Source organism: Culex quinquefasciatus, chromosome 3 (assembly GCF_015732765.1).
Source record: "Culex quinquefasciatus strain JHB chromosome 3, VPISU_Cqui_1.0_pri_paternal, whole genome shotgun sequence".
NCBI classification, from domain to species: Eukaryota; Metazoa; Arthropoda; class Insecta; order Diptera; family Culicidae; genus Culex; species Culex quinquefasciatus.
The window spans coordinates 68,015,989-68,088,077 of NC_051863.1; the positions used below are offsets into that span (position 1 = coordinate 68,015,989).

The following is a 72,089-nucleotide window of genomic DNA, read 5'->3' on the forward strand; positions in this document are numbered from 1 at the left end:
GGGGCAAAGTTTTGAATGCGTGTTTCGGAGATTTTCTATGTCTGCTCTTGTGGGTGATTCAAAAATTAAAAAAAAATCAAAAATTTAAAAATTCCAAAATTTCATTTTTTTTTTACATTTACAAAATTTAAATTACCTTGGGCATGAGTAAGGACCTCGACGCCGTTAGCAATGTTGGCTTTAAAATAAAATTTCGTGATAATATCACTTCCCCCCAGCCAACATTTTTGCCATGCGAAGCGGGCCTCGACGCTGTGTCTAGGTTTAATTCCTAGCTAGGAGCCATCAGTGTCTTAAGAGGTGGTCCCAAGGCCGAGTAGGAGTTCATGAAGCAAATTAGTCGTCTCCCACCCCTTTTAAATTGAAAATGAACTCTGAAACCAGCGCTTACTCACAACAGAAACAGAGGCCTCTTCTAGGCATTGTAGGATAGAATAGATTTTGAAATTTATTTAAAAAAAAATATTATTACGTAGCATTTTGATATGTCAAAATTTCCATAGAGTCTCGGTCAATCAGTAGTGCGATGATATCGGACAAAATTCGTTAATCTGTTGAACTAACGGTTTTCGGATTATGGTTGTATCGACCATTGTTGCGAATCGAGGGTCTACTGGAGCCTTGACGATTAAATGGAGCCTAACATTTCAAAAGGGCGCATGGGTTTTGTGAACAGGAGTGTGTCTCCTTCACTCAAATGACAGTTTACATAAGGTATGATAGAGATGCACTCTTGTTTGCAAGGCTTTATGCCCTAATGAAATGAAAGGCATGAAATAGTCGTCTTAATGACGAGTGTTCAACTTATGAACTGTTCATTTATGTTTATTGGTTTTTGGAAGCGGCAAGACTGGTTTAAAAACAAGATCCTTTACCTTATTTGGCGTTATAATAAAACATTCGGGGGTTTGAGATTAAATTTACTTTCAGACAGTTTAGTTTAGGTTGTTGATTAAAGTTAGATAGTTTTCCGTAGATGAATAATTGGACTTAAATGATTAGTTGATTTGAACGAAGTGTAACATTTCATTTTTTTTTTCTAGTTGTAATGTACGACAAGACTATTGACGGACGTGACAGGTCGGCAGTTAGTTTTCATCTTTTTTTCTCTAGTATTTTTTATTTCCTTTAAATTGGGAATACATCATAGGTTTCTTTTGTATAGATCTCCGATTAGTTACATTTTCTTATTTAATTAACTAATAATTTAATTTATTCCGGGCCTTCTTACTTTGAATCACAATTTCAGATTTTCTTTATTCAGTGTTAAACTTAGATTACCGTAACTGCTCAAATCATCCATGTTCTTACTACTCACATCAACACTAATTTTCTTTCACCTCCCCCCTCCCGATCCCCTATATCTTCCGGTGGTGTTCATTTGGTATGCAATACTAGTTCGGCCACTAAGGCTTTCTAGTCAGAGATTTACCAATACATTCAAAGTATGTTTACATTACAGCTGGACGTTTGTTTGCATCAGGTTTCCTATCTCTTTCTAGCAAAAGTTTTTTGTCCGGCGACTTCTAGATGGTTTTTTTGACTGGCCGCCCGATATGTCAGAAAACATACTTCACAGGGCAGTGACAGCTCGAGCTCGATCAATGTTTGCATCAGGACACTGTGACGAGAAGTTCGTCATTTTTGGGTTAAATTATATTTTTTTTCACTGGGCCTAGAAAGCTTTCTACCCTTTTTTCCACAAGAAACCGGACTTGGACTGACTTGAGGCCGCGTCCCCCACCTTGCTCCGTAAAACGAAAACGAAAACGAACATTTACAAAATTTAAATTAAAAAAAAATAATATTTTTTTCAATTATTTTAGGCTGTTGCACATTTTTTTCAAAGTTTATGTCGCCCCCGGTTCGAAAAACCAGGCGGCAAAAAAATATGTTTTTCAAAAAACTTCCAAATTTTAAAGGAAATATAAGGCTTTATAGGCCCAGTGAAAAAAATATAATTTAACCCAAAAATGACGAACTTGTCGTCACAGTGTCCTGATGCAAACAATGATCGAGCTCGAGCTGTCATAGCCCTGCGAAGTATGTTGGCTGACATATCGGGCGGCCAATAAAAAAAACCAGCTAGAAGTCGCCTGACAAAAAACTTTTGCTAGAAAGAGATAGGAAACCTGATGCAAACAAACGTCCAGCTGTAATGTAAACATACTTTGAATGTGTTGGTAAATTTCTGACTAGACAGCCTTATAAGTCCATCCAACTGATAACAATTAGAAATGCATTTTCCTGCGTTTAAAATCATATTTAGCATGTCTGGGTTCGGTCAAAAATATTTTCAATTTTTGTGGAATTCCAATGTAAATTATTTTTTTTATTTTTCCTATTATTTTTTAATTTTTTTAATTTTTTTAATTTTTGTAATTTTTTTAATTTTTTTAAATTTTTTTAAATTTTTTAATTTCTTTAATTTTTTAAATTTTTAAAATTTTTAAAATTTTTAAAATTTTTAAATTTTTTTAAAATTTTTAAAATCTTTAAAATTTTTAAAATTTTAAAAATTTTTAAATTTTTTAAAATTTTTAAAATTTTTTAATTTTTTTAAATTTTTTAAATTCGTTAAATTTGTTAATTTTTTTTGATTTTTTTTAATTTTTTAAATTTTTTTAAATTTTTAATTTTTTTAAATTTTTTAAATTTTTTAAATTAAAAAAAAAATCGTGCTTGATTCGATTTTCCGTGCATAATTCCATTTGATGCGGTAGCAAACAGGCAGAATACCGGGTAGCAAAGTGAAATCCCGAAGAACTGAGAGCAAATTTGATAACGCGACAGGTACCGCTATGGGGTTGACATCGGGTGCAAATTAGCTTTGCTTCGATGTTTGCACCCAGCGCTGGAGATGCACTTAAATCTTAAATTCTTAAATTTCTTAATTCTTAAATTCTTAAAGTCTTAAATTCATAAATTCTTAAATTCTTTCATTCTTTGATTATTTAATTCTTTAATTCTTTAATCTTTAATTCTTAAATTTTTAAATTCTTCAATTCTTAAACTCTTAAATTCTTAAACCCTTCAATTTTTAAATTCTTAAATTCTTTAGTTCTCAAATTCTCAAGTTCTTAAATTCTAAAATTCATAAATTCTTAAATTCTTAATTTTTTAAATTCTTAAATTCTTAAACTCTTAAACTCTTATACTCTTAAATTCTTAAATTCCTCAATTCTTAAATTCTTAAAAATACTTGAATACTCAAACTTCCTATACTTTTTAATTCTTTGATTCTGAAATTATGATTTTTTTAGATTCTTAAATTCTGAAGTTATTCAAATTTTAAATTGTTTTATTCATTAATTGTTAAGTTTTAGGAAAATTAAGGAATCATTAAATTCTTTGTTGTTTTGGTTTTTTGTAGCGTCTGACAGTAGACAACTTCGTTTTTTTCTTTATTTTCTTGATGTTCGTGATCGAATATTTTGGTTTCATAAACATGGCGGCAGTGACAGAGGGCTGGGCAAAGTGCTTACGGATGGAGGTGGAAGAATCCTCCGATGGGGACGAATATCGTATCGTAACACCGTATCGTTTCACCGGTACCAGTGGTTCCAGTTAGAGACCCCCTAAACAGGGAGACTGGCCAGAATTTGGAAATTCAATCTGGCAACGTATGTTTTGAGCTTGCCAACACTGCCATGTTTTGCTGGGCGTAAAGGCAAAGGCTCGTTTGGATACGTCAAACTCGTGTCTGTTTGGATACGTCAAATTCACTTCGACCAGTCTCCCTGTTTAGGGTCTCTAGTTTCAGTGGCCAAGAAACCACCTCATTTGGTGGTTAAAAATACAAGCTACGCCAATCTTAGGAGTGTAATGTCGTCGTGCACAACCAAGCATGTTACAAGCCGACTCCGTTTGGGATCAAGTTGCTGTAAATCTCCGAGCAGCGTTTTAATACCGCGCGGGCCCACTTGAGTTCTGTACTCACGAGAAACGAAGTGAGCGGCAACTCCGCGTCGTTGTGAGAGGACTTCCACCGACTTCACCCGAATACGCGGAATACGCACAACCATCAAGAGGAAGGGAGAGTTCGCCTCGTCAGAGGAAACCCCGTACATTGTTACGTTCCCCGAGGGGTACACCAGCCTGAAGCAGCTGAGTGAAATCAAGCGCTTGCGGAGATTTCACGTTCACGAACGTGGCCCAGAGCAGGAACTGCTTCCCAGTTAACTCAATCCGAATTCTGAACCGGATCTAATTAGAATCGTATACAAATTCCGTTTAAAACGCAACAACCGGTTCCGTGTTCGAACCGGTTGTTGCGTTTGAAACAGAATTTGTGTACGAATCTAATTAGATTCCGTTTCAGAATTCGAATTGATTTGACTGGGTTGCAGCTGGGTCATGGAACTAGGAACTGTCACCTTAAGGGGAGGCGCAACAACTGCGGGGTTCCGCCCAAGACGGACGAGTGCAAAGTCCAAGAAGCCGAGCCGAAGCGGCGTGCCAACTGCTCTGGAGGCCACGAAGCCACGGACCGCAGCTGTGCGGACTTCACCCGGAGGCGCCAGCAGGTGTCGAAATCGAAACCGCCGGCAAGGAAGGCGATAAGCAGAGTCCAGCAGTTCCGGTGTTCACGCCGGTGGAGAGCCCTCCACTTCCGGGCGCAGTCCCGGACGTAAAACCGAAGGATCGCCCTCGACCCGGCACTGGCTAGAGAGCCTGGAGCTTATTAGAGAACGGACATCTCAAAACAACCCCATAAAAATTTGACAGTTCTCAAAACCGACGAAATGATAGACTAAATCGGTCCCTACAGAATCGGCCTACGACTAGACTGATTAAATCGGTTTTGGTATTGTTTACAAAGTGGACTTAGAGAAAATTTTGGTGGCAACTTGTTTTTTTAATATTATTTCATCAAGAGAGCAGTTATTTTGGGTATGTTTTAAATAAAGTAGAACATTTATTTTCAGGACAAACGTAACTTTTGGATGATCCGAAAGATGGCCCATGTGGCCAAATTGCTCTTGATGACACCACTTGTTCCTGCTACAGCTTTTTGGAGCATCAATTTTTGTTCGAGGGAGCGAAAAGATTTGAGGTTAGTTTTTTAGATTTATTACAAAAACTTCCGGGGGGCTACACATTGTGAGCAACAAGAGCCTGCGCATGTGAACTTGGCAGTAGGCTCATTCTGGTTGATCCTGCTGGCCGGATTCATCCACAACGCTGTTTAAATGCATCGATTAATCAAGCGATTTCGTCTGTTGCAGTCGGCCAATTTAGTATGCCGACTAGTCGGTCGATCCCTGTGTTAAGCTGCCATAAGAGTCGGTGAAACAATCAGCCGATTAGTCGGTAGATTCAACAGACTGAAACCGACTAAATCGTTGAGAACGTCGGCTCAAATTTCTATGGGGAGCACTGGCAATCACCTACAGAACCAATTCTGTGAGAAAATCTCTTATCTGAGAATCAGTGAGCAGTATTTTTCTATTAGAAAATTCTTGCAAAATTCTTACAGAATTCTGACAGGGCTGTTAGAACCATTCTAGCAGGATTCTTACAGAACCAATTCTGTGAGAAAATCTCTTATCTGGGATGGCTTAACCCAGAATTAGGTTGTTTTACTTTAAGCGTGTAGCCCGGACGTGTTCACCTCACTGCTCGCAGCGCCACCTTTTCCGACTCTCCCGCGAACTCCTGCATTTTGACAGCTAGCGCAATGAGCTGCTCTGCTCATAAAAATCGTCCCGCAGCTGTCTCGTTCTCGCATCACCATCAGTCCGCAAGTGAAAAAGTGAGTTGCTGGGGTATTTTTAAAAATTATGGCCTGTTTTGGCCAGCCCTTGCCGGTGAAAATACTCCCAAAGTGTGCATGAATGGTCCCGGAAGTGCGCCAGGGTGCCGGAAGCGGGTTTCGGTGGCGAATGACCGGTGAAATTGACGATTGAAAAGTTTGGAAAAATCTTGACAGCAGTGGAAAAAGAGTGCACGAGTGTGTGTGTGTGCGTTCGTGTTGCCGCCGCACTGACAGTGCATTCGTCTAGCCGTCTCGCTCTCGCCCACTTTCGCGTTCATTTTTCTTCAACGACGACGACGACGACGGGACCAGAATCGTCTGCCTTTTGAGGAAGGAAGAAGAAGACACGGGATTGTGTGTGTGTGTGTGTTTGGCGTCTGTGTGAGTGTGTGTGCGCAATGTTTGCATCATTAAAATCGACGGCAAAGCAAGTTCTCGGTATTTTGATTTTGCATGAAAATTTAGCTGACTAGAAATCGGGCGTTTTTTGTTTTGATTTGGATTTTCCATTTTCCAACACTCTAACCTCGGCTCCGCGCTGGGGGTGGGAAACCCGCTTCTAGGTAAGCGATTTGTATGAATGATTAGAAAAAAAATATGAGTCAGACGACGGTTTCGGTCCACTTATTTGGTGGGATCTGTTTTAACTATTAAAAAGTTTGAAATGATAGAAAAATTTAGTTTAATTAATTGATTTAAAGCTTTCACGAATTTGCAAAAAAAAAGTTGGATGTATTTTTTAACTGCCCAAAAAGAAGTAATGAATTTATAGATTTTCTTTAAAAAAAATAGTACTATTTCAAGTTTTAAATTTAAATTATTAAACATATTTTTGAAAGCAAAATCACATTTGTAATTGTTTTTGTTTTCTAATTAGAACGGTATCTCGGAAACTATTCGTACGATTTTCAATGTTTAAAAATTGGACTTTTGTGAAATCTTTTCAATAAATATTAAAAAAAAAAAAACTTAATTTGGTGAAATTAGGAAAAGGGAGTGTTGGAGAAGCAACCGTAGAATTATAATTAGTTATAGTAGTCTATGACTTACGAGCTATAAATAAATTTGATCATTCGTTGTCTATCACTCGAACCTACAAGACCTACTGCCTTTAGGTTATGGGCCCAGACAGTCCCGTAGCAACGGCTGTTTGGAGAAAATAACAGAAGAAAATTTTCACTCAAGAAGTTAACTGAAGAATTGGAAGAAGTTTTGTCCTGAAACGATGGCCGATGAAGAAGTCCGAGTTCCTGGCGCTGGACGAGGCGTGGCGGCGGTTCAACCTGGCGGTCAAAGGCTACCCGGAAGTTCCGTTTCGCTGCCGGTGAAGGAGGTGTTGCGTGGTTCGGAGAACTACAACTCCTGGGCGTTTGCCACGAAGATGGTCCTGATCAAGGAACGGACCTGGCGCGCCGTACGGGATCCTGTAGAAGGAGAACCGGAAGTGGACGCGGATACCTCGGAGCAAGCACTGGCGACTATCTGCCTCAGCATGGACCGGGGCCTACGTGGCATGGTCCAGAATGCGGCAACGGCAAGGGAAGCTTGGGACATCTTGCGCAACACGTTCGAGGACAGCGGTTCCACCCGGAGGATCGGTCTCCTGAGAAAACTGACCGGGATTCGGTTGGTGGGAGCTGAGAAGGTGGAGGAGATCATCTGCCAGTCGACCCAGGAGTACGTCAGCGAGATAATGGTGACCTGTAACCAGCTGGCGGAAGTCGGCTTCAAGGTCGACGATGATTGGGTGTCGAGTTTGCTGCTAAAGGGTCTGCCCAAGAAGTACGCGCCGATGATTCTCGGACTGGAGTCGTCCGGGGTCAAGCTGACGGCGGAGAAGGTGAAGGCCACGATCATGCAGGAGGTGAAGGTCGAGGCTGGATCGAGCTCGAGCGAGAGCGAGGGCGCTTTCTACAGCAAGCAGCGGCAGCAGAAGTTCAAGAAGCCCGTCGAGAAGTGCGATGTGAAGTGTTACCGTTGCAAGAGGCTGGGACACTACGCATCGGAGTGCACGAACGGGACGAGCGCGAAGAGCAAGGAGAAGTCTGGTAACCACAAGGGGAATGCGACTTCGTTCTTTGCTGCGTTCAACGCGGTGGAGTCACCGGCAGGAGCCGGTGGTGACTGGATCATCGATTCCGGAGCGACAACTCACATGTGCCGGAACGAAGCAATCCTGGAGAACCCATCGAGTGTGTCGGCCAAGATCAATGTGGCCAACAACGCGGAGGTGGCCGTCGTCGCAAAGGGTTCCGTCAAGCTGGAAGCTGACTGTGATGGAGAAATCCGGGACCTGACGATGACCGACGTGATGTGCGTTCCTGACCTGGCGATTAACCTGCTTTCTGTAAGTAAAGTGTGCAAGAAAGGTTTTCGTGTGGAGTTCACGAAGGACGTGTGTGCGGTGCTGGACGCAAGTGACACGGTGGTAGCGATTGGTCGACAGACGGACGGTCTCTACAAGCTCACCGAAACCAAGCGATCTCGTGCGAATCTGGTGCAAGCAGACGACCAGTTCGAGCTGTGGCATCGCCGGATGGGACATCTTTCTGCTAGCGGAATGAAGCGATTAGGAGAGATGACGACCGGCGCCCAGTTCGACGTGAAGGACGGGCTGCAGTGTGTACCGTGCATCGAGGGCAAGCACCAGCGTCAACCGTTCAACGCGCGAGGGCAGAGAGCGGAGCGAGTCCTGGAACTGGTCCACTCGGACTTGTGCGGCCCGATGGAGACGGAGTCGATCGGAGGCAGACGCTACTTTCTGACCTTCATTGACGATGCTAGCCGCAAGACCGTCGTGTGCTTTCTGAAGTCGAAGACTGAAGTGCTGGAAGCATTTCAAAACTTCAAAGCGTTTGCGGAGAACCAGACAGGTGAGCGGATCAAGCGGATTCGTACCGACAACGGTCGTGAGTACGTGAACCGCGAGATGGAAGAATTCCTGCGCAAGTCTGGTATCCACCACGAGAAGACCGTTCCGTACAATCCGGAACAGAACGGTCTGGCTGAGAGACGCAACCGTACGTACGTCGAGAGAGCGAGAAGCATGCTGTTCGACGCTGGCCTGGACAAGAGATTTTGGGCGGAAGCAGTGGCAACTGCGTCGCACGTGATCAACCGATCACCGGCGAAGGGACTGTCGGTGACACCGGAGGAGAAGTTCACGGGCAAGCGACCGGATCTGTCGCATCTCCGCGTGTTCGGGACCAAGTGCATGGCGCACGTACCGAAGGAGCGACGACGAAAGTGGGACAAGAAGTCGGAACCTTGCATTTTCGTCGGCTACAGCGACAACTCGAAGGCGTACAGGGTCTACAGCCAGAGGACCAAGTCCGTTGTGACAAGCCGAGACGTCATCTTTCTGGACGAGAAGTCGACCGGGACTGACGTTGCTTTGACGGAGCCTGAGGTCGGAGATGAAGAAATGGAGCTGATCGTGCCAAGTATTCCGATTGAGGTCGGTCCAGCTGCTGAAGAGGAAGCTGAGCCCGAAGAAGACGAGTCGGACTTCAGCGATTACGAGTCGGTCGAAGGCGATGCCGATTCGCTGGTTGAGGCGGAGGAAGAACCGTTGGTGCTCCCTCCACAACCAGAGGACCCACAAGTGTTGGTAAGGCGCAGTGGTAGGGAGCACGTGCCCCCAGGCAAGTATAAAGATTATGTGTGCAGTACCCTACCTGAACAAGATTCCCAACCCAGACAGAACCGTTCCACCCCGGTGATGGTCGAGCCTGACACGTACCGTGAGGCGATTGCTCGAGACGACAGCGACCAGTGGAAACGTGCGATGGATGCGGAGTTCGGAGCGCTGGTGGAGAATCGGACGTGGGAACTAACCGATCTGCCGAAGGGGAGGAAAGCTCTACGCTGCAAATGGGTCTACAAACTCAAGACGAACTCGGATGGATCTGTCGAGCGCTACAAAGCCCGCTTGGTGATCAAGGGCTATTCGCAGATCAAGGGCGTCGACTACAGTGAGACGTTCTCACCTGTTGTCCGGTACGCTACCGTCCGTTACCTGATGTCGTTGGCTGCCAAGTTGGATCTCAAGGTGCACCAGATGGATGCAGTGACGGCGTTCCTGCAGGGTGACCTGGGAGAAGAGGAGATTTACATGGAGCAGCCGGAAGGATTCACGGAATCAGGTGCCCCCACGAAAGTCTGCAGACTGCGGAAGGCGCTGTACGGTTTGAAACAAGCCAGCCGGGTATGGAACCAGAAGCTGGATGCCGAGCTGAAGCGAACTGGGTTGAAGCGTTCGGCGTACGACACGTGCGTCTACTTCAAGCTGGAGGGTAACACGGTCCTTATCGTAGCTGTTTACGTGGACGACTTGTTGGTGTTCTCGAACAACCAGCAGTGGGTGACCAAGCTGAAGAAGGACCTGATGGCGCGTTTCCGGATGAAAGACTTGGGCATGGCGAGCAAAGTTCTTGGCATGCGAGTGACCAGAGGCGACGGCAAGGTGATGTTGGACCAGGAGCAGTACATCAACGAGTTGCTGCAGCGATTCAACGTGGCCGACTGTAATGCCGTCTCGACACCTGCTGATCCGACTCAGAAGCTGACCAAGGAGATGTGCCCGAGCACTGTCGAGGAACGGGAGCAGATGGCGAAAGTTCCGTTCCGTGAACTGGTAGGCGGACTGCAGTATTTGGCGCTATCAACCCGGCCAGATATCTGCTACGCGGTGAACGCGGTCAGCCAGTTCAGCAGCAACCCAGGAAGGCACACTGGATTGCGGCCAAGCGAGTGCTGCGGTACCTGAAGGGGACCAAGACGATGAAGCTGACCTACTCGAAGCACGGAGACCAGGGCTTCGTCGGATACAGCGATGCGGACTGGGAAACGATCCCGAGACCCGTCGATCGTTCACTGGCTATGTCTACATGGAGGCTGGTGGTTCGATCTCATGGAGCTGCAGGAAGCAAACCACGGTGGCGCTGTCGACGATGGAAGCGGAATACATGGCCGTCTCAGCTGCTACTCAAGAGGCACTGTGGTGGCGCGGACTGCTGAAGGAGCTGTTTAGTGTCGCTCAACCGGTCACGATCCACTGTGACAACATGAGCGCGGTGCAGCTGGCGGAGAAGGAGATCGGCTACTCGCCCCGGAGCAAGCACATCGATATTCGGCACCACTTTGTGCGCGAGAATGTCGAGGAGAAGCTGATCAAGCTGGAGCACGTTGCAACGGAGGCGCAGAAGGCGGACGTGTTCACGAAGCCGGTAGTTGTTTCGAAATTTCTTGAAGCACGGAAGGCTCTTGGAATTCTCGGTTGAGGGGGGATGTTGGAGAAGCAACCGTAGAATTATAATTAGTTATAGTAGTCTATGACTTACGAGCTATAAATAAATTTGATCATTCGTTGTCTATCACTCGAACCTACAAGACCTACTGCCTTTAGGGAGCGGCCGTGGTTGACTGGTTATGGTGTTCGCTTTGCAAGCGAATGGTTCTGGGTTCGATGCCCATCTGCTCCCAACGAGAAAGTTAAGAACACATAAATTTGAAATGATGAATATATATGAACGAAAAATCAAAGTCGCTCGAGGCGGGGTTTGATCCCCCGTCCTTTGGATTGGTAAGCAAAAATGCTAACCACTAGGCCATGACGACTTGGTGAGCGTGGACTGGAATTAGGAATACTGTTACAGAGAGCGAGTTGTGGCGCTATAACCACAGAGAACAGATTTCGAAAGAAAACAAATGTTAACCTCGCTTAGATATAAAATTCACTTCTGTAAAATTCTAGTTCACAAAAAATAATGCAAAAATGCATTAACACTAACGAAAACATAACAAAAAATTCATTCAAAAATGATGTTTCAAGCGACCACTTAAAATAGTTACCTTCTTTGAATGTTTATGCAGTGATTAGATGGTGCAACGTTCTGCTACTGTAGGCCATCATGATTTTGGAAGTGGCGCTATCTAGGCGGTTGGTGCACACCCTAGCTCTTTTCAACGTATTTTGGTTTGAATTTTTACACACGTTTTTCAATGCTGTTTGTTCAATGATATACATCTGTTCTCTGTGGTCCAACGTTCTGCTACTGTAGGCCATCATGATTTTGGAAGTGGCGCTATCTAGGCGGTTGGTGCACACCCTAGCTCTTTTCAACGTATTTTGGTTTGAATTTTTACACACGTTTTTCAATGCTGTTTGTTCAATGATATACATCTGTTCTCTGTGCTATAACCACGGCAAATAGTGTCCAGGGCATTCGTGGAAATACAATGTCCCATTCCAGAGGGTCCCGGAGTACCAAACCTTCTTAGCATGGTGCTCCCAACGAATACATCTAGAAATATCGGAGCGTATGGTGGTGTGTCCCCACGCTTCTTCCTCCCCTGTCGATTCAGAGTTGTGTTGTTGTTCGAACACTCAGTGCTCAAACTCAACCCAATTACGAGTCATCTCTGCGATACGGCTTTACGCAGTAGGCCTGGCCGCTTTAACGCTTGTGATGTTTCAATGCATTTCAATGCAATGGCGCACTACAAATGTTAATAAATGACAAGAAGAGTGCTAGGCGTCATCTAACCTAAGGCACTCTCCAGGATCCCTTCAAAAGATTGGCTGCGCTAGGGTCTGATTAGATTAGATTAATTTGGTGAAATCAGGAAAATTATTTATCTGTAGACCTTTTTAAATATAAAGCTCACAGTACAGTCCAGACTCGATTATCCGAAGGCTTGTGTAAGACTTCGGATAATCGAATTATGAACAACTTTTTTTTCGTTTTTATTTTATTTTACATTCTAACCTCATTTAAGTCAGATTTTTAATATTTGATTGCCTATTAAATTGCAGAATGCATTGTTTTTCAATATTTCATCGCCGCCATTTTGGTCGCCATCTTGAATTTAAACATTGTAAATCATTTGGAGTTGTTTTAAGGTTCATATTTAAGCTCGACAATCAAAAATAACACAACAAAATACGATTTAATTGCCGCGGACATGGTTAGGACCAAGTTGGTAAGATAGAGCTTTTCTTACGAAAGAATGTAACAATGGTAGAACTTCTATCAGTTCATAACATCGACTTTGTTTTTTTTTATAATGCCAGCTCAAAGGAAAGTGAAACGATACAAAAAAATCTTATGATGAATGCAAAGTATTACAAATTAAATGTTTTCCAAAAGAAATTAAAAACGCAATTTTCATCAAAAGAATATTTTTAAACGTACATATTCTTAATCAAACATGCGTTTATCACAAACGTAAACATAGCAAACTTCCCATGCGCCAGTGATAACGCACACTGCGGTTTATGGTTTTAGGACGAGCCCGAACCCATTTGTGTGTTGGTATTTTGGTTCACGGTGGTTCACTGGGTTCATGCCAGGGGAGAGTACCAGACACGAAACCGAACCGACGAGCCGACGCGTGTCTTGGTGCGCTGGTAGGATGAACCAAAATACCTTCTCGCTCGAAAAGATTTTTCAATCCTAAGCTTGAGTGAGTCGGGTACGGGTGTAAACCGAACAAAGCAGGCGCAAAGCATAACCGAGATACAAGTGAACCGCGTGTGCCGCACGGTGCAGGGAAGCTTGTCATTCAGCTTCTATGAAAGTGACAGAGTCAGAGATAGTCTATTGTTACAACCGCACCACTACACACTCAATCGCGAGTACCTTAGGTAGAAAGCCATTGGCGTCGCGAGCATTAGAAAATCTTAAAAACGATGTAAACGATAAAAAGCTTAAAGCTCAAACAATCCTATTGGAATCCAATGTTAAATAAAATTACGAGATAACAAATAAATTATGCCTACTTTAGGCGTGGAGCACATGGAAAACAAATTGATTTTAGCCGGATGAATGTCCTATTTCACAAAAGTTTATGCATAAACATTGGAAAGTTATGCACAAATGGACAGGGCTAAAGAAGACGAAAAGCTACGATACCTTACAAGCTGTAGGAAACATCGGTAGACAAGATACTAAAACACGAGTATATCTCGAGCCACAAATTATATGCGCCAGCATTCTCGCGCCAGTATTCAAAGCTCAACTTGACAACTTGTGGACTTGGCGACGAAGCGTCGAGAATCGATGCAGTGTGATTTTTTTAAAGATTTTTCTGACGAAAATTCATGCTGCACGATCCCTAACTCCTCGCGTCCAATCTGATGGCTTACACAAACTGGATAATCCGGAGGATGGAGAAGCGTCAACACAAGCTGATGCCGTCTACGTCGATTTCGCCAAGGCTTTCGATCGAGTCCCCCACAAGCTAACTATCGCCAAACTAACAGAGCTTGGTTGATTTTCGTGCTGTTCACCAATGACCTGTGATCCCGTCTCCTGCCATGCAAACTGCTGTACGCCGACGACCTCAAAATCTTCCGGCGAATAGGCGGTTCTGACGACGTCCGTGCCCTCCAGGAAGACGGGCTGCTTCGCTGGTGCGTTCAGAACGGAATGAAGATGAACGAGAAAAAGTGCCAGCTGATCCCGTTCTACAAGATTCTGAGTAAAAATCGTGCCGAGTCTCGATTGACTGCAAGATGAAATTGAACCAGCATCGCCTCCATTTCCGTGGCCAAAACGTACGCTATGCTCGGTTTCCATCGAAGAGATGCTGCTGGTTTCACCGACGTGAGGGTCTTTAAAACGCTGTACTTCTCACTGGTTCGCAGTGTGTTGGAGTATTACGTGCCGTATTACGCCGTCCATCAGCAGAAGATAGAGCAGAAGACACTTCAACACAGAAGACTGTGTCTTGCGGAACAACATTGATTGCAGTGACCTATTCGAGGATGTCCACATCCAAGTTTCTTCAAGAGAACTCCCAGCCATCCCAAGACACACGACGAACTACGGACACCACAACCCTCTTGACGCCAGTGTAATCACCCGACAATTTTGAATTTTTTTTGTAAATCTTTGTTTCGAAGTACAATTTTATTTATTTTCCCTTAAATAGCACTCAGCTAGCAAAACCTAAAAAATGGTTCTCCAAATATCTGAATTGCAAATGTAACATTTTGCAGCAGAACTGATACATTCCAATAATCACATCCCATCTTCTTCCCAACAGCTCCCCTGATGTCAACCGTACTGTAAAAAGGCAGTGCTCGCGTTTCTTGGAACCATCGCCCTCTAGGAGATCGCACCTGAAATCAACAACAGGAATCAACGGGGGGGATTCACAACGCGTGTCACATCAGTCGCTTTTACTTGCGCGAGTTTTGAGGTCAGCGTGAGACCAGCTCGATGAATCCGCACCAGCAGCAACTGCCGGCTGCGGATCCGGCCGTGCTCGCGCGCTACGAGTCGGACAAGCGCGCCTGGGATGAGGCCATCCGGGCGTACCAAGGGCCCGACCCGTTGGACATTTGGTTCAACTTTATCTGCTGGCTGGAGCAGCACAAGATGCTGGACAAGGAGGGCGGCTTCCGGAAGATTCTGGAGCAGTGCTTGAGCAACTTTGAGAACTACGAGAACTACAAGCAGGACGTGCGGATGGTGAAGCTGTGGATGAAGTTTGTAAGTTGTTGAAGGATGAGTTCTATTAGAATGAATGGGATAATTGGTTGTGTTCTTTTTTCAGATTGACATGCAAGCCAATCCGCTGAACTTGTATCAGTTTCTGTACAAGAAGAACGTCGGAACACAGTGCGCCTGCTTCTACATCGGTTGGGCGCACTACTACGACGCGGCGAACGCGTTCAAACAGGCTGAATCGATCTTCAATCTGGGCATCCAGGTGAAGGCTCAACCGATGGAGGAGCTGCAGGAGGCACAGAACAAGTTCCGGCTGTCGATCGCTCAGCGGATGCTGTACAACGACGCTTCATCGAAGAAGCGTTCGGCCAACACGCTGGTCGAGCAGCGGCAGCAGATTACCTCGCTGAGTCCACCGCAGAAAAAGCTAAAGTCTGATTCTGGGGAGTACTATCCACAGCCGGCTCAACAGCAGACTCAACAGCAGCAGCCGCAACCACAACCGCAAGCTGCGCAAATTGCACAGGCACAACCACAACAACATCAGTCGCAACCACAGCCGCAACCGCAGCCACAATCTCACTACAATCAGCAGAACTACTACCAGAATCAGCAGCAAGTAGCGCAGCAATCTACGGTTCAAGCTGCAGCTCCCGTTGCCAGTCCTGCTCCTGCCAACCCTACTACCGAGCACTACTATCAGCAGGACAAGCAGAACGCTGCGTACTACCAGAACAGCAGTCAGCAGCACCACTACCCGCAGCAGACCCAGCAGACCATGGTTCAACAGCAAGTCCAAGTTCCTGTCCAGCAGCAGCAGCAGCAGATGCACCAGTCGCAACACCCGGTGCAACGCCAAGTTCAGCCACAACCCCAACAACCACACCATCAGATGCAGGCCCAACATCAGGCACCGGTCGTGGCCACCCAGAACCCCACACCCGCGGCCCAAGCCATGCCACCACCGCCGCCCCAAGTTCGTCCCCAACAACCGGCGATCCAAGTGCAGCCCGTAGTCGCGACGCCCCAGCCGCAACCGGAACCTCCGAAGCCCCAGCCCGCACCCGCCCCACAACCCATCCACAAGTCGGTCATCATCGAGAACTACGGTCTGACGATGGAGAACGACAGTCTGATCGAGTGCAACCTGAACAACTCGGCGTACGTGATATCGTCCTCGCTGAACTACGTGTACGACGACCCGAACCTGACCGGGTACTCGCTCGGCGTCGAAGATCCGGCCCCGCCCGAGGAGGAAAAGGTCCCCGATCCGGAACCATCCGCCACCCGGCTACCGGTGGGGTTCGCCCGTGAGGCACGCTCCAACCACGAGCGGTGGGACGTCCCCCTGTGTCTAGAGGAACCGTACGACCCGAACCGGGTCTGTCGCTACCCGAAAGGGCACGTCTACCCGGATCTGCACACCGGACAGCCCACGCTGGAGTTTTCACCGGAGGAGATTCGGGCCCGCAAGTGGTACCGCCGGAAGGAGGAGCTGGAAGAGCAAGCCAAGCAGAAGCAGCAACAGTTGGAAGTGGAACGTCAACGACAGGAACGGCAGAGGCAGATGCAGCTGCAGTATCAGCAGCAGCAGGCCCAGCAGGCGGCCGCGGCGGCACAACAGCAAGCACAGCAGCAGGCACAGCAAGCCGGCTATGGCCATCATCAGCAGCAACAGATGATTCCGCAGCAGCAGCGGGGCTATCAGCAAGCTAATCAGGTAGGTTTGAGGTTTTGTCTTGGTCTTGTTTCTTTGCAGGGAGTACAAGAATCGAAGCGTCAAATACCGTCGAAGACCAAGTGAGATGCTGAGTGGAGAAGAAAACAACACCGAAAGTTACAGCAACAATGCTGACGACGTTGGTAGACGATGTTGCTTGAAGTCCTCGAATATTGTCTGAAAACTAGCAAAACATCTGCGCAAGTTAATGTCGACATGGGAGTGAAGAAGTTGAAGTTGCGAAACTAAGTTTTTCACATTTGACCCTGCAGAGAATGTCCCAATGTGGATCTTCCTTCAGGGATATCCAGACCTTCCGATCTTCTATCTGGAGAAACACCTGGCGGGCGTTAAAGGTGCTTTCGAGATCGACAACCGTGACAGGTTCGTTCACCTTGTACCGTCTATACATCGAACGTGAGTTCATCAAAATCTAGGTCCTTCGGCAGATTAAAACACTGGACGGCCTTTTTTGTGACGAAACTATTCTACACGAAGAATCCGACCGACGCAGCCCAATGCCACCGCTGTTAAAAAATCCAGAAAATGCAATTTCCCACCCTGTGCGTAAAGTGCGGTGAGACCCATTTCACCGAAAAGTGCATATCTCCGCAGAAAGACCAGCTGAAGGAAAACGCCCAGCAGCACAATGCGCGAACTGTGGTGGAAACCACACGGCAAATTTCCGTAGCTGTACCGCGCGGAAAAAGTACCTCGAGAAACAGACACAACAAAAAAGAAAGAGCCAACCTCTGAAGAGCTCGACCGCTACAACAGCTGGTGGTGGAGCGGTTCCTTCAGTCAATACAGTTCTCCCTCCTGATTGTGGAGGGTCTTACGCTACCAGGATAAGCTGATGAACTAGGCAGAGCAATTTCAAGCCTTCAGTGAGCTGACGATGAAGTACATCTACAACGGTTAGGCAGCGAAGTTTTTCGACGTCAAAAGGCAAACCAAACTGTGATTTAGTTGATTAATTCTAAATTTCTCCTTTACCCTTTCTTTAGTATCAGCACATGCCATATCAACATCAACAACAGCAGCAGTCGCATCATCCACCACCGCAGCAACAGGTTCATCAGCAGTACCAGCAACCGACACCGCGACCTGCTCCGGTAGCGACTGCCCCAGTCCAACAAGCACCTCCCGCACAACCGCCAGCAAACCATTATTATCACCAGCAACAACACCCACAGCAAACGCAACAGCAGCAGCAGCAGCAACATCACCAACCGATCCAGCATCCGCCAGTTCAACCTGTTCAACATTCACCTGCCGCCGCTCATCCCGTACAACATCCGTCGATGCACAACAACTACGGAGGCCATTACAGACCACCGTACGGACAGCAACAACAACAACAGCAGCAACAATCGAACCAATACCAGCCTCCGGCCCCGGTTCATCAGCAACAGGCTGGACCACATGCACAGCACTCTGTCCAACAGCCCTTCCAGCAGCACTCGCCATACCATGGTCAACAGCAGCAGCAGCAACAACAACAACACTATGGTGCCAATAGCTACAGCCACCAAGGTTACGGTCAACCTCCGGTGCATCATTCACCCGTTCAGACGCCCTCCCCGCATCATTACTCTCCGCAGCACATGCACCACCATCCTGGCCAGCAGCAACCGGCGGTGCCACCCCAAAGCTACGCTCCCCATCCTGCCCCGAGGCCTCAGACTCCGGTTCAGCAACCGCAGCAGCAACAACAACAACAACCCCCATACCATCATCAACCACCCGGTCAACCGGCGATGCCTGGCCGACCCATGCAGCGACCTCCCCAACCGTACGCCCAACCCGCCCCGGTACCCGTTGCAGTACCAACGACCAGCGCCGCCCCGTCTCAACACCTGCAGCGGACCACTTCGGTGCCTCAGCAACCCCAGCAAATGCAGAAACCTCCACAACCGCAACAGCAGCAGCCCCAACCCCCGCCCACACAGGCGAAACCTCCGCCGGCGGCCCGCGCTTCCGCCAGCAGTCGGTTTAGCAACTGCGATGACTTTGAGGAACAGATCGAAGCGTCCACCATTCGCTTCTCGACGTCGAGCGAGAACGGTGCCAGCAAGAACAAGACCATTACGATCAAGTTCAAGAAGGAGAAGACGACCTACTCGGCGCCGAGTCCCGTTCCCGGAGCGGCCCCGTCCGGCGGTTCGCTCTTGCCACCGGCAGCCGCCGCTTCCTCGGCGAACGACGCCAGCAAGAAGCTTAAAAAGGTGCTACCGGGCACTCCGTCGACGCCGGTGTCCCGGGCGCCACCGCCGCCGCCGCAGGGCGTTTCCGGCGGTGTGTCGAAGGAGAAGAGCAAAAACAGTTCTAAAAAGAGTTCCAAAGGTGTGGCCAAGAGTGGCGCCGGTAAGAAGTACGATCCGGATGCGACGGTCGTGCCTGCGAATCGGACGGATGCTAATCTGCTGCTGTCGCTGTCGGGTGATCCGGAAGATTCGTCCCAATCGTACGCGTCGTCCGTTGGAGGTACGAAGAAGAAGCCCAAGAAGAAAGTGCGCTACATCGAGGAAGGGGAAGTCTTTGACGATGAGTACCTGGACTCGGACGAGGACGAGTATGATGATTCCGACGAGGACGACGACGAAGATCTGGAGGAGAACGATTCCTCGTACCAGTCCAACTCGGAGTTCAACACGTCGTTCAGCAACATCTCGTTCGCGGGTGACAACAGCAATGGGGCGTTCAACTTTGGCGGAAGCTCCTGCTCGACTCCGATGCGGCACACGCAGACGTCCGGCGGCATCTCCAAGACGTCGACCCCGATCGGTTCGTTCCGGTACCTGAAGAAGCACGAGTCGAACCTTTCGCTCGGCCAGAACGAGGACTCGATGAGCTCGACCGTGGTGGAGAACAGCTACTTCCAGACGGAGCACGACGAGGAAGCGAAGCGGCGCCGCAAGGAAAAGGCGCTCGCGATCATCGAGACGCACCTCGCGAAACCGTTCCTCGATCCGTTCAGCAGCGAGCTGTGCAAGGCGTTCCTCACCAAGATCGACTTCCCGTCGCGCGAGAACACCGACGACTACAAGGTGACGAACAACAACCTGCCCAAGATGATCAAGTCGCAGATGTGCTCGCTCGCTGGGCGCACGTACAACGTCGAAAAGGAGGTCGGCCGGGGCTCGTACGGTTCGGTGTTCCGGGCGCTCAACACCGGCACCGGGGCGGTTGTGGCCATCAAGTACCAGAAACCGGCCAACACGTGGGAGCTGTATATCTGCACGGAGGTGCGCAAGCGGATCAAGAACCCGGACATTGTAAGGTCTTTCTTTGTTTGAAAAATTGTTCATTTATTCAAGTTTGCTTGTTGATTTTAGTTGCCCGGCTTCATGGACATCTGCTCGGCTGTGATTGCACCGAACGCGAGCGTTCTGGTGTCGGAATTTTCCCAGTATGGTTCGCTGCTGGACATAAACAATAAGATACGTACGGCGACCACCAAGGTAAGTGCTATGTGATTGGCTTGCCCGCAGGTTGCAGGTTTTAACCCGTTCTGTCTGTCTGTTTTTAGGTTATGCACGAGTCTCTGGTGATGCACTTTAGCAGCCAAATCCTGTCGATCGTCGAACATTTGCATGGCTGCAACATCATCCACGCCGACATCAAGCCGGACAACTTTTTGCTGATGCAAATGTGAGTATAACTTGATCATTTATAGCTTAGCTACAACTTAACATATCAACGAACTCGTCAGTTGAAAACGAAATATGGAGCTGCGGTGGAGTTTCAAAGAACCTTGGGATTCGGTAGCTTCAAGGTGGCATTCCATCCACGAAACTTGGTAGCGCTGTCTTGGTTAGATGGAATACCGAAGCAATCACCAATCTATGAAAGACTAAAAAAGGCTACAAGGTCCAGAGAATTCACCTTCTGACACCCGGATAGCGAATCTTTGGACATCCGGTCATACCAGTATACCAAACCGTGTCGAATTAACGAGAACATGCCCACGGGTAACCTAAACGAGCTGTTGGGAGCCTTCCACAAGAAGGGCTACGGAAGTCGTTACGAATCGAGTTCTTATGGATGCTTTGGACGTGATTGCAGTAGTTCTGCTGAATATCGTGAACAAGTCGCAGTTTCGAGGTGAATTCTCTGACGCACGGAAGAGGACGTTAGTGATTCGAATACTGTACGAGAAGGTTGTGGAGATACCTACTTGTGAAGGAACAACTGACGGCGTCCATTGATCATACTGGCGTACTGCTGAAGGAACAATGTGGTTTTCGAAAACATCACGCCTGTGAATCGGCGCTGAATCAACTACTGTCAAAGTGGAAGCAGTGTATTGATCTTGTTTTTCGTGTTAAGGAAAGGATGGCACCAGCATACTTGACAGAAGCCATGGCATGCGGAAGGGATATCCACAAGCATGACACTAGAGGAGCTGACGATCTCAGATTGCAGAACTGGAAAAAGAAGTGTACGCAGAACTCAGAACAATACCCTAATGGATGGAAAATTGCTGCAATCTGAGTTATAAAAGACTCTACATAGGATTTGTAAGAGCGCCTTGAGACAAGATAAGAAAGATACAGATGGGCGTACACGGTGTTGGAGTAAGATTACAGGACACTCTCAAACACGAACGAAGAATTATTCAAAGATGTCTGCTCACAGATCTTCCTTACTACAAAACTGTGCTCGATAAAACTAGCTGAATAAAGGGAAGAAACGAATCTACCGTCGAAAAGAACAGAAATACATCGAAAGAAACATTCACAAGCACAAAGCACAGTACAATGCGATCCATCAGTTAAAGATTTACCCAACTGTCAACAATGTTCGAAGGATAACCACACCTTTCCCTATGTCATATTCTGGTGACTGGGATGCGGTTATCCGCAATTTCTGATTATCATCCGTGCGAATAACCGTTATCTGGATCACCGGATACCTGAATTTCAACTAAAAAATAATCCCGGTAACCCCTAGATAATGAGTAGAGTACGCGGTCCGATTGATCCACACCGACAGACACAATTATAAACAGTTAGGAAAGATTTAAAGCAGCAAACAACAAGAGGCATCTATGAAATGATAATGTCGGACTTGCAGCCAATCCCAGTTGTAGACGCTTCTGGATTTAGAGCTTTGTTAGAGATTCTGGAGCCTAGGTAAGGTACACAATTCCAGACAGGAGAACTATTGATCAGCGACTGAAGGCTCTCTACACTGACGTCAAAACGAAAGTTGAGACGAGTTTTGGAGACATTGGAGAAATGCCATGGATAACAGATGCATGGACTTCATTAACAACTGAAAGATATGTGACGGCTTCAGCTTCTTATACGGAAAAGGACTGTTCAGTCAAATCAATCACTTTGGCAACATAAGTTTGTCCTAAGCGACACACGGCTGATAGTTTGCAATTCGTGCTTCTTAATGTTATTAACAACTGGACATTAGACGAGAACGTTGGTGCAGGATCGCGTATGACAATGATAAAAACATGTCCATGTCCAATGCAACGGACAATCAACGCAGGATTTAATCAAGAAGATTGTGCGGGAATGTTAAAACCGGTGTCGAATATAGTCAGTTCATTTAAACATTCATCAGTAGGAACAAATGGGCTGAAAAAATATCAATGAGGAGAGATCTGCTACGGTGATGGAGTTTTTGTAGGAGACAGATTAGGGAGACACCAATCCTCAATCAGCTATCGCCGGTGGACACGATCATTATCATTTATTCCCTATCTAGTCATCTTCCCGCTTACCGGAAAACATTCGTAATCATAATCAGGCGCAAATAAAATAATTTCGTGTATACCAATGTTTCTGTTTTGGTTTTCGTGAAAAAATATCCGGATAGCGAATATCTACGGATAACTATCCGGATATCCGTGGATCCGTTTCACTTATCCGGATAACGGATATATCCGACCAAAACCTGCATCCCCACTGTTGATAGATGAGACAGCGGCCAACTTTCAGAGCACTTTCAGCAGCTGTTGAATGCTGAGACAAGAGAGGGAATCGTCGAGAACAGGATAAACTTTAGTGAAAGTAGCTAAGGCTTAGCTGGTGAATAAATGCGATGCGATGTACCATAAAGCTGAATGAAAAATCAAGTGGCAGTGGTAACTCTGTGGTTGATCGTCTTGTATCGTCTTGTATCGACATGCACGCATGACTCCGAATTCTTCTACAGTTCAAAATGAAACTTCAAGTCAACCTCTTACGTGTTTTCTTCCTTTCCAGCCCCACGGTAGAGTCGGACATCCCAACGCTTCGGCTGATTGATTTCGGTTGTGCCATCGATATGAATTTCTTCGAAAAGAAGCGCCAGTTCAAGAAGGTAGGTGTCGATTCGTTGGTTTATGTGAGCTTGAACTAATCAAGTGGCGTTTTGCAGGTCATCCAAACGGACGGCTTCACGTGCATCGAGATGCAGGAGGGCCGCCCGTGGTCCTTCCAGACGGATCTGTTCTGCGTGGCCGGCACCATCCACGTGATGCTGTTTGGCGAGTACATGCAGCTGACGAAGAAGTACGACCAGGACTGGGACATCAAGCAGAAGCTGCCGAGGTAAGGGGTGGAATAAGTTGAGTTGAAGAACTGTTTTTGAACTGTTGTGATCGCAACTCTTGCAGGTACTTGAAGAAGCACGTCTGGACGGAGGTGTTCCAGAAGTTGCTCAACATCAAGGACATCAACCACATGCCGAAGCTGAGTGCGCTGAAGGAGTTGATTGACGGCGAGGTGTTCAACATGGAGTCTGAGCTGATGAAGCACATCCGGACGCTGTCGAACCTGCTGAAGCGACGCTAAATTTGTGGGATCGAGGAAGCAAGCAAGCCTAGCTGGTCTGGTCGCTCTACAGGGGTAAGTCTTGGCTGTTGCTGTACATTGGCGGGGGGAGGAGGGTCAGTGCAGCGCACGGTCAGCGTGAGAAAGGAATCAAAAAATATTTATACCACAAATAGTGTTTAAAAGGGGAGAGCTGAAGGGAATTACACACAGATTTATCTCACTAGAGTAGTGTGTAGCAAGCTGTGCTACACATCATATTTATCAATACAAAAATACAAACACACAAAATGATATACTATGATCGTGTACTGGAGCGGAACTAGCTCCGAATAGAGATGTATTTATTGTGTTCTATCTTACCGGAAGATAGCTGCCACACTAGAGCACGCTAGAGCAGTGTAAATAGTTTGTGAAGTTACTGACAAAATTGTATCCCATATGATTGTAATTTACCCTCAACACAAAACACACACAAATAGTGGAATTGGAAACATAGTATCGTGCGTAATGATTTCCTCCAATTTTGGTACTTTAATCTAACTGAAAGCCCCCATTACTAATCGCGAGTTAGGTTTTGTGTAGCAGAAATTTAAACTGAATTTCCTTGTTTAGTCCAAAGAAAATGGTGACTGTTTCGAAGAAACGGCCCGGCTTAGGTTGCGAGTTAGAGACTTTCGTTTAGCACAATAATCAATAAGGTTACAAAACAAAACAAAATACAAGAACCCCACACTACTAGCCAGTACCCAACTGCGTGTGATTTCTGACGCAGTCGTCGGCCGTACGGTATAAAGGGAGTTGAGTTTGGTAGACTTGCTGAACTAATCATCATCTCCCCCTCTCTCTAGCTCTTTCTCGCTGAAGTTACTGTGTATAAAAGCAGCGTCACCCGTAAAAAGTGGGGCAATAAAGGTCGCCGTGCCGGCGACACCTATTGGAAGCGAACTGGACTCTTACTGTGAAAGAAATTGGCCCTTTGTGAATGAAATCTTGTGCAGTGGTGAAGAAGGCGTATTTTGGCAGCAAGTGGGTAATAACAGTTCGACGGAGTTCTTCGAGACTGGTTGAAATCACAGTAGGCCAGTAGTTAACAGAATGGAAACATCCAGGGTAGTTCTCAAGTGGATGAACCCTTGAACGTGGTGGAGGACGATCTGGAAAGTGTTGGAGCCTGGCGGAAAAAAATGAACCCACAATAGCATCGACGAACTATCAAACAACAGAAAAATCAAACAATGATGAACAAAAGGCACAAAAAAAGACAAATGAACAATGATTGAACGTCCAAAAAACAACACTGAATAGTATTAAATTCTGAAAGAACATCTAAAACTTGACGTTCGTGGGCCTTCTCTCCAACTAAGAAGCGAAACCATCGATCGCCTGATAAAGAATGCAGAGCTTATCTTACCTGCAGTTGTGGGACGAGGTAAACGAAAAGAAACGAAAATAGTATTTTTGAACTCGGAAGCCCGTGCAAAAAGTGAGGATGATTACCGGAAAATATTGGTAGTAGATTACAGGAGATACATGCTACAAGATTTATGCCTCTTTGCATCATCAAGCAGCATTTCTACAAGGGTGATCAACGAGCTGAAAAACACATTCGTGACAAAAAGTATGCTGGAGGAGAAGTGGAATTAAGGAGATGACCGTTTTGTCATTATGGGTGTCAAAATCACGATGGCCTTCTACAGTATATCGCTAAAGGACTTGGTGGAAGTGAAGCATAACCGAAGAGTATCACTGAGCAAATCCATCGATCGCCTGATAAAGGGATGCAAAAATCAGATTACAAAGCCGATCTAATGCAGATTTTAGGACCAGGTTTTCTGGAACATAACGCGCTATAAGACAAAGTACATCGCATCTCATCAGGCGGCATTTCTACATCAACGCTGAACCAAACATTCGTGACAAAGCGTATCTTAGAAGAGAAATGGAATGCAATAGACGACTTTGAAGTCTTCATGTTTAGTTAAAAATAGCTGGTTGTCCGTAACTCGAAAGCTTTGTAAATTCTAAGTTCGATGATTCATTCTAGGTACTTAAAGTTCACGTCCGCGTTTGGGAAGTGTCCGATTGGCTTGAATGTTTCGGCGGAGATCGGATTCTTTCGTTAAATTATTCGCAGCGTTTTTTCTTCATTTTTCGTTTATTTCTACGTACCTAAAACCTAACACATCTCTACAGTTAATATATTACACATCAATCAATAAATATAGACATGACTCTGTTCGTCGGTTCCCGATTGTCGCCCTAAGCAAAACAAAAAATAAGATAAATGAAAAGTTGACGCGAACAGATGTTAAATGTACAGAAAGCTAACGAAAAAAAAAAATAGTCTGATTGTATAACATAAATCGATAAATTTTCAACAGTCAGCGCTCGAACTAAGTTTGCGTCAAGAATGTTTTACGTTTGCCAATAGTTTCTTTGTTTTGAATGCATCATTTTCTGGTTGGAATGCATTTTTTGATTAGATTCTTAAAATAATTGGAATGGTGCGCGGCAAATCTCCAGCTTTAAGGAATGAATAGAACCCGTTTCTTGGAAAAGAAGTTTGTTAACAAGCGAAACTGCGGCATGCTACTCGTTTTAGGTTTGTTTGTGCTCTCGCTCTCTCTCTCAGTACGGAATACGGTGCAATAGACACTGTTTTTGAACAACTTCTACGGGGAGGGGGAGGAGGCGGGGCTTGCGCTTTCAGATTCTGCAGGTGTAGATTATGGTCTGTTGAGGTTGTTGCTTGTGTTTTTAAAATTCGTCCTGCTTTCGCTGATATATACGTATGTGTTCCCTGATTCAGGAATGCGTGTGTGCTTCGTTTTGTGTCATGAGTTTAGCGCCAGAACTTGTTGAACAGGTCCATGAACGAGTCGTAGATCATGAACGTGATGGCCACATCGAGGCAGACGCGGCTCAACCGCGGAACGGTGCCCTTGTAGAACGCCATCGGGCCCTCGTTCTTCCAGATCTGTACGGCACAGTCGACGGTGTTTTTGTACTTGGCGGCCTCCAGCCCCTGCATGCGCGTCTTGACCACGTCGATCGGGGTGTTGCCGAACACGGAAGCCGCTCCGGCCACGGCACCGAACGCTCCCACCACCATCTTTGGCACCGGCTTCGATTGATCGCCACCCTTGTACACCTCCTTGAGCGTTTCCATCACGTAGAATCGGATGGCCTGGTTCGAGCCCTGCTTCATGATGGTCGCCGTGAGGCCCTTGTACACCCCGGAGAAGCCCTCCTGCTTTACGATCATGCCGACGCCGTGGAAGAAGCCCTTGTATTTGGGATTTCCGCTGCGCTGATCGTTGATGAACTTCACCTTGACCGTCTCCATCGGCGTTACGGCCAAGATGGCTTCCGCTACACCAGCGCCCAAACCGGCCAGCAACTTGCCTGAAGTACTCAGCGTACCGTTTGGCTCAATAAGCTGCCCTTTGAAGGTCTCGAAGGCGCCGAACCTAAAAAAACAAATCAACCGTCAACCAAACTCCAACCCAAACCCCACATCTTCCCCCCACACTCACCTAACCGCCGACTTCGGTATCGAACCGTACAGCAGCACGCTCAACCCCCGGTACAGCCCAAAGAACCCGTTCGTCTTGACAGTCTTCTTGACGCAATCGGCAATACCGTTGTACTGCTTGGTCGCGCCCTTCTCGTCCAGCTGGAGCTGCGTTTTGACGTACTCCGTGGGGAACGTGATGCAGATTTCGATACCGCCGGTGATGCCACCGGCTACGATGCCCTTCAGACCGGTGCCACCGCCGGCCGGGGCCGCAGCGCCACTCTGCTCCATCCATGGCCGCCGGCCGAACGGGTTCTGGAAGGGTTGTCTTCGGCTGCTGCTGCTACTGCCGCCGACGATACTGCTCATGAGGAAGTTTCGATCCATTTTGAGAAGGATGGGCAGGTTAAGTTGTGAGATTGACTGAGTCTGTGGAATGGAGAAGGGTTGGGGGTTTTATAGGTGGTTCCAAATTTAAAAGTGATGGATGACATGCCCTCGGTAATGTATGTCGAGACAGTTGATAATGCTATCTGAATTTGTGAAAGCTTCATGATTATGGTTTCCTGTAAGGTGAGTCACCTTACTCAAGTGAAAAGTATGGATGTCGTCTAAGAATATTAGACTAAAACGGTTCTTCCTTTTTTTAAGCCATCCGTCGACGTGCCACCAGAGTTGCGATGCTATAAGTGGCGACATTTCGCTCTCTTTGTGTAAATCATACTTGAATTTGTAATGACATTCACCAATCAATCGAATTGAAGCTAAAAATCGTTCAGCTCATCTTCGAACAGCAAAACGCAAAGCAAAACAAATCTCACTCCACAGCTGATAAATGTTCACTGCCGGCCACTATCAGTGACGCGCTTTGGTAAACTTTGAGGCTTCCTCCTAATACCGGCGTAACGAGACGTTCGAATGTCCCCCAACCCAAGGTCCCGCTCCCTGCACGTGCCCCCCCATTCTAAGTGTTTGATGCAAATCACTTTCTTGTGTAATACACACACACAATTCAGTTTGAAAGTCAAATGCGGTAATAGCTTGACTGAGTCGATGGGCGATAACGTACAAGTGAAGCTTAAAGTAATGACACCGCAATTGAACGTGTGTTCTTTTTTTTGTCAGTTTCAAACATTTTGTTTTACCAGCTGCACACGCACACAGAACGTGGCAGAAGCACTGATAGGTGGTGCCAAAGTTTGGCCAAAAGAACGAATTCTGCCCGAGAGGAGGTGGGGCCACGTGTGTATGCGGTTGAAAACCTGTTTTTTTTGTACAAGCTATCCCGTCTTTGCTCTTTTTTTGCTTGGGCCGTTTTGCGTCACTCGGTCGATACTGAAAGTCATCAATTTATCCGGGGTTCAATATTGTCGGACAAACAAAAAAGTAAACAATGTTGCCTTTATCGCATGAGAATGTTTACCATTTTGGTTAGTTTTCAATGAATAATTCGGGAATCACTGGCTAAATGAGCGAAGCTCGTTCAAGCAGTCAGATGTGAGTACGTACAAGTACATTTGCCACCATCATACACATGCAGGAAGTGTAGTTAGGTTGTGACGTTATAAAAAATATCTGAGGTCGATCAAGATGATAAAACTCAATGAAAACAACTATTTGTAGCAAGTCCAGACAAGGTATTGTAAACCCAGGAAGGATTATTATTCGATTTGAAGTTTGATGCAGTGCAATACGTTCGATTCGTTACAGCAGAGTTATTAACTCCGAAAATGACTATTTTCATGCTAACATTTTTTGAAAACTAAAGATTGCAAAAAAAGTTTAACGGCTGTATTGGGTATTAAAAACTTTTTTTTTAAATTCAAATGTTAAAACTAAGGCTTGTAATTTCCACTATTATTTTTTTTTTGCTGATACCAATGTTTCAAAGCTATGCGTGGTGTGATTTCTCAACTCACGATCGAGATTTCTCGATCGTAATCTGTCGATAGTAGATTGAGATCATTCGATCGTAATTTCTCGATCTACCATTGACATATTACGACTGGCGATCGAGAAAACCTCGATATTTTTTTTAATTTAAATAAAAATATTTTTTCTCTAACATTTATTTTTTTAATTTAAAAAAAAGTATCAATGACGAAAGAAACGCCCTAAATATAGCAGATCTTAGGGCATGATTATCAGGCTTGATAATCGAGTTGCTGAGAGCTGATAGTTTGATAGTTTTACTACCCTGCTTGTATGCAATTTAAAATTAGTGGTAACACGGTAATGCAACATGAATGGCGATGATTAACGTAGTTTATGTTAGTTCAGTTCATCGAGAGGTATTAGAAACTCAATAATTGGTTTAGGAAACGCAAGTTTGCATTCTAGGTATCAAAAAGAGGTATCAAAAACGGAAGGTGAACAAATATGGAGGGAGAGGGCGTTTAAGAAACAATAGCAGAATAAACATAAAACTAAAAATAATGGTAGGTTGCTGTAACAAAACCATAAGAGGAGTGGAGAGTGGAATTATTGGTTCTATAACGATTTTTACCAATTTCCATATTTTTTTAAGTTGATTTTTTTTTATTTTCTGGATTTTTTAAATTTAATATTTGTGTTAAATTGTTCTTGACTTTTTAGAGCAAATAACTTTTTATTTCAAAGTTTTCAAAATAAAAAATAACGTTTCTTTTTTTTTCAATTTCTTAAAATAAAAAATAAATACTTTTTAAAAGATTTTTTCAATCAATTCCAAAAACATTTAGTTTGTTTAAGATTTTTTCTTAAACTTTTTGAAAAGCTTTCGACTTTTTTGAAATTTTTAAAATTCTTTAAAATTTTTGAAACAGTAGTTGTTTGGTAACTGGGCGTTGTTTAACTGGGCTGATTTTCAACTGGGCGCTCGATAACTGGGCCGTAGCCCAGTTAAAAAGCAGACAAACGTCAAAAAACCAAAACAAACCAAAATGACCGAGGGGTTAATGGATGCAAAAATCATATTCAATAAATAAAAAAAACTTTTTTCAAACTTTTGTTAAATTTCAAGTTACAATTTAAGAAATATGAAAAGTAAGAATTGTAAATAAATTTGAGTAACTTTTATTTTTATATTTCATCTGGAAAATATTATTCATCGGAGACCCTCGTTATTTTTTGTTCAGCCCAGTTTAGATTTTTTTTTGTATGTTTTTAAGTTTTTTGAAATTTTTAATGTTTTAAATTGTTTTAAGATTATTTCAATTTTTATTCTTTATTTTTTTTTAAATTTTCCTATTTTTTAAATTTTTACGTTTTTTTTTAATTTTTATGTTTTTCTTAATTTTTATGTTTTTTAAATTGTTTGAAATTAAAATGAATTTCATTTAAATTTTTTCTATTTTGTAATTTTTCCGTTTTTTTCGTCTCAATCAACGAGAAATCTCGATCGTGAGTCGAGAAATTACGATCGTAGTATTACAATCAAATCACCACGATGGCCAATAATATTTTGGTTTGGCAAGTAGTTTTTCGGTTTTAAAATTAGTGCCTACAATTTGAGCAAGTTGTGGCGCTATAACCACGGCATATAGTGTCCAGGGCATTCGTGGAAATACAATGTCCCATCCCAGAGGGTCCCGGAGTACCAAACCTTCTTAGCATGGTGCTCCCAACGAATACAACCAAATCTCGGAGCGTATGGTGGTGTGTCCCCACGCTTCTTCCTCCCCTGTCAATTCAGAATTGTGTTGTTGTTCGAACACTCAGTGCTCAAACTCAACCCAATTACGAGTCATCTCTGCGATATGGCTTTACGCAGTAGGCCTGGCCGCTTTAACGCTTATGATGTTTCAATGCATTTCAATGCAATGGCGCACTACAAATGTTAATAAATGACAAGAAGAGTGCTAGGCGTCATCTAACCTAAGGCACTCTCCAGGATCCCTTCGAAAGATTGGCTGCGCTAGGGTCTGATTAGATTAGATTAGATTAGATTAGATTTAAAATTAGTGCCTACAAGTCTGCCTGTGTGGATCAATCGGACCGCGCACTGGACTCACAATCCAGAGGTCGCTGGTTCGAATCCCGAGGCGGACGCAAAAAATTCTAAGTGTAAATATAGGTATTCGGTGCCCTCTCCCCGCGCAATACCTTCACACTTAGGAGACCCGGAAGGCGGAGTCTTGTCGCAAAAAGAACGATACACACCTGTGGAACCGTTGACGAAACCGCAAGGTTTAAGGTGTTACGTCGATTCCGTTCCGTTTTTCCGAAGTGAACAATTTTAAAAATATTTTCTCAAAATTTTGTCTGAGGAACATTGAAGATTGGACCTCTGGTTCAGTTGTTTTGCAATCATCAGTTATCAAAAATGTAAGATTTGACGCAAACAAAAGATTTTTGAGTAAATCCAAACAAAAACTTTTAAAGATATTCGTACCGGCCTTAAAAAAACATCAGCATAAATAACACTTAAGTACTCATAACTCTTACAACAACCACCTTTTTAACAACCTTCCGAACTTTTGCCAAATCGTTTTATAGCATGATTTTGAAGTACTGTTCTAAACTTCCTAATATTATCTAGGTTCTTATGGGATCCCAAGACGGATCGAAGGAGACCAAAACGGTCCAAATCGATTCAGCCAGTCCGGTAATAATCGAGTGCATTTTTTTTGGTGCACGGGCTCACATCCAGACACACACAGGCATTTGTTCAGAATTTGATTCTGAGTCGATAGATATACGTGAAGGTGGGTCTACGATGTGTTATTAGGAAATTCATTTTTTAAGTGATTTCATAGACTTTCCTCAGTAAGGTGAGGAAGGCAAAATATATTTCGGGAAATTTGATTTTTGTGAAAAAGGTAATTGAAAAATCGGCATATTTTAGTCCTATTTTGACCGAAGACCATTGAAACCTAGCAGCATAATGAAACCTAGATCATCGATACTCAACTTTCATCTGTCCGGTACCCGGTTGAACTGTTGATAGTCTAGATTACTTGATTTTTTTTGCCTCGCAAGAAAAAGCCGGCGAACGCGTGGTTAGCTGCAACGCTTATCGGAGTTCATCTAACCTTTTTTTATGTTTACAACAAACACATCAGAGAAGTTGTCCTGTTGTGCATTTATTTAAAAAGATAACAACAGAAGGTAAAAAAGTGCATCTCGCCAAAACTCAAACACCACTCGAAATATTTGAACTTGCGGCAGGATGATAACACTCCTTGCTAGCCATCCCATCTGTGCGTGCGTTCAAACGACCTCCTATCAGATAATACAGATACTCCATTATCACCCAGCGATTAGTGACCCTGGCAACAGCAGCGGCAGTATCATCTTCAACGCCCAACGCTTGCGCTTGAGGGCACAAAATGTTCAAAATATTTTAGAAAGAATTGGTTCGTTTGCGATCAGCTTTGCGACGCTGCTACCCTCAATCGATGAAGTTGGAGAGGTTATGTAACGCTGTCACAGTGTGCGCCACCCAAAAAGCTACCGCGGCTGGTTGTTATGGATCAACAAGTAGTGTCTAATGACCCCGCGGCGAGCTGCACACTTGGAGCTAAGATATCCGAAGCCGTGTGGACATAAACAATACACAAAAGCGCGAAATACGGACAATCGCTTGGAAGGGGGGCCGTCCATGAAGCACGTTAAATTATCACTTACGGCACTGCAGCGTGGATTAGTCCCGAAAACTGCTGTTTAGTAGGCGCCGGTTGTTGACTGGCACAGACACGTTAGGGGTTGGCCTACTGAGACAACACTACTAACACACTAACTAAGCAATTAGTAAACGAGGATAGAGGAGTCGCGCGACCACGTCCGACTCGCGGCGAGGCTTGTGAATGACTGGACAGGTCGGCCGGGTGAATCGTGCGCCAAACGACGGAGCTTGTTTTGGGACGTTCGTGGCTGTGTCGGCGACCAGCGTTTACTGGTCGATGTGTGAATTGGTTTCACTTTTTTGCATTAATTGAGCTGAATTAAAACAACTGGCGTTGGTACACTAAATTAATTTAATTGAAGCAAAAAACATCCTAAAACAAAGTTTTGTTAAATATATTAATAATCGACTTAAAAATGGGATTCGTTATATATCTAATGTTTTGGAACATTCGATAAAGAACTTTAAAATTTTGCCCAAACCCACCAACAATTTACCCACCGTTCAAAAAATCCAGAAAGGTGGCGCGATGTGTCTTCGCGGATTCTTTTCGCTGTAGTAGTCTTCAATTCAAGTTTCGCTTGTGTGTATGCAGGAATAAACAAGTGATCGTCGCCGCGTGAATGGAACAACTCGAGCCAAACATTTCATTAGGGCACAAAAGCAAAAACCGCGATTCGAGAAAATCGCTTGCAAAAAATGGACAACTTGTTTCAATTCCTATTTAAAAAATAAGCATGACTGATGGTATTTTTACTGATGATTCGATAAAACACACCATTATCCTCAACTCTGCTTTACTGCTTCTTAATTTATGTTGATTTTCGCAATAAAACTCATAATTTTAAAAATCTCGTTATTAGGCCCTTTTAGCTTTCCAACTGCTGTTCATAATGGGCCCTTTCTAAATGCAATTTCGAAGAGAACTAAAGGGCACTAAAGCGCTGTCACCGGATTGTTGTTTTGAATGATGTTTATGGGCCCTTTTGTTTAGTTAGAAATAATGAGGAATTCAGTGGAAATTTTGATAATTGGTGAAGTTTTATGATCGAATGGAGCAGATAAGGTATGTGAAACATTAAAATTCTTCAAAAGTGTACTGAACAGCAGCCGCGGGCCGTATTCAATATTGTATTTCGACGAAGTTTTTTTCTGCAGAAACCCTTGGTGAAACGTTAACCAAACTTTGTTTTGAAGAGAATTAGTGTTAAGAATGTATGAAAAGTTCACTTTATAACATAGAAAGTTCCTTAACCACGAAAAACTAACGAAAAAGAAAAGGGCACAATTGAACTTTTTTTCTGGTTTGGAGTGAACATTGTTATGTGCCCTTTTGTTTTTTTGATTTTTTCAATAGGAAATTGTTTGCTATCAATCTGATTCTTGGAGGGCATGTAGGGAGTGTACTATGAAGTGGAATAGTGGAATAATCCCGAATGTTTACTTTTTGGTTTTGTGCCCTAATGAAATGTTTGGCTCGAACTCTCCGGCAACAGGTAGGACGACGCGTATGGGACATGATTGGCGCAAAAGACAGCTGCTGGCTGCTGCGTGAAGAACTCTGCGCGTTTGTGTTGCCACTCTGTAGTGGCATGTGCTCTCTGGAGCACAGCATTTCTTTATCAGTGAGATTTGGGAAGGCAAAGGGTTGATCAAAATTTAATTTCATGATGAATGCTTTAATGTGCATGGATTACATGCTGTTCCTCTAATTTGTTTTATAACAAAAAAAAAAAAATCAAATACCGTCCAGAATTATTTGAAGATTTTTTTTCCTGGTTTTCTTATAATGATCAATTCTCCACTAAATCGATCTTTTTTTGTTATTATAATTTTCGTATTTTTTTGATTCGGCTGAAACTTTTTTGGTGCCTTTGGTATGCCCAAAGAAGCCATTTTCGATCATTAGTTTGTCCATATAATCTTCCATACAAATTTGGCAGCTGGAGTGCATAATTGGCAAGGGAGCGCGTGGTCGTAAAAAAATTCGGAGTGAAAAGTGTTTTTTTTGTGTGTGCCTTTTGCTTCGCATTTTTGTCGTGTATTGTGTGCTGCGAGGAGAAGATTACCCTCTGAAAATGCAGCGTCATCAGTGTTTAAATTAATCGATTAAGGTTTTATTTTTTGCGGTGGAAACGCCATTTCTATATAATGATTTAAAGACGCACTGACAATTTGGATCGTTGAGTTAATAGTGGAGCAAAATAACTGTGTGTGAGTGATTTTGTATGTTAACCAGAAAGACCTTCCCATAGCATCGTTGCTCGGAAGGCTCGCCGACGGGTCTGTTATGAAAGTCCTCCCCATAGCGTCGTTGCTCGGGAGGCATCGAAAAGCCAATACCTTATCCTACTAACCCAAAAAAAAATTAATCACGTGATGCTTGAAGGAGATGCTGTGGATTCAACGGTCTCAAGCGGTATCAACAAGTATATAGCGAAAAACTATGTGCTTGATGAGTCTGCAACTTCAACTATCGGACTAACATTCCTCCCTTTCGTTGAACTGCAGGCTTCTTGGGAGGGCGCCGGTATTGACTAATAAAGTCGGGGTCTTCAGGGGTTAAACAGTGAACGGATGGTTGGCTCCCACTGATCATTTTTGATTCATTGTTTAACTTCAGCTGATCTGTCAATAACGGAGTAGCAGCTCATTGGCAGTCAACCATGCTCATGCTCATGCTCATAATCTTCCATACAAATTTGGCAGCTGTCCATACAAAAATGATGTATGAAAATTCATAAATTTGTATCTTTTGAAGGATTTTTTTGATCGATTTGGTGTCTTGGGCAAAGTTGTAGGTATGGATAAGGACTACAATGAAAAAAATGATGAACGGTAAAATTTTATTTGTGACTTTTAATTTCACTTTTTGGCACTCAAACTTTGCAAAAATTTGAAATTTTGCAAAAAAACACTATTTTTAATTATTTTTTGTTATGTTTTAGGGGACATCAAATGCCAATTTTCCAGAAATTTCCAGCATGTGCAAAAAATCTTTGATCGAGTTATGAATAAAAAAATACTGATTAAAAAAAACGAAATATTGGTCGCACAAATTTTTCAACTTAATTTTTCGATGTGAAACCGAACATGCAAAATTAAACCTTTTTTATGTGATCTTGATTTTGAACAGAAAATTCCTTCAAAATTTTCAGATTTTCTAATATTTACGTACCAGTTATGTATGGATATATGGGTGAATCAATGACACAAAATTGCTTCTTTGGTCATATGAAAGGCTCCCACAGAGAACAGATGTACATCATTGAAGAAACAGCATTGAAAACGTGTGCAAAAATTCAAACCAAAATACGTTGAAAAGAGCTAGGGTGTGCAGCATCCGCCTAGATAGCGCCACTTCCAAAATCATGTTGGCCTACAGTAGCAGAACGTTGGACCATCTTATCACTTCACAAAACATTCCGTATGAACGACAGACCAATGTCTGACTATCCTTCATCGAAGGGTTGCAATTTTACGCGCGAAAAAATGTATACCAAACGAAATCGGAGATAACATGTGTAAAGGGACTATTTTAAGTTGTCGCTTAAAAAATATTTTTGAATGAATTTTCTGTTCTGTTTTCGTTAATGTCAATGATTTTTTGCATTATTTCTAGTTAACAGGAATTATTCTGAAGTGAATTTTATATTTTAGCGAGGTAAACAATTATTTTCTGTCAAAATTTATGAGCTATTCTAAATTGTTAAGTCTAGTATTCTCAGCCGCGACGGTAGCGTCGCCAAGCGTATCCTGCACACTCCAATTTCGTTGATGCAAGATTGTATACAACGCATTTTTAGTGCAACATTGTTTACACACAAGTTCGAGCCCAGATGTACATCTGTTCTCTGTGGTTTTGGTTTTCTAGTTTCGGTACGAGCCCATTTGTGTTTGTTGGTATTTTGGTTCATCGTACCAGCGCACCAAGCTAAACGTCAGCTCGTCGCTTCGGTTTCGTATCTGGCCTCACCCGTGGCACCCAGCATATATAGAGCTATCTACGTGCACATGTATTGCAGGTACGTACACAAAGGGTTTTTAGGTTAAAATTTGTACCCGCCAGCAAAAACAAATGATAGGCTAGTGTGCGTGAGATCGGGCTTATAGAGGAGAAAAGCAACTCGCGACAAAATTTTGAGGCTGGGAATTTCGATAGATATGATATTAATAAAGTATTCGCCTTCATTTCTCTCCCACAGAAGGCACACAAGGCCAAACTGTTTAAGTCATTCACAAAATGAACTTTGAGTGGTTTGAGTTCATTTCTGACGTCACGATTTTTTCCTCTATGAGCCAAGGTTGATGCCATGAAAAAGTGCCAGACACGAAACCGAACAAAGCAGGCGCAAAGCAAAACCGAGGTACAAGTGGACCGCGTGTGTCGCACAGTACAGGGAAGCTTGCCATTCAGCTTCTACGAAAGTGAGAGGGTCAGAGATAGCTATTTTTACAACCGCATGACTACAAACTCAATCGCGAGTACCTTAGGTAGATAGCCATAGGCAAGAAAACCGTGACGTAGCAAATGAACTCAAAGAACTCAGTATTCATTTTGTGAGTGCCATTTGAGTGGTTTGACAGGTGTCAAATCGGGACTTAGCATTTTTTTGAATTTGAATTTGCCTCCGATTACGCGAAACGTCATAATCCGAGTTTTTTTCCGTCTTAGTGCCCGTGTGCTTGTTCGTGCTTCTGGCCGTGTTCGTGTACGTGCACCTGACCACGAAGTTGCCTGTTCCTGATCGTTCCCGTGGCCGTGCTCTAGGCCGTGTCCTTGTCCGGACTCCTGCCCGTGTTCGTGCCCGTGCTTCTGGCCGTTTTCGTGTCCCTGGCCGTGTAGGTGTCTGTTCCTGGCCATTCCCGTGGCCGTGTCCTTGACCCGTGACCAGGAGTGTTTGTGTCCATGCGAAACGGAACAACCGGAAAAAATTATAATTTTAATTGCTAAGTGCCGGAACTGACACCTGTCAAAAAAGTTCATTCGGTTGTTTACCTTTGAGGTTAAGTTCCGAGCTTTTCTCCTTTATTGGCGTCGCGAGCATTGAAAACTTTGAAAACGATATAAACGAACCCTGTTAAATAAACTTACGAAATCACGACAAAATGAAGTCTACTTTTAGGCGATTTTAAGAGCACACGGGAAACGAATTGATTGTCGCCATATGAAAGTCCTATGTTACAAAAGTTTTTGTCTAAACATTGGACAGTTATGCAAAAACAGACAGGGCAAAAGAAACCGAATAGCTACGATATCTTACATGTTGTAGGAAACATCGGTAGACAAGCTACTACAAACAAGTATATCTCGAGCCACAAAATATAGGCGTCAGCATTCTCGCGCCAGTATTCGAAGCTCAACTTGACAACTTGTCGATTTGGCGACGAAGCGTCGAAAATCAAAACTGGATTTAGGGGAGCTGAAAAGAACGTGACACAAAATTTGGCAAAATTTTACCACACACGAACATCACTCGATCTCCACGGAATTTATTTTCTCAAAATTCGAGGGTTGGAGATAGACGAGTTCTGTCAAGATGAATCAATAGAGCGTCGAAAATCGATGCAGTGTAATTTTTTAGCGATTTTTCCGATTAAACTTCATGCTGAATCGTCGTATTTACGAAGATGAAAATGATGTTTAGCCATAAAGTAAAACCTATATCTTTCTATAGTAAGAAAGGCAAAAATAATAATCATACTGCCTAATTGACCGTTAAAAACAATTGCCAGTATTATGTTCCAAGTTGCAAACAGCATAAACCCCACCGCGTCATTACTGGTAGCTAAAGTAGTATTGGTGCAACCACGAATGGAACTTTTTATGCTGCGCACCGTTGTAGCGCTCCACAAATCAAAACACGGCCACCTTCTTTCGGTGGTTCTCCGCTTTTTTTATGCTGCCACCCCGAGACATTCATGTTTTTGTTATGCAATGGTAAGGGAAATATCGATTTTGGGGCAGAGTTTGTGAGCTTTTATTTGCTTTTAACACTTAATTGCAGAATTACTACGTATTTTCCACAGTTGTTTTCTAAACTTAACATGAATATGCATTACTGACCTTCTTTGGGTGTTGTCCTTGGAGTTGTTCGCTTTCGTTGTGAAACTTTCGATTTCTAATCGCACTTTCAAGTACTTTTTGCAGTGAGGAATGTTGACGTTACTTTGAGTAGTTTTAAAAATTGACAAAAACAGCACAATTTTGTACACAAAACAGATTAAGAAAACCCTTCAACAAGGAGCTTGTGGTGCAACGGAACTGGAAACCGATTGGTCTGCTAAGATCTGCAGCAGCATCGTTCACTGACGCCTGCTTGCTGTTGGTCGACTGATGTTTTTCTTGGCTGGCTGGCTGGAAAGTTGCGACGTCAAGCGCGAACTGTCTGTCTGACAGGCAGCCCACTTCGATGGTCAACACTTGCGGGGGTGGGAGGTGTGTGAAGGAATGGAAAAGAGTGTGTGACGTCATATCGGATGATGTTGAAAAAGTATGCTCTGCGCGCTGAAAACATTCGAAGCACGAAACGGGGTCGACCATACCACGTGGCACGGTGTCGTATTTTGACTTTTAAGAATGAAGTTGGAAAGCTTTGTTTTTATTTTCTTTAATTTATTGCATTTTGTTTGATTCAAATTTTGAAGCATACATGAATCGGATTTGGGAAATGATTTGGCAACTCGCAAAATTTCCATGAATGAAATTGTGTTATCATGATGCTTAACGAACACAACATCGTTCGATCAATGCAAAGTTCGATGCGTGTTAGTGTGAGTAATGCTAGAATGCTTCCGACAGCAGTGCCATCTCGTTGTGAGCATGAGTATCATAGACAAATAGATTTAATAAAGTATGTTTTTCTTCAACTGAATGCTGTGTGACTTTAACCAAAAGTGGGTCATTCATCATCATCAACTAGGGTACGTTATCCATTAGTGGACCCCTTTCCTATAGTGGACCCTCTGAAGTGTTTTTGATGAAAAAATCAATAAAACCACAATTTTAAGCGTGTTTTTGTCTACAAATCTTTTATTTGGCATGTTCAGCATAATTTAAAACAATGTTGGCTGACATTGACGTGTCATTTGAGCCAAAATAAGTGTTTTGAGTTCGACATCTGAAATCAGCCATGGCCACTAGCATTTTCACAACAAAACAGCATTTATATTTTATGATTGAATTAACTATCCAATCATTTTTTGACTGATTATTTAACTTCAGCAGGTCGAAATAATGTAAGTTTAAGAAACTTTACTAAAATAAAGCGAAGAACTGCTCATTTTCGAGCAAAAATTAGGGGGGTCCAATATAGGACAACGAAAATCTAAACTTTTCCAAAAGTGGACCCCTGTTAATTTAACTTACAAAAATAAAGAAAACTGTGTATTTTAGCAAAAGTTTCTCTTAAACATACAATAAATGCTTGTTGTAATCAACCTAAACGCATATTATTCAATTATGAGTATAAATATAGCTGTTTTCATGTTAAAAAAAAGTACCAAATATGCTGAAGCCGAAAGAATTTATAATTAATCAAAACTTTAGTTAATGGTACTTTACTGAAGCATCATAGTTGCAGTTTGGAATGATATTTTATAATAATAAATCAATAACAAAACATTATTTTTAAATAAACATGCGTGGTTTTATCAGAAACTGTAAACAAATCTATTGTTTAGTTTCGGTCAATCATTTATGTAATTAATATGGAAAAAAATGCGCCAAACTTACATTTTTAAATTATTTGTATGTTTACAGTGGTTTTTGAAACGTTTTCTCTGATCTTTTTCGGAAATAAATGTGTTTAAATGTCTGTTAGGTTTTTTTTTGTTGTTCAAAGCCAAATTTGTTAACAAAACATATTTGTTCATGATGAAAAGTGAGCAAAATCCATCTTTTATTCATTATATCTATCATTAGACCTACACAATGCATCAAAACATCAAATGTCGGTTAAATTAGGTATAAAAATAACAGTTTGCCTATAGTGGACCCGGGTCCACAATCGGATTATGGACCCGGGTCCACTATAGGAAAAGGGGGTCCATAACAGGCAAAAAAAACTTTTTTTTCAAATGGCTATTTTTCTGCTCAAAAACAAAAAACTGATGAAACAGACACTCAAAATTGTTCAAAACACTCCAGATTCCATTATTTTGTTCAAAGGGTTATGAAAAAGTGCTTAAAATATTGAAAATTTGCGAAAAATGTGCTTCGGCTCTACTAGGGGGTCCACTAATAGTTAAAATACCCTGATGGTGGTTGTTTGTTTATTTGAGGCAGCTTCAACAGTTGAAGTCATTCACTGCCTGCAACTGAGTGAATTGAGGAAATTCAAATGTAATAAAAATAAATTCTGTAGAGTGCTGAAATTAAACTCTAACAAACTGTTTAAACGATGATTGATTTAGATTGAGCTTTCTGCACAATATTTGTATATTTTTCTTAATGGTTTCGGATAGAACAGACAGAAAACAACATAAATCTTATATCTTTTTCAAAATTTCTTGTTTTTAAGTTGGTCCACGTAGAGTATGGATTTGTTTAGGACAAGTTAATCCTATGGGGCAAGGGGCAACAATCGTTCGTACGGCCAAAATCGGAACAATTTTGATAATTCTAGCATAAAACAGCGGTGCTAGCAATACCATTAGTTGACTCTTCTACGGCAGAGCCGCCAAAATGACTTAAACGGCATGGGAAAACTTTTTTGTAGAGCACTTAACATCAACCAGCGTAAAGTTATAACCGGCAACTTGGGTTAATCGGGACACATGTGGTGAATTGGAACAGCTGTTTAACCAGGTTTTTACACTATATTTTGATATTTTTAATTGATTTCGTCGATTTTCTATTTTGAAACTTTTAAATGCTTTAAAATCTGCTGTCCCTATTCAGAATGTAGTCCCGATTCGCCCCAGTTGACGATACAGAGCTTACAAGGGCATTCTCTAATTCGAATGGAACTCCATTCGAATTAGCGAATCTGAATTCTGACAACTGGATAAATCAGGGTTGATCATAAAATTTACACGGTGCTCAAAATACCGTTACGATGAAAAAATATATATGCAATTCGAGATTTTGGGATCTATCGATTCCTAAAACCATAGGGCACCTCTGTGCAAAAAATAAAAACATTTGCTGATGTAGTTTTCGAGATACAGCCCTTTTAAGATATTACATCCAATTTTCAAAAAGGCGTCATCCATAAAGTATGTCACGCTCTAGGGGAGGAGGGGGGGGGGTCTATAGCATTGCATGTTATAAGTATAGGAAAAGCATGACAAAGGGGGGGAGAGGGGGGGGGGATTTTGGCCGATTTTAGCATGACGTACTTTATGGATGAAGCCTAAGAAAACCAAAACAATCTATACAATTTTAGCATTTCAAAGAATATGCAATTCAAGATAATGATGTTTTTTGCTTCATATGACTGTCAAGTATCGCTGGGCCAAGTTTCAGAAAGTTTGCTGATGTACACAGAAAAAAATAATGTAAATTTGGAAGCTGTAATTTTGGAAGGTTGAATATTACCTCTTTTATGATGTAATTTTACCTCAATTTCGATTGAAAAAGTGGCATTACACCAGAAAAGTGGTAAAATTACACATTTCCAGAGGTAAAATTACACCTTTTTTCTGACATAAAAGATGTACCCCTTCCCAGATGTAATATTACCATGATTTTTTTTTTCTGTGTAGTTCTTGAGATACAGCCATTTTAAAATGTTATTTCTGACTTTTTCTATAAAAATCTACTAAATCAATACAATTACACTGCCGTTCTACGCATAATTGTCCCATGTCATTTTTTTGACGATTCTGTAATTTTATAATTTTTAAGTTTAGTTTTACATATACTTTCAGAAAAACACATAAAATCTATTGCTTTGTTCAGAAAATCATTGAAAACAACACCAAGTCTGTTTGTCCCATCGTTGAACTTCTACGCATAATTGTCCCGGCAAGTATTTTCTATCACGAAATAATGAGTTTTACGAAGCATTTTATCTCGTTTACCTGTTTACCTGCAAGAGGATTACAAATAAGGGTGATAAAATGTTAACCGGGGTGATTAGAGACATATAGGGCGAATAGGGACCCACGGGACAATTATGCGTAGAAACACAGAAATCGGTCGAAAAAATTCAATCGCGTTTCTCCCAGTTGCACTTTTTTGAACATGGGACAATTATGCGTAGAACGGCAGTACAGCACTTTAAAGAATATGCACTTCGAGAAAATTATAAACATATATGTTTTTTGCTTCATATGACTGTCAAGTATCTCTGGGCCAAGTTTCAGAAACTTTGCTGATGTAGTTCTCGAGATACAGCCATTTTAAAATGTTATTTCCGACATTTTCAAAGAAAATATTTAAAATCAATACAATTTCAGCACTTTAAAGAATATGCAATTCGTGATGCCTTTTGCTTTGGTGACTGTTGAGTATATGCGGTACAGCCATTTTAAAATGTAATTTCCGACTGTAAACTATCGGCTCTGAACAAATGAACTTGAATTCGATATATTGATTTTCTTCGAAAAAGTTGGAAATAACATTATAAAATGTCTGTATCTTGAGAAATACATCAGCAAACTTTCTAAAACGTGGCCCCTAGCTTGGCCCAGAGATACTGACTGGTAAAAAAATGTTTAGAATTTTTTGTAAAAAATCCAATAAGGCCGTTGCAGATATTTTTAGAAGTTTTTGTCCTTCGACTCTGACCAAAAAAAAAAAAAAAAAATTACAGGCCAAAGTTTTAACATTTGAAAGAAAAACGCATTTTAAAATGCTTTAGACTTAGACTGTCCAGTTGTTTTGCAATCATAAGGTTTGAAAATATCTTAGTATTGACCAGAGATGGAATAATTGCAAAAAAATCATTTTCGCTTGCGAGCTTTCTTCACACAAGAATGAGAGAGGATGCAAATCAAGCAAAAGAAAATCGCTCCCGAACTTTTCCAAGAAAATCAATTTGTTGATGATTTTTTGTGAATTTCCTTGTCAGCACCAAATTGTTTAATTCGCTTTGTTTGCACACATTGCCCATGAACTGAAAGCGTGTGCACAATAATTGTTGTAAAAAAGAGAGTAACTAAAACGGACTAAAAGACAACTCCACCTCGCTCAATTACCTTTATTCGATACAATACTAGGGTTTGCAGAATGGCCACATTACTGGCTTTGTACGATTGTATGCAGTGTTTGGTAGCCTTAGATCCATGTAAGGATTCAACTCAGAGAAACGGGAAAATAAAAGGGGGGTTCAAAGTAAGAAATAAAACAAAAAAAGCCGATGTTTAGAGGTTACACATCAAATTCAACTTTACTTGGTTCAGTTTTCGCTCAATGTTTACAGAAGTTGTGCTTTCTGTAGCTTTAAATGCAAGATTGTAATATCCCAAAAACAGATATTTCGTGTTTTTTTTTGTGTCTCAACAATGCAATTTGTAGCGAAGAAAAAAAATATTTAGAAGGATTTAACAAAACAGTCCAAAACAAAATAAGATGTCGTAAGAGTATGGAATATAGTTCGCTAGTTTGTGTTCTGCGACATGCTGTGATGTTGAAGTTCCCGTTGTTCCGTTGCCGGCGGAATTTGGTCCTCGTGGAATGATGACTAGGGAAGGCTCTGCGGACAAAGTGTGCTGCATCGAAGAAGGGGGGGGAGATGGGTGTGATGATCGATGATCCCCGTTCCAGTTTAGGTTTGTTTGTTTAGCAAGCGACGTAGTGTCGGACGCACTTGGCACTTCCAGCGGTCATGGTGGCGGTCAGGTCGCTCGCGGTAAACTCCCGGATGATGGTGGTCGGTTTGTCGCCCTTCTGCTCGTGCACCAGCTTGTTGTCGCCCTCGAAGGTGCACACGGACTTGACCTTGCGCCCGTCGACGGTTTCCTCGTCGAATTCCTCGCCCAGCTTGAACTTGATCGTGGTGTTCTTGAAGGTGGACATCGTGTTGAACGTGTACTCATCGCCCTCCTTGACCAGCTCGACCGTCGGGTTGATGCTGTTGCCCAGCTTGCGCAGCACCATGCCGACACCTGGTTGATAAGAGAGAAGAGAGGGAAGAAACGTTTTTTGTTAGTTGAAAGTCAGGCACACTTATCAAGAGCGCGCGGGGGAATTTGAACTTTCCCAACGGTTATTTGTTGCTGATAAGAATGTGCAGTTTGCGAAGAAATGTAGGGATTGAAGGTCAGGCCCAGACGGAACTTGTCGGTTTGATTTGTTGTGGTGCATTCAACGGTTTCGCTGTGCCATTGCTGAATCATCGATTTTTATTAATGTACTGAATAAGTACTATCAAGAATAACCTATTTCGAAAGACTGTTCTTAGCCATCCACACTGAGGAGATGAAATAAAATTACTAAAAAAATTAACTTCTTAAAAAATCCTTCTGAATGTTCCCGTATACATATCGGCTTAAGTTACAAATTGAACATATTGGGTCATACTGGATGGCGGCCAGATCACTTTTGACACTTAAAATGTTCATGTTGTGATTTGTATTTGAAAATTGTGAAGTTTTACACCCATCATGTCTTGTGGACCAGAATTCCGAAATATTCTCCTTTTCGGGACATTCCCTGGAGTCACCGGATCATTCCGGATGGTGGCCACTTGCAAGGCACATGTGTAGATCCTATCTGTATGCCTTGGGCCGCATGATCTTTTAACTCAAAATGTCTAAACTAAAGTTTGCATTCGATAAATAATAAAGTTTGACACCCATCATTCCTTGTAGACCGGAATTCCGCAAATGTTTCTCTTTGGAACATCTTCGGGAGGCACCGGATCATTTCAAGTGATGGCCAGATTATCAGTGACTCTCAAAATCTCCATGTTGAGATTTGCATTTGAAAATTATGATGTTTGATTCCCATCATGTCTTGTAGACCGTATTTCCGGAAATGTCCTCGCTACGGAACATCCCGAACTATTTCCCGATAATCGAATCATGACAAAAATATATCCAATAAATTTCATTAGTCTGGTGCAAACTATACTTTCTCATAATTTCGCTGCCGGCCAGCGGGTATTGGATTGGTCTTTAAAAGAACTCGTAAAATACGAATTAGGAAAAAAATCCAAGAAAAATCAGAAGGTTAAAATGTTTTAGCATGCAGAAACAATAAAAAAAATCCCAATCAGTATTGAAATCAAATTTTGTGGATCTGTGAAGAATCAAAATCAAAAGGTGAGGCATTTTAAGCAATCATTCCTTTGTGGAACACCAATCAGTGAGGTACTCCTGGATATTAGCTCCTGAAAAGTGCTTAAAAAGTGCAAAAATGCCTCACGGCAAGAAAAAGAGGCGGTCTTCATCAGCAGGATCGGCAGATTTGAAGAAGCTTAAGAATGCCGAAGCGCTAACTGCAAAGCCAGGCAGTTTGAGCAAGGACGCTCAAAATTCGTCTGGAAACCAGTTCGCTACCCTCCCTGTGGACGTGTGCGAGAAGGAAGAATTTGAACGACGGGAAAAGTTGCCACCCATTTTTGTGAAAACATCGTCATCGGATTCGGTGCGAAAGTGGCTGACCGGGTTTATCAAATCTGGTGCTTTACGAGCTTCCATTCGCTTGTGTGCTGATGGACTCAAAATTCTGCTACCTGGCAGAAAGGATTACAACTACGTTCGGGATTTCCTGAACAACGAAAACGAAACTATTGGCACTACGCCCCCCGGGGCATGGCCTTCCTCTAACGTGGGATTTCTGCTCCAGCGCCTCTGACGAGACAGGAGAAACCGGGACCGACGTTTTACTTCACCATCCGATAGAAGCTCAGTGGATAAGGCGGGAATCGAACCCGCGTCTCATAGCATCATCGGGATCGGCAGCCGAAGCCGCTACCCCTGCGCCACGAGACCCACAACACAAAGATTGAATACTACAGCCATGACGATCCAGGTAAACGCCCCATGAAACAGGTCCTCCGAGGCCTGTACGACATGGATGTGAGTGTGCTGAAAGAAGAGCTCAAAACTCTGAAGTTGAACGTAATCGAAGTCTTCAAGATAACGAGACACAACAAGGACATCAAGTATCGTGATCAACTGTACCTGGTTCATCTCGAGAGAGGATCGACAACACCGTCTGAGCTGAAAGCAGTTCGGGCAATTTTCAACATCATCGTGACCTGGGAACGTTATCGTCCAGTGCACTGTGACGTGACGCAATGTTCGAACTGCTTGCAGTTTGGACATGGTTGAAGGAACTGTTTCATCAAGAGTCGTTGTGCAACCTGCGGAGGTGAGCACAAAACACAAACTTGCGAAACAATCAACGAGAACATCGAAGCGAAATGCTTCAATTGCGGCGGCGACCATTCGACCAAGAATCGAAGCTGCCCAAAACGAGCTGAGTTTGTGAAAATTCGGCAGCAAGCGACGACGAGGCACCAACCAAATCGTCGCAGAACACCACCAGCATTCACGGACGGAGATTTTCCTGCTTTGGCGTCACCAGGAGCAGGTTCTACTCGAGTGGTTCCAAATCTGCAGCCATTGCCGTTGAATCAGCGGCAAAAAGTTGCAGAGAATACAACACCTCCAGGCTTCAGTCAGCAACCGAGGGAAAACCAACGAGCATCAACGGGTGAAGGCAGTAGTGACCTGTTTTCACCACAAGAACTTTTGAACATTTTCATCGAGATGACAACAACACTGCGTGGTTGCAAAACTCGCCAGGAACAAGTAAGAACTCTTGGAGCATTCATCTTAAAATACAGTTCGTAGTTTACTCGTTCTAGTGATTTTGAATATTTCAATGAATTTATTGTTTTGTTTTTAAGTTAGGATTAGTTGTTAAAGTGATTTTTTTTTCTTTTTTACCCAAATGTATTCGATTCAATGCAATAATGTAAAACAATTTGAAGTAAATAAAATAAATGTGATCAGTTAATAATCAAACGAAAAATACAACAAAGATGAAGAGCATTAGGCCATATCACTTAGCATGTAAAAGAAACGTAATTATTATAAGAATGTTCAATAAAGACATATTTAATTAAAAAAAGGCATTTAAAGCTGTATAAAGTGGCGTCTTGAACTCAATAAAACCAAAAATTCACGTGCGTTTATTTGGTAACACCCAAAAAATATATCCACAACGAGCGCCACGTGCCCACTATCGCCACTCTTATCACCGGATATCAATTTTGCAGAAGTTGCCATAACACAGATTTAACCTCATGTCACGCTTGCTGCTGGCTTCTTATCAAGTTTGCGTTACATAATTGATAATGGCCACCCGTTGACCTGATAAGAAGGCCCTTATCAATCCATAAGTACACCGAGTAAGCCCGATTACCTGAGCTCAGGTTTAAGCTACCGTTGAGGCAAACCCAAGCCAGCCACTTATCAGCTGTACACTTTGAGCCAGCCCGAAAATAAAACAAACAAACAAAAGGGGTGTTGGTTGGCTGATTTATGATTAATCCATTGATATCGGAGTTCTTTTTTCACTTGAAAAGAAACGCCAACCGACTTGGTGTAAACTTTAATCCACGCCTGGCTGGCATTAAAGGCAGGGTTAGAATTACCAGTAAACAAAATACCACTCTCGTGCTAATCGACCTTTGGTTGGGTGTCGATAGTGTCGACACGGAATCGATTTGCTGTGCACTTTGGTTGATTTGAACGACATCGCTGCGAGGGCAATCTTGCTCAGGTGTGAGCAATCAACTTTTCTATGACTCACTGGAATAACTTCTGGAAACGTTTTCATTAAATAATGCATTTCTGGGACATTTTGAAAGCTGGAATCGTTTAGAACATTTATAAATACCTTATCGTAGCCCAATAAAGGAAACAATCCACCTGAAATCTCTTTCTTGTCAAATTCTGCCCAAACATGTCATACTTTAATTAACCCATTGACACTCCAAATCCAGTTCACACCGACAGACAACTCTCGCGCCAATTTGCTTCATTTTAAGTTATTATGATTCAATCACGCGTGAACTTTCCCATAACCTTTTGTCAAACCCACTTTGGTCCAGAGCATCGTCTGCCCGGGGGAACCATTTATCAACCCACTTGTCCAGCACAACAATGCATTATTCAGAACGGGCCTAATTGTCGCTCCGGTCTCAGATTAGGTCCGATTTCACGCCCGGATTCCACACATTGTCAAACCTCGATAGTTGGACAAAAGGATTGTTAGTTTTTCGCAGACTGAACAGTTGTCAAGCGATCGGGGTTTAACTGTACCGCCTGGACATGCTCCAAGTTCAGCGGCTTGGGTTGGCCCCTCGGAGGATTGAAAGGTTAATTTGATTAGCGGTATAAAGCAGTTGACTTTGCTTGCCGTGCTTGCTGCTACCCAGGAATGGTCTCTCATTCCGTGACGGACAACGTGGTGCTGGTGGTAATTGAATCAAGAATCCATTATAATCCACGTTCTCTCGGGTGTCCGGAGAGGAGCAGGACCCGCCGAATAGAATTCGATTAATTTATTACAATTGATCAATTGTCATTCGGAAAGGCCGGAATGGGCCTGGGAAGTGACCACTTGACAATAAAAAAAATAATTGAAAGATGTCGACGGAGACTTCCCGGCGGGGTTTATTACGATAACTGAAAGTGAAAGTGCAAATTAGAGCTTCCCCTCCTAACTCATATCAAAGTGAGGACAGTGAGTGCATCACACTGGTTCGACGACTTACTTGTCTGGGCCGGTCGTCTTACGCACTTAACTAACTTTATAATGGAACATTTCCGCCTCATTCTGCTGCAATTTCCGGCTTTCCTGGTGCAGCAGCAGCAGCAACTGGCTGGTCTTTTAGTGCCGTGACTCAATCGATTACATTTGTTTTGTACATTTGTTATCGTTATTTTGATAAAAAATGGGGTTTATGTCAGAGGTTTGAAATTTCAGTGTTAATTTTCAAACCTTTTGTAAAAAATGTCTGATTTTTTAAAAACATTTTCCTAATTCTTTTAGGTTTTGCTTCAAATTAAAGATAAAATCAGTAAAAATAACATCTACCACGATGCTTGTAGTATAATCTAATACGCTCTGGCCGGCGGCAAAATTATAAAAATGTATAATTTGAATTATCTCAGTATCAAACCACCTATCGGCCGATGTTATTCATCAACGCCACCCAAACGTGAAATCGTGTACTCAAACCGGGGTGACATTGACAGGATTTTAAATTACTTATCAAATAATTGTCTCATGGCATTATAAAAAAGGTAGTCCCGATTCGCACCAGATTACGATGCTTGAAAAAAATCGTTACGTTGAAAATTATTATTCCAAATTCTGGGGTGACTTCGATAGATACTGTATCACTTGCAGGCTGCAGACTAAAAATGTTAAAATTGTTTTATTTAGGTCAAATGACCTCTACTTAAGTTTTCCTAGAAGTTTTAACATTTTAAACTTCATTCTGAAAAATATTTTTTCTTCAATTTTAATTTCTTTTAAATAAAATAATGTACTGCTTATTGCGAGATAAAATCGCATTTCTCCTTTTCTGTGAGTGACAGGAGGTTAAAGACGCCGAACCACCGCGGTGTAAAAATCGGCAAGTTGAACTGAAATTCCGCGCTGATTTGGCTGTCAAGTTGATTTGTTTTCAATATTTTCCAAAAAGCCAGCTGAAAACTCAATGCAACCTTTGACAACAGCCGAAAATTCGTTCTGCGGCTGTCATGCTTTGTTTTTCTGCGGTAATATCAGCGCGCCTGGACTCTAATTATTGACGCCCGCGATAATATTAAGTAACCATGAATATAAACAAATATTCCATCCCTTCTGCTGTATTGACAGGTAACGTTATGTGTGAGTGGAGTAGGCTGCTTGTTTACATTCAATTTTTCACAAATAAACAAACTCGCACTTTTTGAAAGTTTGCCAGTTTGCCAGGATTTGTTTGAACAAACGTCAGCCTGCATACAAGTTTGCGAGTTTGGCAAGTTGTCAAACGCGAAAAAGTGCGAGTTTGTTTGTTTGTTTGCGGTAGTGTAATTGCTCATTTAGTGAAATTCTCCGGAATTCGATGCCTGACCTTTTGCGTGTGAAGCAGAAGTTTTAACCTTTGAGCCATTGAGTTTTTTAATCTCAACTTGTTTTAATATATTCTAAAATAGTTGATAGATTACATCGCTAATAGATTCATAAATGGAATTCAAACCATGAGCTGAATAGTAATCATTTCTCCATTTAAAAAAATACAATTAGCATTCGTCACTTATATAACTTATTGTCGCATTCTCTGCGTACACCAAGGCGTACACAGAAAAAATGATGGTAATATTCATCAGGAAATGATTATAGATTTTGTGTCAAAAAAAAAAAAATATAATTTTTTTCCCAGAAAATGATGAATTTTCATCAGTTTTTGATGAATATTCATCAGGTACAAATTTTTACACATTTTTTAAGTAATACTACTCAAAAAAGAGGTAATCAACCACCAAATTTTCAACATTCCAAAATTAAACTTTTTTTCTGTGTACTTGTCCCACTGCATTTGCAGTTTTTTAGTCTTTATGTGATTTTATTCAAGTTTTGAACGATTGTGCTTCTCGATCTCTCTTTTTTTATTTTATTTTATATTATTAATAAAGTCGTTCAAGCATGACTTTTGTTAAATGGGAAAAGAGTTCTTGCTCATTTTACAAAATCAGAGTTTGAAAGAAACAAATTGGCTCAAATATCTCAAAAATTATAAAAATACAGAAGGGATAACTATTCCTTTTTTGACATAGATGTCCCATATGCCACATTCTCCAATGACAAAAACGACACGTCATAAATCACTACTGGATAAACAATAACAAATGTTTATCATAACTTAAACATGAGTTTAAATTTGTTAATAAGCCAAAAAGGGTCGAAATTTCGCTATTTCTCACTCCGTTGCAATGTCACGGAGAAATCGATATGGCTAATGAAAAGTTCGACTTAAAATGTGTTTCCATATTCACTTCTTGTAGAAAATTTAAATTTCAATCCGAATCTGTAATAACATTTAAGCTTTGGAATGGTTTTGATATCATACGTGACGTTGCAACGCCGAAATGTGCCATATGTATTTTCATTTTTAAGGTTAATGATTCGAGGTTCTAAAGCCTTGAAGCTTTTTAAAAAAAAAATACTGCATACTTTTTAAAACTTAAGATAACATAAATTTCATTAAAAAATAGTCTAAGTTGAACCATGAAAAAATGTTATTTTAAAACATTGGCAAAGTCAATGGCACAATTGGCAATGTGATAGGTTGGTAGAATAATAGCACACCACATTTTATATCTGTTGCAATTTTTTTTGGCATATCTGCCAAGATTTTCAAACAACCCAAACAAAGCATCCAGATGTACCAGCTTAATAAACAGAGATCGGAAAAATATTCAACAAACGTACAATAAAAACGCAGCCTTAAACGTTCCATTACTGTTTTTATCAAAACCATCCATCTACGTTTACGCCAACAACGCTTTAAATTGGGCTCACGTCCGTCACGGAGTTCCATTAAAACAATTCCCTCTCTTTGGGACTGAAAAGTAATGACTGCAGCGTGCTGATGATAGCACACGCCCCAAACTCGATTCTAGCGAGAAATTTTGCGTAATTTAGGAGGCGGGTTTGATGTGTTGCACAAACGTTTCTACAACTTTCATTGCAATTGCACTGTGAAACAAGTTCGGTAAAATATATTTAAAAGTCAAGTTTGTAGAAATTCTAGGTTATGTTATTGATTTTTTGAATTCCAATGGAAAAATCTTGTAGTCAAAGGTTTTAGATGTTTTTCATGTTCAACATGAAATTGACTCAGTTGACGCACACGCCAAAACTGACAAGTTCTTAAAATGTGTAACATTCTTTTCTAGCACCAAAACGATTCCACCGTACCCAACATTCTCGTAGAGGTGTAAAATGAAAAGTAAATTTAAATTATGCCCACTACCGGACACCGCAGACAGTCCACCGACGGACGTTTCCGTAGGGTAACCTGTCAACAGACGTCCGCATGTCAAGCTCACCCACATTTCACTTAAGGTCATGCTTCGCACTTGGCACAGCAGCAATTGTCAAACTTATCCTCCCAACTTGGTCATGGCATGCTATACCGTCCGGTGTCCGGTAACTTCACCACTCTCAACACTCGTGCGGTTGGCAGGTTTGTGTCGCAGAGGTTCAACGACCCATTCGGTCTCTCTTTCCAGCAGAGCTTCCCAGGGCGCCGTCGCCGCTACTTCTGGTGAAGCCCTTGACATGTTCCCGGCCGTGCGTGATTCCAGTGAGATTCGCATGACAAAGTCCAATTTGAAACAAAAGGGGTCGGACTATTGCGAATTTCTACTCTAATTCGATCTCGAGCGTTGCGACACTTCTTTTTTTTGTTGTTCTTTTCACCCAAAGAGTTTATCCAATTTTAGCAAAAAATGTGTTCTGCTTCCAGCGTTCTTCGCCGGTCTTCACCGGTGTAGTGGTACCGGCGCGAACAATACCATCGCAAAACGTGACGCGAAGAATGCAGTGGAAAGTCCCGTGCGATGGGATGAACAGAAGATGAAAGAGAGAGAGAGATTCGGAAGAAAACCGGCCGGCTTTTTGGCGCAAACGCAACGCAATCTGCCGAGTATCGTACGATGCGGTATGCCGGTGTAGAGAGAACATCCGGCCGTACCGGAATCGACTATTCCAACTAAACTTTGAACTCACTCCCTCCACCCCTTCCTTTTCAAAGGAATGCGCAATACCCAACGCGGGTAATTGATTAATTGCACCGATCTAGTAGTCACGTTTCCTCTGATCAATTGAAACTTCCAAAGAGGTACTCGGCGTACTTGGCCAACGCCTACTTACCCAGAGCCTTCATGTAGTCGTCGAATCCCTCGGACTTGTCCATCTTGTACTTCTTGCCAACCCAGGCTGCCATTGTAGAGAGGAGATGTGTGTGAGGTCGAAACTCAAACCGCAAAGAAAAAACTGATGTGTGTGACGGAGAGACCACGACGTGCGCACTGAACCACCGTTCGAACTGGAATACAGCGCTCGGGACGCACGAGCGGACGCTTTTATACTTCCCGACCTCGTGGAACGATTCGGGAAGCGCATGGGTGTGTGCGACGCGCGTTCGTGGATTATAGCAAAGGGGTTACTCGTGTGGGCATGGATGCCAGAAGGGAAAACAGTGAGAAATTAAATTCTGTTGTAGCAGTTGGTTTAGTTTATATTAAATATTTTTTTATTACATTAAAAAACATTACTAGAATTGAGTCAAATAAAAAATGCCATGCAACTACATTTCAACAAATCAATAAATCAAACTTCCAGTGATCAAAGTCCACTTCCAGTTTCAACTTGCTCATGAGAAATGCTGAATTTAAAATTTAATTAATTTTATTTCAAATTATAAGATTTAAATCACATAACATATTAGTAAACCAAAATTAGCGCCATCAACCCAAAGCATTTTAACAAAGTTGTCATCTTTTGACTTTGAGAAGTTTCATAAAAATATTTTTGGAAGGATATTGAAGACCATTCGAATGTTGTTTATTAAATTGAGGTGACTTTGAAAATTTTCAAATGCTAGACCCGAAAATTGGAAATTTCAATGGAAATTTGCTACAATTTAAAGTCAGTTCTCAAACAAACTTTTTAGATTTTTGGTCGAATTGAAAAAAAAAATATGATATTCCCATATTACATATTTGCAAAGCTTTAAATCCAAAGTTCGATAATCGGATTTTTTCGTGTTTTTTTTCATTTTCTTACATCAAATTCGAGTTCCGCAAACCCATTTTAGTCGAATTTGAGTTTATTGGCAGTAAGCATATCAAATGCATTTTCTCAATATTCAAGGAGTTACATACAAGTAAATCGGAAAAATGTCATAGGTTGGTATGAGCACACACTTCAATTTTGTTTAAATCTGTTTTCATGGCATTAAAAAGACATTTTCATCAATTAGCAAAACAAATTTGAATACATTTGGATGTACACGCAGAAAAAAGTTTTGTAGAATCAGCCTGTACGAGGTTTGAATCAACAAAATTTTTGTTGAATATAATCAACGCCGATTTTGCGTTGAAACAAACCTTGATTTTCTCGATTCCACAAAAGTCTTTTGTTGTTTTGAAAAAGCTGCTTTGACGTTTAGCGTTGATTCAACAAAAATTATGATTTTCAAATCAACAAAACGTTTTGTTGATTCAAATATGCCTTATTTTTCTGCGTGTATCATTGCCGAGATAAAGCTATTTGAAGTTAGCAGTTAAAAAAAAGTGTGAGAGGTGCCACAATGTCTCAACACTGCTTTGATTTAATTTGTTCAAAATTCTGGTGAAGACTCGTTATACCGATCCCGTGTGCATGACGAAGGCCGATTTCAAAAAAGTTTATTTAAAAAAAATAAAAATAGTTTTGTGTTTTTTTTTAAAAGCGACAGATTTTGATTTTTATATTTTTTTAAAAAGCAAAATTTAAGAATCGGGCTTCTTCATGCATACGGGATATGTCTTGAGAGTCTTCACCCCAAATTTCAGCCATTTCGGTTTATCCACGATATCTCGAGCACCCGTAAATCAACTCGGTGTTTCGAGAAAAAAAAAACGCTCAGAAAGTTTGACAGTTGGCTTTGCGCATGGAAAAATGTTGAGCCTAAATCGTCTGTAACTCAGTTTAATCGTGAAATATCTTCATGAAACTTTTTTGGCGGATTTGATAAATTTAAAAAAAAATCAAATCAAATTATTCGCTCTACAGCATTGCCTTGGCGTTCTCGATTGCGAGATTCCTACTCGAAACTAGGTGTCCGAAGGCTTGATTGATGAGACAATTGCAAACCTCTTTTTACAACTAAGCTTCCATCCACCCCGGGATTCGAACTGACGACCTTTGGATTGTTAGTCCAACTGCCTACCAGCGACTCCACCGGGGCAGGACCCAGGGAGACGACTCCTGCACCTGACCTGGACTGAGCTAACGACCAAACCACTAGGTTAGACCGGGACCAACATTTACTTCCCTGTCCGACGGAAGGCGTGATCAGACAAATCTCGTCTCAAAATTTGCCACCGGGACCTTCTGGGATCAAACCCAGGACGACTGGGTGAGAGGCAACCACGCTTACCCCTACACCACGGTCCCGGTAATAAATTTTCAGTAATACGAAATTGTAACCCCTTAATGCATGTTCTGGGTCATATTCAAGCTCAACAATCTAAATGATTCGATTTCAGCCAAATATGCTCAAGTTTTGGCTTGGGTCTCCATTTCTAGTGCTTATTGGGGCAATCTTATATAGTTTTTGATCTGAGCAGCTTTACTTTCTTTTTGACCCGGGCTAATGAATATATTTTTCCATTGTAATACTTTTTTTAAAAGAAATTTGTATATTGAACCCTCTACAACCTAACCCCGCCTTTAGACGGGCTTCGATCTAAAAAATCGCCAAAAATCAATTTTTCAACCAATGTTTGATCTTTAAAAAGCATTGGAAAGAAGAACTTTTAAAATGTTAGAAAATTTTAGGGTTGGCAGTTTAACTTGTTTTATGTGACTTTGCAAATGTTTTTAAAAATGTAATTTTTTTAGGGGTCAACTTTGGCTGTGTTTTTTACTAACATTTCCTATATTTTCAGTAAAAAGAAGTATGCAGTAATTTTTGTAGTGTCCCAGACTATGCCTCTACGCATTTTTTACAATTCAAATGATAATGGTGCCGTTCTATAGCCGAAAATGTGAATAACAAGCAAAAAATTGAAAAAGTGCCTGTAAAACCGTGAAAAAATTAGATAGGCAAAATGTAATTATATTAGGTGGTAGAATAGGCCAAATACTACCAAAAGCAAACACAAACTAAACAAGATAAATGCAAATTAAAATACTAAAAATAAAACAAGAAAAACATAAAACAAGAGAAGTAAAATTTTTCGTAGAACAAAAGTTGCTCAAAATGACCTCCTGAACACGGGAAAAATAAAAAATATCCTTTTAACTACTACACTTGCAAATGTATCGTCACAAATCGAAAAATGACCTATCACATTTTGTAGATGTGTGTGTAAACAAAGTGAAATAAATATTATTAAGTGGTGCTGACTAGATAATAAAAAAAATCATCAGCAGATTGATTTTCTTGGAGAATTTCTGGAGCGATTTTCTTTTGCGTGATTTGCCTCCTCTCTCTTTCGCGGGTGAAGAATGTTCGCAAGCGAAATTGATTTTTTTTTGCGATTATTTAATCCCTGGCCATGAGAGTAAATGTTCAATCTTATAAAACACTAAATTTATCAAATTTAAACGGAAACAGTCTCAACAGCAGCTTCCGACAGTCTAAACATAATTTACCCTCAAAAAGTTGTCAAAGAAATTTTTTAGGAAATTTGAACGGCTTTTCAGTCCAGGCTTTTAGATTGCTTTGATTTTTCGTACTATAATTTGATACCTCCTGCTCTCGACAGTCCCTTCAATATCGACAACGAGAGAGTCCACTGTACACTGAAAGTAAAAAACACACCACTTCTATGAGATTTTTGGATTTTTAAGTTTAAAAGTCAATTTTGAAGGTTAGCCCACGATTTTTTTTCTTTCAAATTTTTTGTGAAAATATATAAAGATGTTTCAAAAAGACTCACGAAAAATTAAGCATAAAGCACCAAAATAGTGATTGAGTAACACTTTTAAAATTCATTTGAAAATAATCTTAAATGAGAAACATTAAGTTGATAGACTTTAACTTTAAATATTATCACAAATTTGAAATGCATAACTACTTTTTCTGCTCAGGTTAAATTGTTTGCAAATATATTTAGTGTTTTTTAAAGGTCCTATAAACATATGGGTCTCGTGGCGCAGGGGTAGCGGCTTCGGCTGCCGATCCCGATGATGCTATGAGACGCGGGTTCGATTCCCGCCTTATCCACTGAGCTTCTATCGGATGGTGAAGTAAAACGTCGGTCCCGGTTTCTCCTGTCTCGTCAGAGGCGCTGGAGCAGAAATCCCACGTTAGAGGAAGGCCATTCCCCGGGGGGCGTAGTGCCAATAGTTTCGTTAAACATATGAAACACAATAGTTTATGGGACCTCTAGATATTTCATGTCATTTTTATTAGTTTAATAATTCAGTATACAATAAAGTCAACATTAATTACATTATGTAGTGTTGTGTGGCATTGAACAAGTGGTGCAGAAAAAAGAACTCTAGATATGTTTTCCCCGAATCGCACTACTTCCTGCAACTGACAACACTTTCCTCCATGCAACTGCCATATCAAAAGTGTTATCATTATCCATTATAGCACGCGTTATCAGGGGGCGTTACAACCACATGCACATTGCCGGGTACCTTTTATAACGCCATGTATTGTGTCATAGCTGTTGCCTTTGGGTGGCGAATCTCGTCGTGATAATGCTGTGTTTCTCTCTCTCTCTCTCTCTCTCTCTCTCTCTCTCTCTCTCTCTCTCTCTCTCTCTAATCACTTAAGATATTGTTGGGCCGATTCTTATCACGAATTCGGGAACAGGGCAGGGATTGATTCTCGCACAGGACGCCAACAAAAACGTCCGAGGTGGTGGCTTACTTGCTTTGTTGCTCGTGCACTTGACTAAAGGTTAACTTTTTACTTCATCGCGGCTTATCGCAAACGCTGCTGCTGCAAAACGGGCGGGCGCTTAGCAATTGTCGTTGATTTTGCGTTAGATAACAGGCTTTGGGGGGGATCTATTTTTAAGATTTTTTTTTTACGTGGGGCTGTAGCTATGACGGAATGTATGCGAATCATACATTACAAGTTTCAGATATATACTGTATTTATGTAATTTTAGGGTTTTACTTGGAAAAAAAATCATGTCTATCTTAATACAGTCTAATTGTACACATGATATTTTATTAATTTTTTTCTGCAAAACAATTTACCTCTTTTTGCGTTTTTTCTTTTTAAGTTTTTAGTTTTTTTATGGTTTGTATTTTTTCAATAGCTTTTAAGGTGAAGCCGTTGATCATTTTCGAAGAAAATTTATCATCACTAAATCACATCATCAAAAAAATGTGTATTAAATTCAATTTAATAAATTTCAGCACCAAAAGGAATCAGTATGTGCCGGTTGTTGCCTTCTTGAAGCCACTGAAGGAATTTTTGATCTAAATCAATTGTGTTTCAAAATTTATATAATTTTGTTTCCCAGTCATTGACGTCCCAGTTTGCAATCATTGATTAATGGGCACTATTCTAAACAACTTGTTGAAGAAATTATGTCAAAATATTGAAAGCGACGCAAAATTTATATCTTTAAAGGAAAAATCATGACAATAATGGAAGTCCTCACGTTAAACTCCGGACAATAAAACTATTATATTATTTTTTTTTATTCATAGCATTCCGACTCTTTTTTAAATACCGTAATCTGGGGGGAATCGGGACTACAGTCTGAATAGGGACAGCAGTTTCTAGAGCACTTAAAGCTTTTAAATTTGGAAATGGATGTACACATTTTGTTGGCCTGAGTCTGTGCTAACCGAAACCAACCAGAAACATCAAAATATTGTACTCCAACATGGTTTAAACTGCTGTCCCAATTCGCCCGCATGATGCAGTAGTTTGTTATCGTTTTTACAATGTTATACATAACTACAGTCATCCCACATATTCGGAACACCCACAAATTCGGAACACTTTTATGGTAATTTGTCAATAGCATGCCAAAAGTAGCTTTTCTGTCGACCTTAGAATTTCTAGAACCTTCATTTGGACATTATCTTGCTATTTCACTAGTAAAAGTAGTACTTTTTGAACAAAAAACTTCATTCCAAGACTATTTTGTTCAGAGCAGCAAAACACGGCCTGTTTCATAATTGTGGGATGTTATTGTGCCTCCCACAATTGTGGAACACCTGAATTTAACTGATATTTTCACAAAAAAAGTTATCAGACCAGTCATAAAACATAACTAAGCATGAGTTTCATTGGTTTCAGTGTGTGAAGTCATTATTTTGTTACAAATATGTACTCCTGGAGAGATCCAAAGTTTGTTTACATCCGTAAGAAAAAAGTGTTCCGAATTTGTGGATTTCAAGAGTCAAAGTTTTTCTTCAAAATCTTGTTATAAAAGTAAAAATTTGCAGTTGTTCGATACAGCATGAAGCCCGCATAATCAAAAACCATCGGGGGAATAGTCCAAACTATATTACTACTAAAAGAGATGTAGTTACCACATACTTAACCATTATCATATAGTTACGGCACTATACAAAACCATAACGAAACTGATCGTCAAATGATGACGTTTTTATTGAAGTAAATCTAATGATTCTAACTATTTTTGAACTATTTGGGGTACAATAACCTTACACTAAACAGTTCGGATTGTTTAGACAACGTGACTCAACGAAAAAATGTACAAGTCCAAATAGTTCAAACAATTTATCAACTTTATTGAGAACAATATAGCAAAATTCCACAGATTTAAGATTTTTATAGTCAGAACCTGTAAGAACTAAAAACCTACTATAAATGCTATAGTAGAACACAATTGATGGCGGCCACATTTTTTTCGATAAGTTTGTATAATCCAAATAATTTGTCAACTTACATGAAGTAAAATTACTATACACCATACTATTTTGAATTAAAAATTTCTATAAGTCCAAATAGTTCAAACAATATTTCAACAGTATGGAGTACAATTACAGTTTGTTATATAATCCAACTATATGTTAAACGATTGGTACAAAAATTTCAACTTTTATCAAGTAAATTGATCACAGTCGATTCCTCTGGATGATAGAGAACCTTCAACACCCCCACTTCTCCTCAGATTATCAGAAAACTCCCCAAAAGAAGAAAAATGTTACGAGGGCTCATGAAATCGACTTTCACTATTCCAGAAAAAGTAGGCATGCTGTTCTTACCATACACCAAAAATATGTGTACCACATGGTGGACTATTACTGTTCACTATAAAATGAGTCAATTGTTTGGACTACTTGGACTTATCGAAAAATACTTGCCCCCGAGCTTGCTCCCTTCTAACACAACATGTCACCAAAACCACTGAAAAACCACCAACAGATATAGATCAATCGGATAAGGCGGCAGCAGTTCGGCAGCAACGTAAATAACATCACATATAATGGCGGTAAACATTCACCAACTATCGATAGAACTTAAAAATCAAATTTGATTATATCCGAAGTAGTTATCACAACAATTGTAGGGTTCATTTTTGCGGTCTTTTTAAAGTGTCGGCAAAGTAGTGTCGGTAAAGTAGTTTTTCAGAAACTATATAGGAATAGTCCATTTTTTGGGCAATGACTATTTGACGTAAAATCCAAGTTTATAAAAATATTTACATATGTATGAAAACCTCATATAGTTTTCTGCCTAACAACTAATTTCTCATATAGTAAAATCGACCAAAACTATTTTGGGAATGGAATTAATGGTTTGATATATCGTACATATATAGTTGGGTTACAATTTAATGAATAGTAGAGACCATTTGATAAATAGTTGAGTAACTATTTGTCATAAAGTAGTTATATAGTTCATGACTATGCGGGAGGTAGAAGCGATGATTTCGAGTTCAATTACCGATTTGCTATGATTTTTTGAACATTGGCCGATCTGTAAACTGTTCCGAATATAAGGGATGACTGTACTTTTTCAAAAATGTGTAACTCGGCTGCAAAATGTTTGTCCCTACTTCTTTATAGCTCAAAAGTTGCGGTTTTTGCCCCCTTAAAATGACATAAAAAAATTTCAAAGATAAAAAAAGAAGTTTGCGAAATGGTTTTTTTTTGTAGAAAAAAATAAATTTAAAATCGGGATAATTTTTATCCGCGCATTTTATTCTGAATAGTACATACAACATTGCTGAAGACACTAAATCGATTAGAAAATTCCTTCGAAAGTTTTTCGAACATTTACGTACCATTTATGTATGAACAGCTGCCTAAATTGTATAGAGATGTGTATGGGTGAACCAATCGCACTGCACGGACCGGTGGCTGGAGTACAGGCCACCGGAAGATCCAGATTTTTGGAAAAATTATCAGATTTATCCAATTGTGAACTGATACGCTTTCTTCTACAACGAATAGTCATGCAACACAATCCTAGAATAATATTTAACACCACAGGACCCATCGGAACCGGTTCCACCGATCTCCGGTGGCCACATCCGGAACCGTAGTGCGAAACAGCATAAACTAGTCGTGCGACGTATCAAACTTCTTGATTTTGGATGGAAAGTATTTTTGAGATGTATTTTTTCCTGTTTGACCGGTTTCCAGGTTCTCCGGAGGCCACATCCAAAGATCATATTTGGCAAATTCCTGGAACCACTCTTGCGACATATCAAACTTCATGTTTTTAAAAGAGGAGTGTATAACTCATGTCCCCATCCAAAATCAAGAAGTTTGATACGTCGCACGACTGTTTAACACTGTTTCCTAATGCGGTTCTGGATGTGGCCACCGGTGACCGGTGGAACCGGTTCCGATGGGTCCTATACTACCGTTTAACGGCGATATGATGTATACGCCATTGAGGTGATTTTGCGGTAGACACGATTTTCTGTTTTTGTTCATTTTTTCAATTTAAAATGACTAATTCAAAGTCTGCTCTGTAGAAACTGTTAAAAAGTACAATAAAAATGTGACTCCTACAAAATTTCTTGTTTTTTCCTATTCTCTACGATTTTGAACCACAAACATCATTTGGCCGAAAAAATAGCAATAAAAAATCACTACTTTTCCTTCCCAATGATGTATGTATACATTGCTCGATCAAAGCATGCTATATTTTTTGTGCCAGCTATTTTGACAGCTGAGCGGATCCCTAAATGCATTGTCTACGTGGATACTTTAACGGGAGGAGGGTATTAAGGGAGCGTTCTTTTATTACGTAACGCAGGTGGGGGGGTCGGAGGCCGTGTTACGCCCCATACGATTTTTTTACAATTTGTATGGAAATTTTGTTACGAGAGAGGAGGGCGTCTAAAAATCCATTTTTTCACGTTACGTAATTAAAGAACGCTCCCTTAGCGATTGTCTACGCTCCATAAACACAAAAAAGCGTCTACGTGGATGTGGATGTGTCATCCATTAAGTACATCACATTAAAATCAGCTAAAATTTACTCCACCCCCTTTGTCACGATTTCCCTATGCTTTTAACACGCTTGCTCCCCTCTTCCCTCATAACGTGACGTACTTTATCGATGACGCCTAATGGACGTCCCCTCAAAAATAAAAGCGAAATTATAAAATAAAATATTGCCCAGTCTTGATTTGGTCCCAAAAACCATAAATCAACATTCAAACAGTTTTGAATTTGACTTATATCAATTCTTAATGTATACATACATCATGATGAGTAAAATTGGCGTATACATCATTGTTTGTTTGCTTAATAAAATGGGCCCCAGAGCAGTTTTGTGAAAAATTCTTTCGTCAGGTGGTAGCTTTTAAGATTCTTTATCAGACTGTACAATAAAATTGAAAATGTCCAAAATGGCGTATACATCATATCGCCGTAAAACGGCAGTATAGTATTAAATATTATTCTAGGGTTGTTTTGCATGACTATTCACAATTGGATGAATCTGATACTTTTCCAAAAATCCGGATCTTCCGGTGGCCTGTACTCCGGCCACCGGTCGGTGCAGTGCGATTTTTCATCGGATTATTGTTCTTGGTGCAAAAACGAAGCTTTTGGTGGATAGCAATCGATGGTTTGCGCGAAATCATGTTGCGGTAATTTTTTGGGCCCTTTTTCCCGCTGTGAATGACACAAAATAGCTTCTTTGGTCACAGGGAAGGCCCCCACAAAGTTGAACCAAATAAAAAATAACACAAAATAGAAATGGTCGGAATCTGCCGATTTTGTAGAAATTTGTTCTATGTATAATTAAAAGCATTATACAGTCTAGACTCTATTATCCGAAGGCCTCGAAAAAAATCACTTCGGATAATCGAACCAGGAAAAAAAAAATCGATTTCCGAGAAAGTGTCCACGTGGTTTATGGATGGTTCCGAAGCTGCGGTGGATGTCTTGTTTTGAAGGAAAAAAAATCGAATCGAATCAAAATTTTCGCTCAATAGCACGGCCTAGGCGGTCTCTTTTGCAAGATTCCCACTTGAAAAGAATTGTATGCCCAGGGATTCGAACTGACGACCTTTGGAATGTGAGTCCAACTGCCGAGCTTTACCGAAGTGAAAATTATTATATAAAATTTGCTGTATCTCTAATCCGTTACATCGTATCAAAAAGTGGTCAAAGACAAACTTGGAGGAAATCAGACGGGCTTTTGAAAAAAAATACACTGAAAGAAAAATACGCGCCAATTCTATGAGATTTTTCAATTTTTTAGTTTAAAAGTTTAATTTTTTATCGTTCAAAATTTTTGTGATAATAGCCTAAAATGTGACAAAAAGACTCACGAAAAATGCAGGATGTTATGTCTCTGCTGAAAAAATACAAAAATCATTTACTAAAACTGTTTTTTTTTTAAAGTGGTCTAAATTTTTAAAAACCGATAATGGGAATCGATTTCCCAGACAATTTTACATAAAAGTCTACATATTGGCCATTGTCCTATGTCCAATCCTTGAGGCGGTACAGAGGTTTTAAAAATAAATTTTTTGAAAAAATAGGATTTTTAGTGGTTTTCATATGTTTGTGTCCTGATATTTAGCTAAATGTAATCTAAGCTAGTCTTACACACGCAGCCAGTCCGATGAAGCGTGCTAGAAAGTCTGAGGTCAATATATTGCCCATCCGAGAGAATCCCAAAATGTAAAACGAAAATTAAAGTGGTCAGCCCTACTGCGTTGAGTTTACCGCAGAGAGAATTCTGGGAACGGATCACATTCTACAGAATCTACATGGGAGAAGGATGCGTGGACATACCGTACCAAACGCTCCAGTTATTAGAGTTATTATCATAACTTTCGTATTGTGTTTTTGCTACATGACTGAATAATCTATGCATATCATGACACATTCTCCGGGCTAGTATACCAGCGGGAAAATTTTAAAACTTGATTTAACGGCGAAACAGATGTTGTGATTGGGTTATGTTTAGTTTAAGGGTAGTAAAACCAACTTTTACAACATTCAAAAAATTATAACTTGGACTTTTAACGCAAGTGAAGTATAAACTGCAAAAAAACCGAAGTACTTTGTTTTCAAGCATTTTGCTCAATTCAATTTGGTTTATTTCATGTTATAAAAAGTGAACTAAACCAGCCCCAAAAAAAGAAACATACATCTTCTGACATCTCTTCCCATTATCAAAAAGCGTATCATCACAATGGACATGACCTCGCCCAAAACAACAACGAGTGTGTAGATCATACACCAGAAAAGACCAAAAGTCATGGGGAAGGGGGACAAATCCTCAAAACAGGAAAATAATAGCCAAGGACACTCGAAACAGGCATCCATGTGCTGCCAGAGTGTGCCACCATCAGGCTCAGGTAATTCATCAACGAAAATAGAAAATAGTCGAGTCCCAGCCTCACCGCCAGCAAAGCACCTGGCCGGGAACGATTCAGAAAGAACTGGAAGATGAAGAAGTCTAGAAGCTCATTTTTTCTGCTTTTCCTGTTCACATTAAACAAGTGTTTGGCAAGCGCCCAACACGCCCTCAAGGGACGGGGGAAGGGGTCGAAAAGGTGAGCTTTCCTGCTTCGTGGAGGTTAATACACATGAACTTGGGGATTGTTTTTGATGGAAGAGTTATGCAGGTTGACAGGGACGGCTCAAGGGAGGTTGAAAGATGTTACGGTTGAAAGAAGACAAGAAAACAAGAAGAAATGAAAACAAAAAGAAAATATTTCAAGAAACAACAAGACAACAAGACAACAAGACAACAAGACAACAAGACAACAAGACAACAAGACAACAAGACAACAAGACAACAAGACAACAAGACAACAAGACAACAAGACAACAAGCCAACAAGACAACAAGACAACAAGACAACAAGACAACAAGACAACAAGACAACAAGACAACAAGACAACAAGACAACAAGACAACAAGACAACAAGACAACAAGACAACAAGACAACAAGACAACAAGACAACAAGACAACAAGACAACAAGACAACAAGACAACAAGACAACAAGACAACAAGACAACAAGACAACAAGACAACAAGACAACAAGACAACAAGACAACAAGACAACAAGACAACAAGACAACAAGACAACAAGACAACAAGACAACAAGACAACAAGACAACAAGACAACAAGACAACAAGACAACAAGACAACAAGACAACAAGACAACAAGACAACAAGACAACAAGACAACAAGACAAGAAAAGAGGACGAAAAAATCTGTGGTTTCAATCCCTTCGTAACGTCCCTGCAATGTGGGGGGAAAATGTGCAAACTTGAGGTTTCCTTATGTGCTGCTCGGGATGGAAAGCTCTTTTCACCTACTTTTGGGTTTTCACTTTGCCGTCTCAACAGCTGCCGTTGCTTTTGGCGACCCTCAACGGAGGAGGGCAGGCAGGAGGGTACTTTAGAAAAAGTTCTTTCCCACACTCACATCGGGCCCGAACCAACAGCGTGGAAAAACAAGCCTTACACATTCGAGAGAGAGAGAGAGAGAGACAGACAGAGAGTGATGTTATAAAATATGTAAACATAAATATAGGTATTTTATTCTCTGTCTGGGTTGCACAGGAACGCTTCAGGACGCTTTTTGTCGTTGTTTTCATTGCGAGTTTTTGCCTCACTCACTCTCTGTAGAGCTTTTTTAACGTGTTCTGGTTCGTTTTGTATGGCATACAGTTAGGGTTGGTGTATTTAAAAGTAAGGTATCAACATAATAACATGAATAGGGTGACTGGGGATTTTATTAGTGTTTTCAGGGATTACATACAATAAATAAAATTTCATATTACAGAAAATTTATGGAATCCACTGAAAAATGAAACTTTACGAAAAATAAAATTTTCATAAATTCTTTGATATTTTGCAAATTTGTGGTGGGATGCATAATAATGTATTAAGCATTTTGTGATACTTTATGCATAAAAATTTTGAAAGTTGGGCCGTTCCAAATATTTTTCAAAGGTGCCGAAAAATCAGAAGGCAAAAACATATTTTTTCTAAAAAACTTAAAAATTTTAATGGAAGTAGAAGTTTAATAACCTTAAACATAAATTAAAATGAATTTCATGCGCTGCAAAAAATATTTGGCATGTTTGGGCTCAACTAACAATATCTAGAATTTTTGAATTTGTGTATAAACAATGTTTTGTTGATTGAGATATTTCGTTGTTTGGTTACTGCTGTCAAAAGATAGGACGTGTGACAAGATAACACAGGGGTAGTGCATAAACCACGTGGACTTTTTTCGGGAATTTTGGAAATTTGTAGCTCTTAATCTACTCGAGATATACGCCATTATTGCAAAAATGGTCCAAAAAGCACTTTTTTTTGGTGAGAACTCAAAATTTTAGCATTTTAGCGGCCTACTATGTTCTGAAGATTTGTTTATGATATAAAATTACACACCTTTGCCTAAGACAGCAAAATGTTTTGAGCCTTTATTGAGGAGTTATAACTATTATTCAGTGATTTTGGGCCTATTTTCAAGTTGCTTTTTTTTTCAAAATTGCGCATTTTGGCGCGAACCCGAACAATGCATTTGAAAGTATACCCCGCATAGTCATGAACTATATAACTACTTTATGACAAATAGTTACTCAACTATTTATCAAATGGTCTCTACTATTCATTAAATTGTAACCCAACTATATATGTACGATATATCAAACCATTAATTCCATTCCCAAAATAGTTTTGGTCGATTTTACTATATGAGAAATTAGTTGTTAGGCAGAAAACTATATGAGGTTTTCATACATATGTAAATATTTTTATAAACTTGGATTTTACGTCAAATAGTCATTGCCCAAAAAATGGACTATTCCCTATATAGTTTCTGAAAAACTACTTTACCGACACTACTTTGCCGACACTTTAAAAAAGACCGCAAAAATGAACCCTACAATTGTTGTGATAACTACTTCGGATATAATCAAATTTGATTTTTAAGTTCTATCGATAGTTGGTGAATGTTTACCGCCATTATATGTGATGTTATTTACGTTGCTGCCGAACTGCTGCCGCCTTATCCGATTGATCTATATCTGTTGGTGGTTTTTCAGTGGTTTTGGTGACATGTTGTGTTAGAAGGAGCAAGCTCGGGGCAAGTATTTTTCGATAAGTCCAAGTAGTCCAAACAATTGACTCATTTTATAGTGAACAGTAATAGTCCACCATGTGGTACACATATTTTTGGTGTATGGTAAGAACAGCATGCCTACTTTTTCTGGAATAGTGAAAGTCGATTTCATGAGCCCTCGTAACATTTTTCTTCTTTTGGGAGTTTTCTGATAATCTGAGGAGAAGTGGGGTGTTGAAGGTTCTCTATCATCCAGAGGAATCGACTGTGATCAATTTACTTGATAAAAGTTGAAATTTTTGTACCAATCGTTTAACATATAGTTGGATTATATAACAAACTGTAATTGTACTCCATACTGTTGAAATATTGTTTGAACTATTTGGACTTATAGAAATTTTTAATTCAAAATAGTATGGTGTATAGTAATTTTACTTCATGTAAGTTGACAAATTATTTGGATTATACAAACTTATCGAAAAAAATGTGGCCGCCATCAATTGTGTTCTACTATAGCATTTATAGTAGGTTTTTAGTTCTTACAGGTTCTGACTATAAAAATCTTAAATCTGTGGAATTTTGCTATATTGTTCTCAATAAAGTTGATAAATTGTTTGAACTATTTGGACTTGTACATTTTTTCGTTGAGTCACGTTGTCTAAACAATCCGAACTGTTTAGTGTAAGGTTATTGTACCCCAAATAGTTCAAAAATAGTTAGAATCATTAGATTTACTTCAATAAAAACGTCATCATTTGACGATCAGTTTCGTTATGGTTTTGTATAGTGCCGTAACTATATGATAATGGTTAAGTATGTGGTAACTACATCTCTTTTAGTAGTAATATAGTTTGGACTATTCCCCCGATGGTTTTTGATTATGCGGGACACTTTAAACTACATTTCCTGAAAATATCTCCGTGTCTATCGGTGTCTATTTTTAAATATCTCAATTCAAGTTTGACGGTTTTTTAACAATTTATTTATAATTTTAACGCGGAATATAATTGAAAACGTAGTAATAATCGGTAAATTGAAAGGTAAATTGATCGATTTTTATGGAAAATATATTATTTATGCTTAAAATTTTGACACACATTCTAAAATAATGAATAAAAACATGTTTAGCCTAAAAATAATGTAAGTTAAAATTTTGAATAATTGTTCGTATTTATAATTAAGTATATCCTTTTATATTTGGTTATTTTAGAAAGGTTGTCGTATTTTTTCATAGAAAAGGTATTTTCCATAAAAATCGATCAATCTACCGATTATTACTACGTTTTCAATTAGATTCCGCGTAAAAATTATAAAAAAATGATAAAAACTCGTGAGATATCAAAAAATAGACACCGATAGATGTGTATGTATTTACTCCAACCTCAACATCTAGATGGCCGAAGTGGAAGAAGTGGAATCCTGAGGATTTTTACTGAAGAGGTGAGTACCTAGTTAATTAGTTATTTGATTTGTAAACAAACCTAATATATTCCTTTTCCAGTCATTGTTCGTTCCATATAACTAGGCTGGTTGAGTTTTTTCCAGGTATAATAAGGTAAAAGCTATGTTGTTTAATTTTCTTGAGGAGTTTGAATTTTCAGATGTTTCATTTTCAGATAACTTTCTCCATGTCTCCAGCAGCTGATGTTTCTATTTGGTGTACAGCGAAAATTACTGTCAAATAAGTGTGGCCGGAACTCTCCAAAGTAATTTGCATTTATATGAATTGAAAATGTGGAAATAAATGTTATCAAAAGAACCTAGAAGAAAACCCAAGTAGCACTCATAACTTGTCGACTGTTGAATAATAGTTAGACAATTGTTTTTGATAAACATGCAAGACAAAATCTGAACATAACTTAAATAACAGTTTGTTTCACTGCTTGTATAACTGACTTATGTAACTATCGTGTTATGTGCAACAAAAGTGTGAAAACACAGTCAACTTCACTCTTTTCCAACTTTAAAACACAACATGAAGAAAATTCTCACCTATTTGGGAGGTTTAGCACTCGCTCCTAGCTACATCCAATTTGCTGATTTACACTGTTTAAACAACTTATTTTGGAACACCTTCGATAGAAACTTGCTTGCTCACTTCCGTTTGAGGTATTTATCAATTGATTTCAGTCAAAAACGCTTTTTATGAGCTGTAATTAAACGTCAAAATGCTGATATGCCAAGATGCTGTTCCGTCATCTGCAATGTTTTCCTCGAAAACAGTTTGTTGAATAAGAATAATATTGCACTGTTTGTTTCACTGCTTATCTAACATTGTCATGTGACGGCATTTTCTGAAAAATGGGCGTCGCCAACCACTCTATAAATAACCTTATGTTTTCTCGCTTTGTTACACAAATGTTATTGGAGAATAGGTTATATAACTGATAATCAACAAACATATTCAACTTGACATTGCGTGTTGTTAGATGGTGTAAATTTGTACGTGAGGTATTAAGAGTTTCAATAATGTTTATTTATCGAAAATTGCAATAATTTTAATTGTTGACCGATTAGTTTGAAACCTTATTGCCGGTAAAAGCTACAAAAATGTCAGGTTATGGAGTTCATGATGGAGAAAATAACAAATTAATAAAATCACACCGATTTCAATGTAGCTCCGTGGTACGGTAATAAAACTGACAGTTGAAACGCTTTGTTATAACTAAGTTGTATATTGGAGTTTTAAAAACTGACTTGAAACAAACTTATATTACTTAATTTCTAACGACAGCCTGTTCTGGAGTTAAGTTATATAGCTCACTGCTGTATAACAAAGCTGACAGCAGCCTTCTTATTGACGTTTAGGCCAGCTTGTTTACTATGAAGCCTCGTGGAGAGATGTGGAAGCGCACCTGGACCTGCCGTGGAGATAACAACAAATCGTAGAAGTCATCGGATCGAATCTTGGGAAAGACGAAGTTCATCAAAAAAGGAAAATCTAAAAGTTCGCCATGAAGAGGGGTTTCACAAGAATCACAGTTAGAGAGCGCGAAAGGATTGTTTTTTTTTCATGCAATTTCTATTTTTTTCTAAATAAATCGGGTAGAAACAAGCGTACCAAAATAGTCAGAAAACTATCCTTATTGGCTTCGTCGTTGATTGAAATTCTAATAAGAACTGTTTGTTTACATGTAAGTTGGGTAACGGTTAGACAACTGTTTTCAATCTATCTTTCCTTTTCAGTGTGCGCTTTGATTTGACAGCACAGCCGTTAATCACGCCCCCTTTTTTGTTGAATCTCTTGTTAGCTAGCACAGTGTTGTCAAATACATTTGTACAACTTACTCTGATAACTTGCATCTTATTCTGGCAGTTTTCAGTTATACAACATAAAAAAGTGCGCTTTTTCCAATGCATAGGAGTTGTAGAACAAGTTGTGGTAACGAGGCCAATCGGTTATACAACCAGTTAGGAAATACGTTTATCTGACAAAGTGTGTTGCTTGGGAAAGCCTTCATAAAAATGATCTTTGAATCAACAATCACGTTTGTTAAATCATCCCAAATGTTTATTGTATTTACAAACATGTCAGGCCGTGGCAATGACAAACGTGTTTGTTGAAACCACAAACATGTTATGTTAAATTTGGCAAACATGTTTGCTGGCTTTGAGACAACAACCGTGTTTAGCAGCTGTACCCAACATTAAATAAACTGTTATGGTAACATAATAAACTGTTTTGTTCATTCAAACTTACACGATTTTGGGCGAGTGCAAAAACCACCCTTTTTACGATCCTCCGGGCTTTCCTAATGTTTTTCTAGCATAACCTTTGAAATACTTTACTAAACCTAATAATTTTAATTTGGACTTATGAGACCCCAAGACGGATCGAATGAGACCAAAACGATTAAAATCGGTTCAGCCATAAGAAGGTGTGGCTGCCAATCCCCCGCGTGGTCAGACCAAAATCCAGCAGAAAGCTGTCAGACCAAAACTGTCAGACCAAAGTGGGTTTGGCTCACAAGATCCTCTGTAATTATTAAGTCAAATGTAATTACAAAAGCCGACTCGGTTCTAACCAGGTCCCAGTACCGAAAAGGACCTAATAAAAATAATT

General features: G+C 40.9%; 3 protein-coding genes across 4 annotated transcripts; 1 reads left to right on the top strand and 2 right to left on the bottom strand.

Moving 5' to 3' along the window:
• Positions 1–5,706: 5,706 nt before the first annotated feature.
• LOC6046900 lies at positions 5,707–24,655 on the top strand. Its single transcript, XM_038265425.1, has 9 exons — positions 5,707–5,755; positions 14,810–15,258; positions 15,323–16,936; positions 17,944–20,214; positions 20,275–20,400; positions 20,469–20,590; positions 23,164–23,260; positions 23,318–23,490; positions 23,556–24,655. The coding sequence occupies exons 2-9, from the start codon at positions 14,986–14,988 to the stop codon at positions 23,731–23,733; spliced, it is 4,854 nt and encodes a 1,617-aa protein (XP_038121353.1). The 5' UTR covers positions 5,707–5,755; positions 14,810–14,985; the 3' UTR covers positions 23,734–24,655.
• A 1,207-nt stretch (positions 24,656–25,862) lies between these two features.
• Positions 25,863–39,218, bottom strand: LOC6046902 (putative tricarboxylate transport protein, mitochondrial). Of its 2 annotated transcripts, none has more exons than XM_038265426.1 (3): positions 38,905–39,218; positions 27,252–27,661; positions 25,863–27,185 (listed from the first exon to the last, which is right to left on the bottom strand). In XM_038265426.1, the coding sequence occupies exons 2-3, from the start codon at positions 27,617–27,619 to the stop codon at positions 26,558–26,560; spliced, it is 996 nt and encodes a 331-aa protein (XP_038121354.1). In that variant the 5' UTR covers positions 27,620–27,661; positions 38,905–39,218; the 3' UTR covers positions 25,863–26,557. The 2 variants fall into 2 exon arrangements, with proteins under 2 accessions (XP_038121354.1, XP_001864030.2); XM_001863995.2 differs by lacking the exon at positions 38,905–39,218 and adding an exon at positions 32,840–33,036.
• Positions 39,219–44,146: 4,928 nt separating this feature from the next.
• On the bottom strand, positions 44,147–53,874 carry LOC6053368 (probable fatty acid-binding protein). The gene is made up of 2 exons (XM_001869433.2): positions 53,674–53,874; positions 44,147–44,891 (listed from the first exon to the last, which is right to left on the bottom strand). Exons 1-2 carry the CDS (start codon positions 53,744–53,746, stop codon positions 44,566–44,568), a joined length of 399 nt encoding a protein of 132 aa, XP_001869468.1. The 5' UTR covers positions 53,747–53,874; the 3' UTR covers positions 44,147–44,565.
• Between the last annotated feature and the right edge of the window lie 18,215 nt (positions 53,875–72,089).

Coding starts and splice junctions, on each gene's coding strand:
- LOC6046900 (XM_038265425.1), top strand. CDS start 14,986: ATGAATCCGCACCAGCAGCAACTGCCGGCTGCGGATCCGGCCGTGCTC. Junction 16,937..17,943: donor GCTATCAGCAAGCTAATCAG/GTAGGTTTGAGG, acceptor CCCTTTCTTTAG/TATCAGCACATGCCATATCA. Junction 20,215..20,274: donor GGATCAAGAACCCGGACATT/GTAAGGTCTTTC, acceptor TGTTGATTTTAG/TTGCCCGGCTTCATGGACAT.
- LOC6046902 (XM_038265426.1), bottom strand. CDS start 27,619: ATGGATCGAAACTTCCTCATGAGCAGTATCGTCGGCGGCAGTAGCAGC. Junction 27,186..27,251: donor ATACCGAAGTCGGCGGTTAG/GTGAGTGTGGGG, acceptor TTGTTTTTTTAG/GTTCGGCGCCTTCGAGACCT.
- LOC6053368 (XM_001869433.2), bottom strand. CDS start 53,746: ATGGCAGCCTGGGTTGGCAAGAAGTACAAGATGGACAAGTCCGAGGGA. Junction 44,892..53,673: donor CGACTACATGAAGGCTCTGG/GTAAGTAGGCGT, acceptor CTTATCAACCAG/GTGTCGGCATGGTGCTGCGC.